The 71,842-nt window shown below is 46.1% G+C and overlaps 4 protein-coding genes across 4 annotated transcripts in view; all 4 read left to right on the forward strand.

Annotated features, from left to right (window-relative positions):
• Positions 1 to 8,517: 8,517 nt before the first annotated feature.
• Positions 8,518 to 22,571, forward strand: MS4A18 (membrane spanning 4-domains A18; the record flags this gene model as incomplete). Its single annotated transcript, XM_080912945.1, has 6 exons — positions 8,518 to 8,979; positions 10,683 to 10,796; positions 13,549 to 13,605; positions 17,757 to 17,867; positions 19,171 to 19,284; positions 22,398 to 22,571. The coding sequence occupies 6 exons, from the start codon at positions 8,518 to 8,520 to the stop codon at positions 22,569 to 22,571; spliced, it is 1,032 nt and encodes a 343-aa protein (XP_080769071.1).
• Positions 22,572 to 25,626: 3,055 nt separating this feature from the next.
• MS4A15 (membrane spanning 4-domains A15) lies at positions 25,627 to 39,917 on the forward strand (the record flags this gene model as incomplete). Its single annotated transcript, XM_080911788.1, has 7 exons — positions 25,627 to 25,685; positions 34,262 to 34,436; positions 35,785 to 35,907; positions 37,801 to 37,857; positions 38,427 to 38,519; positions 38,874 to 38,987; positions 39,801 to 39,917. 7 exons carry the CDS (start codon positions 25,627 to 25,629, stop codon positions 39,915 to 39,917), a joined length of 738 nt encoding a protein of 245 aa, XP_080767914.1.
• An 8,674-nt stretch (positions 39,918 to 48,591) lies between these two features.
• On the forward strand, positions 48,592 to 56,063 carry MS4A10 (membrane spanning 4-domains A10; the record flags this gene model as incomplete). Its single annotated transcript, XM_080912947.1, is given in 10 exon segments — positions 48,592 to 48,765; positions 49,110 to 49,229; positions 50,208 to 50,264; positions 52,283 to 52,321; positions 52,325 to 52,414; positions 53,361 to 53,471; positions 53,991 to 54,105; positions 55,037 to 55,106; positions 55,108 to 55,155; positions 56,060 to 56,063. Coding segments are annotated over 10 exon segments (828 nt in total).
• Positions 56,064 to 69,725: 13,662 nt separating this feature from the next.
• CCDC86 (coiled-coil domain containing 86) overlaps positions 69,726 to 71,842 on the forward strand; it is a 5,917-nt gene continuing 3,800 nt past the window's right edge. The window contains exon 1 of the mRNA XM_080911513.1: positions 69,726 to 70,428. Coding sequence (XP_080767639.1) covers positions 69,734 to 70,428 — 695 coding nt within the window. The 5' untranslated portion in view covers positions 69,726 to 69,733. The remainder of the gene's footprint in view (positions 70,429 to 71,842) is intronic.

A 71,842-nucleotide genomic window follows, 5' to 3' on the forward strand; every position in this document is an offset into this window, starting at 1 on the left:
CTGCCTTCAGGTTCTGATTTGAGTTTCTGCTCTGATTTCCCTTGATGATGAACTGTGACCAGAAGTGTCAGCCAAATGAACACTTTCCTTCTCTAAGTTGCTTTTGTCAGAGTATTTTATCACAGCAACAGAAATGAAAGCGGAACCAAAATCTAGGCTGCTCTTATAACATGGGATTATGGGCAGTGCTACAATAAACATGAATAAAGCATAGTTTGTTTTGTTTTAAGAAGGCAGTAGAAACCACCAGTGACAACTTCTTTGGATTTTTAAAATGTGATAAGGGACTCCTCCTCCCGCCTCAGTGGCTGGCCAGGATGGGACAGATTAAAGAGAAAGATAATTATCCTACCCAATAAGCTGGGAAGAATATAGAGCTTCTGGAGGCAGCTCTGCCAGCATACCAGGGGACTCCAGGACCATAAGAAAAGGGAGATGGGAGGAGAAAGAAAGTCTTACAAGCGCAAGGAAGACAAGCATCCTAAGAAAAAGTCTGAGATTGAAGGCATCCGTTCTTTCAGCTGTCCTGCCCTGCCAACCCCAGGGCCCCACACACAGCCACATGAACTAAATTGTTGAGTAAAGCTTTGAGGGAATCCAGAAGGGAGTTCTGCTTTCTTACGGCTGACACAATAAAATATCCCAAACAGAATGGCTTTTGGATGAAATGCCCATGCAAAACCCCGCTCTCACCTCAAAGGAAATAAGAGTTTATTCTGGAGTCAAATATAAATGACTGTGACCCAGTAATATAGATTCAAGTTATTCTAAATAGTGTGTTCAGTTTCATCAAGTTTTTAGAAGTACAGAATAAAAGAAAGTCATAAATCAAGGCACTTTAAAGACATGCCAGTAGAAAATCAGATATGTTGGTAACGGCAAAGCAAGGAAACTTACCTATGTCTGCAATGCTATCTGATGACATTCTTAGCTTTGAACATTGTGAAAACTAATGGTTTGTTGATTTGTGATTACTATCCAGTCCAAAAGAACTTGCCTTATCCTCACAGTACATTAAGTCAGATGAGGAAGTAGACATCGAATCATTGTTAGGAGATTATAATAACCCACAAGAATTGTCTCCAGGTATCCAATAGGTTTGCTCCCCACCATTGTCATCGCAGTTTTCTTTGGTCAGTTGGATATTTTTTTTAAACTTTGGTTTGCATAGGTTTACTGTCCCACTGGCGTCTAAGCTCAAAGTATTTGTTTACTTGGGGCTTTCTGAAAGCTAGAAAGAGGACCTGCTGTGTGCCTCTCTCTTACTTTCCCCTGTTTGTGGCAATATCTGGTGCTTCTTGATAGACGCCTTATCTACTCCCTGCCTCTATGTTCCTGTGCCAAGTGTTCACTCTCTGTAGAGAAATTAAAGCCAAAAATAAAAAGCATCAAGGGCTACAGGCATATGAAATGAGCACATAGCCACTCCAAGGTTGAAGGGAAGGTTTTATTGTAGATGGGAGGCATCTGGAATAGTCCAAAGCAGGGAGAGAAAGCAGGAAGCTGAACCAGGCCAGGAGAGGAGATGGGGGTGCAGGAGAGAAGAGAGAGGACCCAAGAGAGCACTGTGGCTGAAATGGCAGGGGGTTTTATAGGAATCAGAAGCTTCAGGGGAGGGAAACAAAGCCCCTGGGCTGGAGAGGTTTGGGGCAGGAAGTTGGGCCAGAAGAGCTGAGGAGCCCGGACATGGAAACAGTGACTTGACAGGCACTGCTGAGAAAACCCAGGGGCTGCCAGGAGCTTTGAAATGCTAACAGTGCCACAGTTAGCCATTTGTCCACAGCTCCTTTTGGACCTTTCAATAGATTCAACTCAGATGGGGTCCAAGCACTGAGAGGGGTTAAGTGGCCACAGGCTCCCATCCCTAACTAAAAATCTATCTGCATTAGTAAACACTGGCAAAGAAAGAAATCAGTGTTCTCCAGTGTGTGTATTGGCCACACTGCAAAGCAGGTACCATGCCAGGGAGAAGCTGGCCAACACCGAAGACCTCCACTGTATTTTAATAAGCTTTTTGTCTCATTTGGCTTTAGTGGGACATTGATTGTTTTGTTGGGTTTTTGCTTGTATATTTTTGTTTCCATTTTTGTGAGGGAAGGGTATTTGTTTGTTTTCATTTGTTTGACTTTTTCTTTTTAAGAAAAAAGGGTAGGGAAGCAGGGAGGATCTGGGAGGAATTGTGGGACAAAAAAAAATGATCAAAACATATTAGGGAGGACTGGAAATTGTTCAATAAAATAAGGGGAAAAATTCTAAAAGGTCAAAAATGAAAATCAAAGTCCTCTACTCTAACAATCAGACCCTAACTGCCTAGAGCCTGCCCAGGCTTGGGACGTTTTATATAAATAATTACATCTTAACTCCTAAAGATCGCTGGTGCTTCCTCCCAAATAGCTGGAAAGATGCGTGGTGTTGTAAAATTTACTACCTCACAGTCTAATGCACTGCAGTCTACGGTCTCTTGCAATGTAAGGCCACACTAACCCAAGGTAAGGTTAGATAACTTCTCTAAACTGCAATAAAAAGGGGGACCATTCCCATTCAGGGTACAATTTATTCTCTCTCCTCTCCCTCCTCTCCTTCCTTCCCACCCTCTCTTTCTCTCCTTCCCCTCCTTCCCCACCTTTTCCTCCATATTTCTGATCACAGTGTATATTCCTTATTAAAACATTCAATCTGATCAAAATTTCTGATCTGGTGAATGTTCCTAGGCACACACATACACCATGCCTTGGACTCATGGTTCCTGAAACACATAGATCCTGGGGTTTTTTTGTTTGTTTGTTTGTTTGTTTGTTTTTTGGTTTTTTTGTTTGTTTTTTGTTTTTTCAATTTGTAAGGAGACCATTCCTACTGGTTCAGGTCCCATCTTGATCACTTCATTTTAACTCAATTTCTTTTTTAGAAGGTTCCTATCTCCAAGTGCAAGCACACTCTGACATTCTGCACGTGACACTTTCTCAGAGGCAGACTTTGGAATGCTCCCACAGAATCCTATTCTAGACAAGGCCATAAATACTCTAAGGGGTAGATAAATTCAAGGTGGGTGCCTGACATTACATTCACTGGCTCTCGGTGAAACTTCAAGAAGGACTTTGGAGCTTGAAAGAGAAACATAATATTTCTTCCCTTGTGAGAAATTTCTAAAGCAGCTGCAGAAACCACCAGGACCTAAAGAAGGAGACAGGCTTGCCAAGACTCAAGGTAAGATTTATGGGAATTCCTTCACAGGGTCCTGACAGAACTTAGACCCTATCCTGAGGGCTCCAAGACCTGGACAAGCTCTGGAAGGGTCTTTTGGGAGCTTTAGGAATCAGGGCTTCCTCTTCTTGCTCCTTTACCCTAGTCCCCTCCCCTCCTCTCTCTACATGTTCATGACCGTCCTCTACAACTCTCCTACCTGCCTTTCTGTCTCTACTTCCTAAATAAACTCTATTCTGTACTAACCGGTGACTGGTCCCTCAGGGGGAAGGGATGCCTCAGCATGGGCCTGCAGAGGCCACCCCTTTTCTCCATACCATAATGTGCCTCCACAAAATATATGCCTGGCTTCTCTTTCTTTCTATAAAATACAACATTGAGAAGCTCTTCCTTAGCCTTTGGACAAGAAGGAAAGCAGTATGTAGATATCAGAAGTCATTTTCCTCGTTAAGTCTGAACTTCCCTTTGATTTTGAGGCTCAGAAACTGGACGTATGTCAAAAGTAGGACGCAGTGGGTATGCCTGGGTCCTCTTATTTGGTGATTCCCCCAAAAAGTTGACAATGTGATTTTTTAACAAAAGAGGTGACAATATCAAAATGTCATTTTGTAAGGCTGGGGAGATAGGCTGGGAAAAGCAGATAAAACCACCACTTGCTGCTTTTCCCAAGGTCCCAGGTTCAGTTCCGAGCTCCCACATGAAGCTTATAACCATCTATAACTCCAGTTTCAGGGGATCCAGTGCCCTTCTTGGCATCAGGCATGTGTACAGTGTGCAAACATACATACAAATAATTATACACACATATATAGTTAAAGTCTTTTTTAGTGCCATTTAGGTTACAGAGTTAGCTCTAGAGGACCTGGGTTCTATTCCCAGCACCCACATGGCTGATCACATTACTTATAACTTCAACTCTAGATGATCTGACACCTTTTTCTGTTCTCACGGACACCAGGCATGAGAGTGGATACATGTAGGCAAAACATCCATACACAGAAAATAAATTAAGATAAATAAGTTTTGAAGGGAATCAGGACTCCTCTATAGACCGTACACTGAAGCAAGGTGGGAGCTCATAACAACCCAACCTTGGAGACTATTGCTCAGCCACCTGGCAGGGGAGAGTCAGGGCAGGGTCCTGGAGCTATTTCTCCATCTGCCTAAGCAGAGTAGTCCCAGGACAGAAGGCTAGACACCCAGGACAGAAAGCTGGATACCCAGACGGTACAGGGATGAGGAGGAGGGTGTCTTTCTGGGCAACCACTCCCTGAATCCATCTGGTAAATGCGTTGTAGCCAGGTCTGTTTAGGACCTCAGCCAAGAATTAGGAAAGAACAAGGTGTTCCTATCAGGTCCTCTGGAGCCCAACCCAGGGCTCAGCTGCCCATGTCCATCAGCATGTCTATAACAATATTGCTCTTGAATAACAAAGAACCTTCTATGAAAAAAAAAGATGAAAGACAGAGCTAACCCATTTTCCTATGGCATGGAAAAGAGAATAGCAATCAGCGTAGTATTTATTCTGAAAGTGGGAGGCAGACAGATCTTCCCTCCAAACCATCAGCATCTCAGTCCCAGGTTATAGTTCCATTAGTAGAATGTCAGCCTAGAAAGCACTCACCCTCAGCTCCACATAAACTAGGCATGGTAGGATGACCATAATCCCAACACCTGGGCGGTGAAAGCAGGAGCATCCTTAGCTATGGAACAAGCTTAAGGATAGCCTGAGCTACATGAGACTCTGTCGCAAGAACAAACCTTAGCTTCAACATCTCCTGTATGACTGCTCAGATTAGCTAACCTCTCTGATCCTCAACAGTAGTTAATAGTGCATGGTTGGAGGTGTTGCTCCTTATCAGTGGGGCTGTGAGACATAAGCCACAGTTTCTACCGTTACTGTCAGCCAACTCCCTGGAAAACCTGGAGCTCTTGGGAGAAGGCAAGAAATGCTCAAAGTATAAGGAGAAGTGGCTCATGCTGCTTACCACAGGATGTTCCGACAGCTGAATGCTCATGGTTTGTGTCACCTGACAGGCACAGAATTCCTCTACAGAAGTTAAAGCATAGTGACATGAAAATAAGCCTGGGTTCCAAGCCCAGTCCTGTGCAGTGAGTCACCCCCCGCCCCCGTAGCCGTGGTCCCTATGGGGCTTAGTGGAGACATGAGGGATGAGGAAATGAGGGAGACATCATGAGGAATTCCTTGGCTGTCAGGTGTCAGGCCAACGACAGGAGTTTCTCTTGTTCGTTTATTAACTGGGTGCCAGGACTGAATCCAGGCCCACTTGTGCACTGGACTCTCTGGCATTTCCGGGTCTTTTTAGTTTTTGTGTCGTTTTAATTTTGAGGCAACGTTTTATTAAGTGGCCCAGTTTATCTTGAAATTGCTCTGTAATATAAGTCTTGAGTTTGCAATCCTACCTCAGACTCCTCAGGAGCTAGTATCATGAGCCTGTGCAGCCCCTACCTGACAGGTGTTTGTTGCTGTTGTCTTGGCTCAGCTTCAAGACAGGGTCCCATGCATTCCCAGGTTGGCCTCAATATCACTATGTAGCAGAGGATGACCTTGAACTTCTGGATCTCCTGATTTCCGCTCCCTCATGCTAGGACCCTGAGCATGAGCTACCACATCCAGATTATTTGGTGCTGGGGATAGAGCCCAGGACTTCATATACACGAGGCAAGCATTCTACTCACCAAACTACAACCACGGTCCTGCCACGTGTTCTTTTTCCAGACCAAAAAAAAAATTGCAAAAGCCCTCAGAAATCAGCTCGGTCTTAAAAGAAGAAAAGTCTGGGTATGTTCTGAAGTTCTAGGTTTTTACCTGTTGAGATCTGGGGAGAAGGGAGTGAAGCTAGCACACAACTGCAGGACAGGGAGTCATTCTGTGCTCTGGGGTCCCAGACATTGCCGGCTTCGGAGTCGGCAACTTTAGGAGACAGTGGGTCTGAAAAGTGAGCTGAGATTTTTACCAAGCGATGTCTGCCTTGCTAACCTAGAGACGACATTTTAAGATTCACTTGACTTAATGTTGGAAATAAAATAGCTCAGAGTCTGAGGGATGGTGGGGTTCAGACAACAGCCTTCTGCTACAGATAGCGGCTACTCTCCAACAAAGACTGAGCTAAGAGTGCCTTCCTGTGCTAGAATGAGGCCCCCAAGGAAGGACTTGGGGGCTTGTCGGAAGGACATGTCTATATCCACATTTCACAGACAGGAAACAGAGCTAGTGCCCTTACACCTGCAGGTCATAAAAGCAGAAACTGTGAAACAGACCCGGAGCTGCCTGACCTCTGGACCCTGATGCTGTCTTGCTCTTGGCTTCCTTATCTGGATAATCAGTAGTGAACAATGCCAATCCATCAGCCAGCAATGAGTCATGTTGTTATCAGCCTTTGCGGGTATTTTCCTCAAACTGGCAGCTGCTCACACCATAGAGCACCAGCATGGGTTTACTTGGTATTTGTCCTCTAGCGAGGCCGGAAAGCTACCTGCTTGCGTCATGCTAGAGCCCAGTTCACACTATTTTGTGTCAAAGCATTGACATCCTGCCAACTAAAAACACTGAACAGAAGTGAAATTAACAGCTGGTGGGTTTTTTTCCTCATCTTAATGGGAAATATTTCTACATATGTCCTTAATGTGCTAAGGGGGCTGGCTGCCTCCTCCCAGGCATCCTCATCAGCATAGGGAAAATAAGACATCCTCCAGATCTACCTAGTCAGAAGTCAAGTTGGGACCGCAGTCACATTATTCTCTTTCAGTAGCCTCAGACACCTAAGATGGAAACCATACGCCATTCTCAGACTCCCCAGTACCGTAGAAATAGCAGCTGAAATAAAGATGAACAGAAGCCAACACAGTGTTCATGTGATTCAGTTCCCAGTACCCATGTGGCAGCTTACAGCCATTGGTAGCTCCTGTTCCGGGGAATCTGATGCCCTCCACAGACACTAGGCACACACATGGTGTAATGATGTAAATGAAGGCAAAACATCCATACACATAAAAAATTTAATTAAATAAATTTTAAGGTACCTGATCTTTCTAGAAGTCCCAGATCATTTGAATATAGTATCCTCAGAAAAAACATGGACCCCAAGAAAACAAAGACTCTTTTTTTTTTTTTACTAATTTTATTGAATTTTTTTTTAGAATTTTTATTTATTTATTATATATGAGCACACTGTAGCTGTCTTCAGACAGACCAGAAGAGGGCATCAGATCTCGTTACAGATGGTTGTGATCCACCGTGTGGTTGCTGGAATTTGAATTCAGGACCTCTGGAAGAGCAGTCAGTGCTCTTAACCACTGAGCTATCTCTCCAGCCTATATTGGATATATTTTATTTACATTTCAAATGTTATCCCCTTTCCCTGATTCCTTTTGTTGTAGTCAGGGTTTCTATTCCTGCACAAACATCATGACCAAGAAGCAAGTTGGGGAGGAAAGGGTTTATTCAGCTTACACTTCCATATCGCTGTTCATCACCAGAGGAAGTCAGGACTAGAACCCAAGCAGGTCAGGAAGCAGGAGCTGATGCAGAGGCCATGGAGGGATGTCACTTACTGGCTTGCTTCCCCTGGCTTGCTCAGCCTGCTTTCTTATAAAACCAAGGTCTACCAGCCCAGGGTTACCTTTCTCTAACTCCTCCATTAAGAACCCTTTTCTTAGTTCTATGGTTGGCTGCGAGCATCCACCTCTGTATTTGTCAGTCTCTGGCAGAGCCTCTCAGGAGACATCTGTATCAGGCTCCTGTCAGAATGCATTTCTTGGCATCAGCAATATTGTCTGGGTTTGGTGGTTGTATATGGGCTGGATCCCCAGGTGGGGGAGTCTCTGGATGGCCATTTTTTTTTTTTCAGGCTCTGCTCCAAACTTTGTCTTCATATATCCTCCTGAGAACATTTTTGTTCCCCTTCTAAGAAGGACTGAAGCATTCACTCTTTGTTTGTCCTTCTTGAACTTTATGTGGTCTGTGAATTGTATCTTGGGTATTCCGAGCTTTTAGACTCATATCCACTTATTGTATCAGTGAGTGCATATCATGTGTGTTCTTTTGTGGCTGGGTTACCTCACTCAAGATGATATTTTCTAGCTCCATCCATTTGCCTATGAAGTCGTTGTTTCTAATAACTGAGTAGTACTCCATTGTGTAAATGTACCATATTTTCTGTATCCATTTCTCAGAAACAAAGACTCTTATTTTACATAGTAGGCTTGCATTTTAGCAAAGACCATGACAGACACACGGACTGTTGGTTTTCCAGTGGAAATCGTATCTTGTGTGTTTTGTAGCAGCTGTGCATCATGAACAATCAAGAGAATGTGTCTGCTGTCACTGCCCGGGGTAATGTCCGTGCCATCCAGCCTACATATGCTGTGGTCTCTGGAAACCAGGAGCAGCCTTTGGAAAAGACCACTACCTACCCAGCCTCAGCAACAGTGCTCCAGTATAACCCAGGGAGTGCAAACCTCCAGAGCCCACACATTGTGATCCAGAATCCAGCTGGAATGACAGGCCTGCAGGCTAGGACCTCTGGACTACAGTATCCAGCAGGAGTGGCTGGCATGCAGACTTCAGCAGGAGTAATCCAGTACTCACCAGAAATAACAAGTGCCCAGATCCTGCCTGGAGACACTCAGAATCCCCTGAACACTGTCCCCGGGCCAACACAGACCTCAGGCCATCCCCAGTGGAACATGTCCTTTATGTCCTTTCCTGAATTTAATCCCAAGAAATTCATAAATGAAGAGGTCAGAACATTAGGGGTGAGTGTGATGTCATCTCTCCGGCTTTGTAAGTACATTCCTTCATGGGCTTTGTAAGTCCATGCCTCCGATGGGGTCAGAGGGCAAAGGAGGTCACAGCTTCTAAAGGCTGGGACTAGGATAACTCCACAAATGGCAATCCCTCTCTGTATCCCTCAGCCCCCCAGTTCATTCCATGTGTTTTGGGGGCGGTTATAAAATTGACCACCCATCCCTTTCCTAGATATCAGGGACAAGGATCAGTGGCAATTTCCCTAGAAAAAAAAAACATTGACCCAGACAAGTGGCCTGGGATTCCTAGAACCTCAGTCGCTGCCTCTCATAGGATCTAGTAAGCTCCTCTATAGCCTAATACCTCTGAGGCTGCTGATTTCCTCTCCCACCAAGGATATTCCTGCCTCTTTTCTGAAACCTCTAATTTCATTCGGCACCTTGAAAAGCTCAACTCCTTTCTATTTTTTGAGGCAAAAACAAGATCTGTCCTATACTCTGCTAGACACCAGCCAACTCCTCATAAAATGACTGGCTAAAGGGATGATTGGGTCATAGCAAGCTCTTCATCTCAGTACCCTTCATCACTCAGCATGGAGCACATGCTATGAGGAGAGAGTGATCCAGAGATGGCCAGGACATAGTTCTCAGAGACCTGGTGCTGATGGGTATTTACTTCATAGCAGCTATTGTAACTGTACCTTCTGTTACCACGAGACACATACACAGCTTTGGTGCTCAAAGAGTGCAAGAGGCCCTGCTTTCTCTGAGAGATGGCAACCCTCCTAGAGGACAAAGGAAGGTTCAGGAAAGAAACAGACTCATCAAAACCCTACTATAATTGGGATATGGCTGACTGGCTTATGCCCTTCAAGGCTTCATATGTCAGAAGCTTTGTCTCCTGTAGATAATGTTGGGAGGTGCTCGAGAGCCTTTAAGAAGTAGGGCTTAACTTGAGTATTTAGGTCGTTGGGCTCAGAACAGGTTTGTATAGTTCTAGTGGAACCTCTAAATACTTCTCACAGGAGCAAGACTGGCCTCCCTCAACCCCTCTGGCTTTCAGTCTCACTATATAATCTCTTCCTCTTGCAGGTACTCCCACGATGATACAATTTACCACACAATGACAAAGCCCTCATCAGAGATAGCCTGAACTGACAGTCCCAAAACTAGGAGCTAAATAGACTCCATTTTCTTATCCAAATTACCCAGCATTTGGTATCTCATCCTAGTAACCATAAATTGGCTAATACATGCTCCAACCTCTCACTTCTTTCCTATGTTTGTATTAAATGTATCGGGGCCACCTCTTACCCAAGTATGTAAAACGGCATCAGGGATCCAAATGCTGGTCCCAAGCACCAAGAAAGACTATAACTGTATGTGGGAAGATAAACAACAGTTATGTGGATAGCCTTTGTAATTCTGTAGTATGCCTTCCATCCTGCTAATTAATTCTGGTGAAAGTGACTGTGAATTATAGTGGCCAACCATTCAAAAGTATTTGGGGACCCATTGGTGTCACCTATGGGGCTTTAAACCACACCTAGAAGAGACTCCACCCAGAGATGATGGCCCAGTCTAGAGGTTGATCTAGGTGAATTCCAGTCCCACTCATACCTCAAGTGTCTCTGGAGTGCAGCCAAGGTGACAAAGAGCAAGCAGCTCAGTCACTTGCTCTCTCACCAGATTTCTCTCTGCTCTCCCCACAGGCTATCCAGATCCTCATTGGCCTCTTTCATGTATTCTCCGCGGTCAACCCTCAACTATACAGGAATTCTCCTCTGCTGGGGATATCAGGGTACCTGATCTGGGGAGGCCTGTCTGTGAGTATAAGGCTTGTGTGGCCTCCTTTCTAAGTCCTTAGAGGAGAACCTTGGACCCCACTTCCAGGCATAGAACCCTTACAGCTTAGAAATCTGCAGGTGCTGCTGAGGGCTGAGGAACTCATCTACACCCCTGCCCTGACAACACCACCTCCTGACTATTAAAAACTTTGGCTACAAATATTTATTACCATATTATTACCAGAGCTTTCAGGGTCAGAGCCCGGGCTATGTGGTACTCACAAACCTAGCTCCACCACCCACCCTAAAGAGGCCTTCTGAGCAATAGCAAAAAGAAAAGAAAGAAAAGTTATGCACTGTGAGAAGAGGAACAAGTAGAGGGCCAGAGACACCTCCCCCAAATCCACCAAGTAGAGGGCCAGAGACACCTCCCCCAAATCCACCAAGTAGAGGGCCAGAGACACCTCCCCCAAATCCACCTTGGGGGTTTAGGTTTAAGTAGGGGGTAAGGAGAACACATAGCTACCCAGTCATGGCATGGTCCTAACCATAGCTGGCCCATCGTTTCCTCAGCCCCAGTCTGTCCTGCAAAGTGAGCTGACAAGCTGGCAGAGCTGTGAAATCTCCTAGGATGTAAGATGTAAGTTCTTCTTGACCAGTATCAAGCCTCAGCCTTGCTCTTCCTCCAGCATAGGAATCCCAGAGTAATTGTAATCTCTTGATGCACATTGTTGTAATATCCAAATCTCTGTAAGCTGAAGTCCACAAAGTTTCATGTTATACACAGTGTCTACCTCCCATTCAGGAAAGCAACTGCAAACTTTTCAGGAATTAAGTAATTAATTAATTAATTGGGCAAGTTGCCCAACCATTTGGTGATAAGAAATTGGCTATTACAGGCAAACAGCCCTGATCGAGGCCTCCCCCTACTGTGACACCTCACCTGCAGGTGGCAAACATTTGACAGCATAGTGGTGTGTATATGAAAGCCAGGGTAATAGGAGAAACAAGGCTCCTTCAAAAGGATAGAGACTGTCTCTTGACAGACTTAACTTGGGAGTTAGGGCACAGGTCACTCAGGCTCGTGCAAAACTTCCACTGGGTTGGTGACTCTGTACCTAGAAAAATTGAATGAAATTTACAGGTAATAAAGGATGGGTTTTAAGAGGAGTTTTACTTTTTAAAAAAAGAGTTTTATTATAAAGAAAGAAAGAAAGAAAGAAAGAAAGAAAGAAAGAAAGAAAGAAAGAAAGAAAGAAAGAAAGCAGAAAGGAAGAGCCTTCAAGCCTGGGTAGCCAGAAGAAGGGAGGGGTACTTCTAATAACAGGAAAGCCAGGGAAGCTGCTCATCTAGGGGCAGAAACTGGAGACTGAGCTGGTGCTTACTGAGAGCAGTTAACTTTCCAGGCTTGGGGGGGGGGGCAGGCTAACTGGAATCTTGAGATGTTTTCCTGACACAAACAGGCAGCTGTATCACTTGAAAGCTCACATGAGTGAGGACTCCCAGAACCTACATCTCCTGAGTTACTTACAAAACGTGCACACTACTCCACTAAAAAGAGTTTCTCCTCCTCCTACCACACCGGCTAAGCAATTGGCATCTGCACGCTGATCCTCTATCTGGTGAAATAACGGTGCTTTCTTATTAATTCCGGTGACCTTCAGATCTGTTAGAATTTCTGTGCAGGCTCTTAAATCATCCACTAAAAAGACACAATCATACTATATGCAGTTTCATTTCACTCTCTTGTCCTAAGTTCTTGGGTTTCAGCTAAGTTTTAGGTTTCAGTCTCCCAAATTCAATGATCTAGGGGAACTTACTGTTTTGAGGTTTCAGATCATTCAAAGCTCCCTTCTGACTGTACAAAGGCAGTATACTTAGACATTTATAAGTGTTTTGTCTCAGCAATCCTTACAAAAAAAAAAAAAAAAATACTGGACAAAGGGATATGGCTCAGTGGTCAAGAATTCACCCAGCATGTACAAGGACCTGGGCTCAATCCTCAGTAGAACAAAATAAAATATACAGCAACTATTGTCACTACACTGAGATGAAATGGAAAAATATTCAACTGTAACTCAGAGAGATCAACTGTATGAAGGCAGGGGCCTTGTTAGGACTATCAGGCTGATCTAGGAACGTAGCAAGATGAATTAGTAGCAATATGAAACAGGAGCTCCAATGTCCTCTCTCCCAACCTCAGTGCTATAACCACCATGCTTCCCTGCCCTAACTTCCCAGGAAAAGGTCATAGTCATAAATAGGGCAGTGTCAGCAGTGAGTGAGTTTGGGCAGTGGTATGGCCCATGATGCACTTGAAGAGACCTAGCCAGATAGTGGTGATAATAAATGATTTAGAGCAATGGTTCTCAACCTGTGGGTCATGACTGCTTTGAGAGAAAACCGCTTTTTCATGAGGGTCACCTAAGACCCTCAAAAAGCACACCAGGCTGTACAGTCTATGTATAACACACCTTGAGATTTATGGATATTTACATCATGGTTCATAACAGTAGCAAAAATACAGTTATGAAATACCAATGAAATATTTTTATGGTTGGAGGAGGGTCACCACAAAATGAGGAAGTGCATGAAAGGGTCACAGGATTATGAAGGTTAAAAGCCACTGGCTTGGGCTATTCTACACAGCATGAGGTATCTGAGCGCCACAATACATAGCACTTAAAGTCTGGGATAGTGATAATGTTAAGAAAGCACACAGATTTACATTTCTGAAAAACAGGATGATTGAAATTTAATGGCATGATCCTTTTTTTCTGTGTCTATGTAGTTTATCATCTCTGGATCTTTGTCAGTCTTGGCTGAAAGGGATGCCAACAGTTGTGTGGTAAGTCATTATGCCATGTTTTGATGACCTGTGAGTCTTAAGACTGTGCTTCTTCCCACACTTGGGCCAGGAGGTCTCACAGTAAACCTGCAGTCTGACACCAGGCTCAGGACATTTACACACTGTATTTCACCTGATTCTCCCAACTATATGATGTTTTATTTTCTCCTGTTGTAGAGGAGAAACTGAGACAGAGTATTTTAAGGTAGAGACCTAAAGACCATTCAGCACAACCAAAGTCAAAGATGAGAGACTCCATTAAACTAGATGGTGGCTGCCTGGAAAGAAACCCTTCTCACAGAGCAGCCTCCAGTGCATTTTACAGGGAGCTTTTAAAGACAAAGTACACAGAAAACTACATCCTGGTTGGCAGTTGCAAGAGGAAGTAAAGCAAGCAAGCAGTTTAATAGAAACCAAAACATGCAGTTAGCTGGATATTTGACACTGAGTTCCTAACACTCATTGGCCCTGGCCCCTTACTTTATGAGTTAGGTGTTTTCCCATAGAATTTTTCCCAGAAGGGGTAGAAAACAGGGTGAGGAGTCAGTTTTAGGTTAAACCACAGATGCCACCAACTGAGACAAGATGGTTTGTCCTGTCACATTCCCCACTGGTCTTAGTAAATGAGTTAAACTGTGGACTCATCCTACTCTAAAGAGGTATAGTTGCCCCTAAGGACCATTAATTTGACTGAATTCATTCTTTTTTTTTTTTTTTTTACATAATTGGCCATGCAACTTAGAGTGCAGAGCCCAACTGCTAATCCAATCTGTTTTACAACCCCAATTTTTGGAATGGAAACTTTCTTATTCTTGGCAACTAGGAAGCCCAGCCACAGGATATACATAAACTTGTAAATTCTGTATTTCTGTCTCAAAAGATAAACCTTTTTTATCCAATACAAGCAAACACTAAAAGTGGGTATCGGTGAGCAATGGTGAAGAAGGAACATGGGTTTCTGACCTGTAGTTACTCTATCACCTCCCCTGTTCCTTCCTCCTTAGTTCCCAGGTCCTGGCCTGAAAGCAGTGGGAATTGGACCATGGCCTTCTACTCATACCAAACACAATACTCAAGATAACATAAAGCAAGGGGCCAAGAACAATGAAACCTTAATTTTAATACTGCCCATAGTCTGAAGATAATGCATTTGACATCGCCATCACTGGTTACTGCTTTCTTGATCTGGGTATAGTGGATCCATAATTCCAGCTACCTTCACAGCCATAAAAATGGAGGGTGTTTTCAGATCCTTTGACTATCTTCTTAGCCCAGATAGTCTGGTCTCTCATTTGGCTCTTTATTGTTAACCATTTCTCCAGCAACTGAGACCTACTTATTCTTTTACGTTTTTCTGACTTTTATAAATTTTTTCTAACATCTGAGAACAACTAGATGATAAAGGCAATCTTTTTAGCAGCTGCCTTTAATCTTTCTTTAAAGGACCTAGTGAAATTTGATTAAAGTCTCCTTGGTCAGTGTTGGACAGCAGGGAAAATCTATTCTGTCTGGGCTGCATTATCTGGCAGTGATCCTTCTTCCTATCCTAGAGGCAGTTTTCCTGTCTTTTTCAGAGAACCATGGGTTTTGACTTTTCCAGTGATACAGATCACTGATTGAAAGGGAACATAAATCATGAACAAGGAGGAAGTGAAAGTTTCTCTTTTCCCACCAGGCTCAGCCCAGGGGAACTTTTTCCCTTCTGTGAGGCTGCTTAGAGAAGGTACAGGAGATAGCAGAAGGAACTGACAGTTTGGGGAACTAGTTCTCCTCTGTGTGCATTCTGCTTGAATGGTAGGGGCCTCCAGATGAGAGACCCCCCTCCCAATCTCTACTCATGGACTGGAGTCAAACAACAAAACAAGAGAGAACTCCAGACATGGGGCAAGTAAAGATTTAGAGATTTGGGGGGTTTACTGAACAATCTGTCAGAACCAAAATGATTTGGGTACCTAACAAAGAGGGTACAGGTCTTAAAGCAGGGGGGCATTTCATACCAGATAAAGCCACTGGTCAACATAAGAAAACAGAACTGGCAGAAACACATAGACACACAGAGAGGCACATAGTAAAGACAACCAGGGATGCCCACCATATATTCATATACCTGAACAGGCCAGAGGAGTCAAGTGATGTCTCACATTGATTCTAAATGTTGGATCAGCAGCCAGGTCCAGCCTTTGTTCTGTCCTAACCAGAAAGCCCCTTTACCAGAGTTACATCCTGAGATGACAGACTAGATAACTTTTATTGAAGGAAATTTAGGAGTATCAGAAGGTGCTGCACCACTGCAGATCTCTCCTGAAGCACTAGAATATCTTAGACTGCTCCCCCGGTTGGGGGAAGTCTTTGGCTGCTGTGGTCCACAATCTGTGCTGAGACCTGGAATTAGTCAAAATGGTGAGAGTCTCGTAAGGATCTCACCGGGGCCTTTGTATGTTGCCAAGTAGAGACCCAAAGACCACACAGCACAACCAACATCAAAGGTGAGAGTCTGCATTAAGTCAGCAGGCAATTGCCTGAAAAGAGACCCTTCTTACAGAGCAGTCTCCAGTGCATTTTACATGGAGCTTTTAAAGACATAGGACACAGAAAACTACATCCTCGTTGGCAGTTGCAGGAGAAGTAAAACAAGCAAGCAATTTATCAGAATCCAAAACATGAAGCTAGCTGGACATTTTTACCCATTGGTTGTGCCATTCCCAGGGACTTTCTGTGGTGGGAGTAGAAAAGGGGGGACCATTTTCAGGTTAAAGTTGACTCCAGCTGAAACAAGATGTATGAAATTTGCCGTATAACAAGAGAAATGTCAGGCTTTGCTTCAAATCACACAGTGAGTATTTAACAAAGCTAGGTTTCAAACCCAGAATTCTCTAGTTCCAAAGCTACACCGTAACCTATTGCATTTGCTACTGCTGCATAATGAATCACGTCTCAAAACAAAACAAGCAAGCAAGAAGCTCTTAGCAATTTAGAAAAGTCATGAAAATGTACTGTGCAGTAACCTAAGGGTGTTCTGTTTTCAACAGAAAACCGAGCCAGGTTAGATGGAGATGAGCATGTATTTCAAACAGTAAGGTTTGTGCTGAAATCTAAGAAACCTCCACATAAACACAAAACTGGTCCCAGGTCCTCCTTCCCCTTACGTCTTCTACATGGCTTCTGTCTCTTAAGGAAAGTGGTAAATTAAGGGCAGACTATTCGCTAAAGCATTTCCTGATTCTTAATCTCTGGTCTGCAAGGCCAATTTTTGCTACCTGGGTCTGCCTTACAAAAGGAGCACCCCCTCAACTTCCCAACATGAACAAAGCTCATATGTCCCAACAAGACTCACCAAACAATGTCCACCCACTCAGGGAAACCCATTGCCCTGGGGGACATCTCTCCCGACTCCATCTTTCTTAAATGACTGACCACTTTTTTGGTTTGTTTGTTTATTTATTTGTTTGTTTGTTTGGAGACGGGATTTCTCTGTGCAGTCCTAGAACTCACTCTGTAGATAAGGCTGGCTCAGAGATCTGCCTCCCTCTGCCTTCCCAGTACTGGGGTTAAAAGTATTACCTTCCCAGCTTGGACCTGACTTCTAATGGAAATCTCTCCTTCAATTTCTGTGTCTGGCAACTGCCCCAGACTCAGCACAAATATGACATGTTGACCTTCCTTTATTTTCTTCCCCGAAACCCCACTAAGGAAGCAGCTTGAGTAGAGTCAGGCCATAAACAATTAGTTCTTGACAGCTCACTGTGGAAAAGGAGAGTCTTCACATTCGAAAATCTTCCCCAGCCAAACTTGTCAATGAGCTCCAGATCCCCTTACCCTCAAAGTTCCTGTCTCTCTCAATGTCTCTTCTCAGAATGAGCTTGGCAGCCCTGCTTCTTTCCTCTGAACAGGCTAGCAACCTTACCAAACCTCCACACTAGCCTCCCTCAGTTGCTTAGTCAGCTATCAATATTCTTCCAATGTGTGGTCCCTGCCCTAAAAGAGTTGGCACAACCATCATTACCTACCTCACTGCCTTTGGGATAAACAGACTTCTGCTCCAACCAGCCTGACCCTCTCCTTTCTGCCCTGCTCCTCTTTTACTTCCTGGATCTTTCCAAATGCTGAACTTTGACCTTTGCTCACCATTCCCCTCCCTTTATGTCCTTCAGGTGAACAGCAGCATCAGCATGAATGTTGTCAGTTCCATCTTCTCCTTGACTGGAATCATCATTATCATCACAGATATATGTATTGCCAACTCTGATAATAAGCCTCTGACAGTAAGTATTACAATGGGCCGGTCCCAATGCTTCTTCAGGACCAGGAGAGCTTACATGGTGGTTTCTTGAGCAAAAAGGAATTGCGACAGAATTCCATCCTAATATGATCTGTAAATTATATAACTTTGACCAAACCCCTGCAACTGCTAAAAACAACCACAGTGTTTTTATACCACAGTGAGGACTCTGAGATTAAATGGTCTGAGGGTAGAGATATGACTATTTATCTCAAGCCGCAAACTGGTCCTCCTTCAGAACTAACCAAGAAGACCAAGCAAACCTGGGAGAGCAGAGGCCCATCTACAGAGGTGCGAAAAGTCCTCAGAGGGAGAGCCTCCTTGTAGGTCCCAGAAGAAGCCTAATCCGGTTGACAGAACTTGGCCTTGATGGCACATGGCAAGAAACCAAGCAAGGTTTTTGACCTCGGGGGTCCAACCCTAGGCAACAGGATGATAAAGAGGTGGACTGTGGTAATGAGGAATTAAGATTGACCTTATCTACTAGTCTGAAAAGTGGCTGTTGAACAACAGGCACCTCTGTCATCAAAAAGTATACTAGTGTCATGTAGAACAAAAGTTTAGGGTTCCAGTAGGCCTGATGCTAAACCCTGGTGCCTCATCCTCTGCTGCAGAGGAAAATTGGAGAAGTACTCCTAGACCCTGCCTCTATAGTATACTACAATGCCACAGCCCAATTCGCACTGAGCTCAGTCTGCCATTAAAGCTCTGATTCAGACAAGACCACAGGAATCATACAAGCTAAGACAACCAGGAGCTAGGCAGAGGTGGTGGTACTGACCTCACTGTTACATCCTCCAATTCACAGTAAGGACTCCTGGCCCCTCATATAGGTTCATAGTTCAGAGCACTTGTTGGAGTCTATCACAGTTAGGAATTATCTCAGAAGCAAGTGTTACAACAAATAGTTATTGTAGAGAAAAGTAAATAAGACCTCAGGACAAGGAATCTGGAGTACTTACCCACCAAACCTACCAGTCATCAATGGAAGATCGATCTCCAGAGGACTGAGCTTTGGGCTTTGTGGCACTAACAGTAAAATGGGCTCTGGAGGCCATAAAAGTCCACAATAAAGAAATTCAGTGGCTGACAGGTAGAAGTTGGGTTACACTAAATGCATATGGCAAAGGTACATAAAGGTATCAACACCAATACACCACACACAGAGGCTGTCTCTAGTCTTCCAGAAGAGACATATGGCAGTTGCTTTAGGATGGCTACAAATGTGGACTGTCATCCAATCAACCCTCAAGACTGAAATGCTCCCATTTTCTCTCTGCCTGCAGAGTTCTTTGAAGGCAATCTCTGGTAGTCTCCTCCCCTTCACCCTCCTGGAATTCATCCTCACCTGTGTGGTCTCCCATTTTGGATGCAAGGCTGTCTGCTGGACCCATTTTGAGGTGAGTATTGGGCTTTATTCCAGGAATCAAGCCTGCTCTGGGGAGGTTTAACAAGGAGTGACCAAAGCTTGAGAGAAGTGAGAACTGAGAGAGTGTATCAGGTAAGTTTTGCTGAATAACAAACTACCCCCCAAACCAAGTACCTTAAAACATCAAGTATTTGCTTCAACAGTTCTCAACCTAGGGGTCACATATCAGATATCCTGCATATCAGATATTTACATTATGATTCGTAACAGTAGCAAAATTACAGTTATAAAGCAGCAACAAAAATGATTTTATGCTTGTGGTTACTACAACATGAGGAACTGTATTAAAAGGGCTACAGCATTGGGAAGGTTAAGAACCACTGATTCATTTGGTTCTTGGTTCTGAATATCATCCCTTCATACTGTGATACATGACTTCTTCTTCCAGCTGATGTCATCACTCTTTGATGGAATCACTCTTTCTGTAGCCAGCTGCCAGATGGGCTTCAGGACAGCTGGCACCCAGGTCTCCTAGTGGGATAGTTTATTTCTAGTCCTGATGCCAGCTTGGGTTTCTTCACAAGGCATCTGTATTCCCAGAAACGCATGTAATTCCTCACAGGCAAGCACTCTGGCCTTTGCTTGTGCCCTACTTGCTGATGTCCTATGGCCAAAATCACTCACATGGCCACCTTAATACTTGTGAGCAGTTATGAGGAGAAAGGCTACAAAGTTACCTAAGAGGCATGAACAGGAGGATTTGTAGATTTTTTTTTTCAATTGAGTTACTAAACACTTCCGAAAGGATCAAACCATGTTTATTTCCATCCCAGGATTCCAAGCATCCCATCCAATTCTGTTACCATACTTGAAGTCCCGGATCCAGTTTTGGATTATGGATCTGCTTGAAATGCAACCTAGAAACCAAAAGCAACTTTGGGACTGAGAATGTAGGCTGGAAGCTTGGTTGGCATGCAGGAAACCCTGGGTTTGATCTTCAGCACTGCTTAAACAGGGCATAGTGGTACATGCTTATAATCCCAGAACTTAGGAGGTAGAAGCAGGAGAATCAGAAATTCAAGGTGATCCTTGGCTACTTAGCAAGTTTGAGACCAACCTGGACAACATGAGACTCTATCTCAAAAACAGTTACGATAACAATTTTTAAAATTCTATTAATATATCCAACAGAATCTAGTGGGACAAGAACTAGATAACTCAAATTCACTCTCCCATTCAATATAGAAAGACGAAGAGGCTCAGGACAAATTCTAAAATCTTATGGAGCTGTCTGACATACAGCTCAGTGGTTAAGAGCACTGGATGCTCTTCTAAAGGACCCAGGTTCAATTCCTAAGCACCCACATGGCAGCTCACAACTGTAAATAACTTCAGTTCCAGGGGATCTGGTGCCCTTTTCTGCCCCCTGCAAACACCAGGCTCACACATGGAATACAATCATACATGCAGGCAAAACACCCCTGCACACAGAATACTTTGTTAAAGTTAAAATATACCAAGAGTCAAGGGAATTGAAAAACACACCATTAATAACAGACCAAAGGGAAGCTTAAGAGATAAGAGATGCAAACATGGGTGTACATCTTGGCCTGGAGGTGATGCCAAGGTCAAGGTCACAGGTGTTTCTTGGTGAAACACGGATTCTGCTGTAGCAGTGCTTCCTGTCATAGAAATGGACATTCTGTCAGCCATTCCATCAACTATTTCAATGAAACCCTATGGAGCAATGTTACCTACATGGTGGCAGAGAGCACTTCTTGGATAAAAACCAGGTCAGCTTTGAGGAAGGATCTGACATTGCTTTCTACTGCTTCCTGGATGTGTCTCCCTGGTCCACTGTTCTCTGGGTCTTGATCTCTCTTGGCTCTGTCAGTAACATTTTTGCTTTCTCAAAAGAAAGAGTCCACCCTTTTCATCTTAAGAAAGATGTGAATTTTCTAAGCATTTTTGTACTTTCAGCAGTGGCAGCTCATATTCAGTGGTCCTTTTGCTAATACAAGTTTCTGGAAAATCCCTGGGAATGTCTTATTACCAGATTATGGATGTCGCAACTTGACAAAAACCTCATCTTTAGTTGTGTTCTAGATAGACCTGTCTCTAGATCTACCAACACCTATTTTGAGATCTGACTTGGCTAGGACCAAGCCCATAAGAAAAGCCTTTTAGAAGCTTTTCGGTATAGCCAAGGGCCTCACTAAAGCCTAGAGACATGGTTTAGTCAGTGGAATGCTAGTTGTACCAGTGCAGGAACCCGAGTTCAGATGCCCAGCATTCACATTCAAAAGGCAGGTTCTGCAACATGTGTCTGTAACCCCAGAACTGGGGATCAGGGAAGGTGGGGCCAAGATGGGTAGACAGAGCTCACCAGCCAGCAAATCTAGCCAATCAGTGAGCTCCCAGTCCAGTGAGAGAACATGTATCAAAAAATAAAGTGGAGAGCAGCCGAAGAAGACACATCTCTGGCGTCCACACACATGTGCACACACATCCACACATATCCCCATGTACTGTGCACACACAACATAAACATGCACAGTCTTACTTAGCACAGGGTTGATTAGACACAATCCTTTCTCGGTAGTCTAACTCTAATTTAGCATTTGTTGTTAGGCCTAAAATTTACTTTGAATGTCATTTATCCATTGGTAACTTCAGAAATCCACCCCCAAGATGTAATGGCTCACACAACAGGCATTTAGCTCATGATCCTCTAGGTCTTGCCATCGGTTCTGATATGCTAGGATTGCCAAGTCTATAGTTGTTTGCTGAGATGCCCAGTGGTTGGGTGGGCTTGTATAGATGCACATGTGTCTGGCAGTTGGCAAACTGGCTGTGGACAGAAAAAAAACTGGGCTACTTATCTCATTATTTATCAGGTCAGGCAGACTGTTTTCTGTTCCAATGAGAAAGATCAAACTACAGTAGGCCAAAACTTCACAGGTTGCTGCTTATATCTCCATTACTATTGTTGTCTCCTTAGCCAAAGAAGGTCATGTGACCAATCCCAGCACACATGAGAGAGGGTCTACCCAAGGCATAGAAAGAGGAAGGAACGGAAGTTAAAGCCTTTTTTAAAGTTCACTACAGTGGACACTGATTTGTTCCCTGTCCTTTGTCTTTCAGAACATGACAGTGATCTCAACCATGTTTGGTGGAAACACAGTCAACACGACCACTGGACCTGTCAACACTACCAGCCCAAACAATGCCACCAACATCCCAGTCCAGCCCACCCTCCCCAGTAATGTTCCCCCTGAACAACTATACCAAGATGTAGCTGATCGTGCCCAGAACTAGTTGATGGAATGGCTGACAGAATGTCCATTTCTATGACAGGAAGCACTGCTACAACAGAATCCTTGTTTCACCAAGAAACACCTGTGACCTTGACCTTGGCATCACCTCTAAGCCAAGATGCACACCCATATTTGCATCTCTTCGCTCTTAAGCTTCCCTTTGGTCTGTTATTAATTGTGTGTTTTTTAAATCCCTTTGACTCTTAGTATATTTTAACTTTAACAAACTACATCCAACATTGAATTTTGTGTTCAGTTGCTCCTGTTGTTTGCTTATTGTTGGAAGCCAATTCTAATATAATAGACCAACTGTCAGCTCAGCCTCTAATTCCCCTCCCCCAGCTCTAATCATGGAACATGAGGAGAAAGTATGGACTGCCTAACCCTGGTGTGTGTCCCCAGCACTTCTGGGTGTGTGAGTGAGACCCCAAATGAACACCAGACTGTCTGCTGGAACTATAACAAGCAAGCCACGCAAGCCCAAGGAAAAGAGCTGTCTGGGTTGGGCAATGGTAGAGATGCAAACTTCACAGTAGGAAGGGGCCTCTCAAGGATGATAACAGGATGAGAGCAACTCCATTAAGTACCCAGTACACTATGTAGTATTTTCCAGCAAAGAGTTACAAACAGAATTTTATGAAATAAAATTGACAGATTCAGCCATATCCAAAGAAAAGGCCAAGACGAAGATAGCTCATTTACCAAGAAGGAAATCTGACCATACTGGCCAAATCACTGGCTCATAGACTATGTGATCCTGCAGAGGTTGGGAGAGGTAAGGTTAGGTGCTGTGGACACTCCCTCCAGTTTCTCCTGTTCTATTGTTTGTTTTGTTGAGGTAAATGTAGTTTTAGAGGAAGATAAGTTAAGACCTCATATTTTCTAAGCTGGACTCAAACTCCCAAACTGCAGAAAGACTTGAACTCTTGATTATCCTGCCTCCATCTCTAAGCACTGATGTGACAGGGATGTGTCACCATGCCTGACTGCCTTCCTATTCTGAAATTTTAGTAGCCTGTAGGGGAAAAGGAAGCACACATCTCTTCTCCCCCTGAAGCTTTCAGAATCTTTCAAGACAGCAGACAGTAGACAGATTAATAGGAGAGAAGAAGATATTTAAATTTATTAGGTGCTTGTCACAGAATCTCACAAATCCTGAGAAGAGCCAGATAGGTGTGGTTTGTACAGAATCAGGTACTGCAGAAAGAAACAAGCAGCTGAGACTTGGAGGGAAATGATAGTCATGGGCTGAGAAGGGTGAAGGGAGGGGTACAGGGGAACAGAGTCTCAATGCAAGAACAAAGATAGTTTCTCTATAGCAATTAAAGTTGCAGGCAAATGGTGTGTGGTAGCCTCTGGTGTTGACAAAGTCTCCTGTGACATTAATCTCCCTGCTTGAGGAGATGGGGCACCACTTGTGGCAACAACAAGGCCTGGTGGAGAACCTGTCTTTAGATAATAGAACTTCAAGAGTGCCTAAGGAGCAAGTCATAAGGAGGGCGAGGGGGAGAGACACAGGAGAGCTGGAGGTCAGAGACTCTGACTCACTGTTATCTCAGAAAAGCCATATCAGCAAGCTGTGCTCGGAGTGCCTGTTGCCTAAGCCTCAAACAGTACCTATGGTTACTGATATAAGAGATGCTCAGTTTACCCCAAATATTATCGCAAGAATTTTGACATGGAGAAAGAGGCATCAGGAATAACAAAAGGAGCCAGTTGACAGAGACTGGAAAGCCCCCTACCAGGACTAGAGTAAGGAACCGTGTTGTACCTCATACAGGTGACAAAAGATTAAAAGGTATGTTCTATGTGAATGACCTGCAAAGATGCTTTTATTGGAATGTTTGTGACTTTTGAGCCTCCCAGGTGTTTATCCTGCTTCCATTCTCAGAAGAGCTTTCCCTTCCTTAGTAACTGTCTCAGTTTCTAAGTCACTATCCATGTGTCCCTGGCCCAACTCCTTATTCAGAAACATAAGTCTACAAATCTTACCGTGTACTCTCTAGACTCAAATCTCTGTCTATAACAAAGAGGCTGACCTCTGGGATATCACAGAAAGCATTCATTTTGTTCCCAGTCTGCTGTTGCCTGGGCAGGTCTGGTCTGACCTGGGGATGGCAGAACCATCTTATGCATTTGTGTTTCGGGGAAAGGCGGGTTCCATGGCCTTACAGACCATAAATGCATATGTGGGGCCTCACTGGCCACAACTGAGTTGTGTCAAGTGCTTCAGGGAAGCCAGGAATGTTCGGTGTTAAGTGTAAAGCTCAAAGCGTATACAGCAGGCAAAATCTCTTGTGGCTCAGGTAGGGACTGACCACTCCTACTTCCTGTTGGCAGAGGAAGTCACAGGGCAGCCCAGTTTTGAGGACTTAGGAAGACATCTCTAACCCTCTCTGCAGGTGCAGACACACAGAGGCCTGGGGACTAAGGCAGTTTTTACATTCAACCTGCTACACCGATCTATCCCAAGGTTAGCTGAGAGCTGGCCTAGGCCTGTCCCCAGGGTGTCTGAACCTTTAGGTCCTACCTAATCATTGTGGCTTTCCCAGTTGCCTCAGAAGCTGTTCTGTGAAGTCTTGAACTCAGAAACTCACAGGCAAATTTGCCAAGCACTTGAAGAATACCATGTATCCAAAATACACATATACTAACACATGTTCACCGGAGCCTGCCATCAGAAATCTGTGAGCATCCTGGGCCCCCTACCTGTAGTCAAACCTGGGTGTGCAAAACACATGCAGTGAGATGAAGGGGAAGGTGAAAGCCAGATGGGTCCACATCCTAGATGGGACACTAGTAGTGGGTGCCCAGCAAATCACTTTCTTCTCTGAGCTTTGGTGATCCCTTCCAGAGACTGAAGCAAGGGGCTAGGGTACTCTGGGGCCCTTTGAAGGCCAGTGATCACACAAGTAGCTTCCTCTGGCCCCCACCTCTGGGAGACAGGCGGAGGCCACTGGGCCAGGAAGAACTGAGAACCTGCCAGAGGCGCAGCTTCTAAGCAGTGATTTCCAAGCCCCACACGAATAGCAAGGTTTTCACAGGATGATGTGTGAATGTGGGAGCGCAGAGGCAGAGGGGAGTCAGCAGTCCGCACAGCAGCCTTGGCAAGCCGGTGAGTACCCCCATGGTCCTTCCAGAAAGGCCATCCAGGGAACATAACTAGAGAAAAGGCAGGGGGGATTGTGAGGACCCCCAGGGCAAGAGAAGGCATCACTGAAGGGAACCCACTTGGCGCTGAGATTGGGAAGTAGGACCCCAGGGCCACCCACTCCAGCTCAGGGTAACAAGACCCACTGCATGGTGAAGGGTGACAAAAGAAGGCTGTATTCTCCCCTTAAAGCCTAGACCAGAGGCCATTCAGGTACCCACAAGAGACCCCAGGCAGACAATCACCCTCCCAAGAACTAGAGACTTCCTTCCTCCAGAAGCCAGCTCAGTTTATGTGTCCACCCTAGTCAGGTGATTCTATCCATGTATAGGTGTCCTGGCTGTCTCTTCTGAGAGAAGGACATGGCAAGGGTCACTGCTAGAAAAGTCTTCTCAATAAATACTGTGTCATTTGCAGATGGGGAGTATTAGTTGAAGAAAGGAATTGGCTCTGTCTCTGCTGTTCAGCTTCAGGGGCGCAGGGAGGCAGGGGGTATAGAAGAAAGCCATGGGTTATGAGAAGTACAACCTGGGGCTAGGATAGAAGAAAAATGACTAAGAGATCTGTTTCCCCACAGCATCTTGTGGGACAGTTTACATCACTTCTGGGACAGTGGGGTGGGGCTGAACTGTCCTGGAAAAGATGAGACTGGAGACAAGATGCCTGGTGCCACTGAGCCAGACTTAATAGATGCAAGTTCTTGCCCAGTTTGAGAAGTGGCTGCAGACCCAGGATGCATGTATAAGAAACCCTTAGAAGCCTGAAACACCTTACCCTTTTACTACACTTCGACATTATGATAAACGGAGAAACTGAAGCTCACAGAGATTAGGCAATTTGCCCACAATCACTCAGCTACTTAACCTCACCAGATAGTAATGTGGATTCTTACTGGGTTGCATGAAGGGTCTGTGACTTATCTACGAGCCAAGATGCCAAGTCCCAGATGTGTTGCCATGTATTTCATCCCAGAATCCCCACCCCTTCCAGCTGCCAACACCTCCTCCCAAAAAGCAACTCCAAGGGGGGAAATGAGCAAACTGCTTTGGGACCTGGGTGGAAGAAGAGGCTTTCTAGAGATGCTCCTAAAGGACTGAAGCCTTCCTCCATACCAAGAATGGGGCCAGATGTTGGTAGCTGGGCATTATTCTCTTTCTGGAGTGTTAGGGGCTTTGCTCTGTGTGTGTGTGTGTGTGTGTGTGTGTGTGTGTGTGTGTGCTGTGATTTCCATCAAGCCTAAAGTGGATGTGCTCTGTAAAATTCTTTTCCATTTGAATATTGGTTCTTTTTTGTAGTGGATAAATCAAATTTTATATTCTATGGCACAAATAGCTATTCCTAAGTCAAGTTGTACACATTAATTTGTAAAAAATTCACAGCGATTATAGCAAGATGACACTTAAGCAGTCGGTGGCTTTTCCAGTCACCCTGAGGCCAGAGAGCAGCAACTTAGTAATTAGCAACTAGCCTGCCAGGTCTTGTGCTGTGTCATTTCTTAACCTGAGGCTGGTCCTCAGCTCAGGTTCAGCGGGCACGAAGGGTGTTTGCTGGCTTTAATCTTTTCCCATGCTTTTTCTTGCTCTTCTCACTGCACACAGAGTGGCAGTCCCCAAGGCTGGGCACTGAGCAAGAAGGAGAAAGAGGATAGGGGCCATGTACCTGCTGGATGCTTTGTGAGTTGGTAGGCACCTCTCTAAAGGGGCGAATCTACAGAGACACACCCATTGTAGGGATCTCTCTCTCCCATGTTCCTCTCTGCAAAAGAGATTTCCCCAGCCTGGGAATCTGGAGGTCCAGTGAAAAGAGCCAACATGTGACTTTCTCATATGACAAGCTGCTCGAAGCCAGCCTCTCTGCCATGGCAAGAGATTACCAACGATCTGCTGCCCCCCCCCCTACAGTGTCAAACCTACTTTCAACCTTACTTGCAACCTTGGGGGAGGTATAAAAACACCCTACAGCTTCTCAGCCACCTGCCTTTTGCAAGTCCCCTGACACCTTTGGTGACATCACTTACTTCAGAGTCTGGTCTCAGCTAACAGCTCAGCCTTAACATCTTCAACCAACACATCAGCTTTCCAGACCTGTGACCTGCCCCACTCCCTCCACCCACTCCACAAAATGACCCACATTGCACGTCCTTCCCAGGACTGTTCTGGAGTCTGTAGGAGAGCTCTTTATAAACAGTGAAGGGCTTCCCATGAAGGGCTGTTATTACCACAGCTCATTCAGCAGTTGACCCTCGACACAGCTGTCCTGGATGTCCTGAGTATCCGGGCAGCTGTTTCCCTAAGGCAGGGTGCAGTGGCTTTTCTTCCTTCTGTTTGTATGCATGCATGAGTGGTGGGGATATCCCGGCTGATTGTTAGTAAGAAAGATAGGGATACAGAGATGGAGTTGCCTGGAATACCACAGATACATTCATCACTGGCTTCCAGTAAAGCTGAGGGGAGAGGAGAGTGTGAATCTCAGGATGTATTCCTGCTTGGGTTTGCCACCGAGGGTGCAAAGCCTATTTATGTAGGTGTTTCTCTTCCCTTGAGGATCACGGGGGTCTGCGTGTGATCATATTTCTCACCACCCACCTGGGAGAGATGCTGTTAATGACGAAAGTGTTCCCTGCTGGGTAACTTGAGCCCAGTGGGAGCCCAGAGAGTCCTTCTGACCTCAGAAAATGACCCATCGTGGTCCTCAGACTTGATCTTTACCTGTTCATGGTGAAATAGCAACTACGAATGCAAGTGTGTCCTTTTGGCCTAAAATTCTGCCTTTTTCTGATTCCGTGGCGTTAAGCTGTCTTTAGTGATTTTTTAAAACTGCCTTACTTGGGAAAGCACTGCTGTAGCAGGCTAGTTCAGCTGTAGATGCCGAGCCTACTTGAAGATTGTTCCAAGTATAACAGTTGGTCCCCCTCACCCTGACAATGAACTTTCTAAAGTCAGTATCGTCCTTACTGGAAGTGGGAATTCTGGGATCTGTCATAGTTCAACCACTGGGGTGCTATGTGACTGAAGGAGGCAATCACCCTCTCTGGTTTGCTGTGTATTTCCTGCTCTTTCCCATACTCTTGACTCCTGGAGGACATAAATTCTTCTTAGTGCTTTACCTCTATGTCTCTATTTCTGGAGGCTGTAATGGTCAGGAGAAGCCAGAGTATGCTTTAGGAACACATAGCTTAGTTTCCGTTTTATGTGTACATGTGTATGTATATAAGTAATGTGCATGTGTGTGGGTACATGTACACGTGTGCACACATACATACAGAGGCCAGAGGACAGTCTCAGGTGTCATTCCTCAGGCACCACCCACCTTATTTCTTCAGTGTCTCTCACATTTGGCCAGACTGGCTGACCACCAAGCCCTAGGAATCTGCTTCACTTTGTCTCCTCAGCACTGGGATTCCAAGAACTCTACCATGTCCAGCATTTTTATGTGGGGTCTGGACATAAATTGAACTTGGGTTCTCATGGCTTACAAACACTTGGCCAAATCTGCTATGCCCTATCACCATCTCAGTGCCATAAGACAGCAGAGGATGCTCTCCTCCTGTGTCACACTCCTGAAGACTTTACCCACTTGGGAACTCAAGTACATAAAGTGACCTAAGTCTAGCTAGTTTCTGGAAGACGGCTAGTTATTGTGACAAAGGGGAAAGCCTGCCCATTATACCCTGTCACTAAACATTTAGCTCAGAGGCTGTAGATTTACTTTCACAGGACCACACCAACGTCTAGGTACCCAGAATACGATAGCTAGAATAAATGGGCAAATGACAGACTGTCCCTGGAGGCAGCAATGACAGTCAGGTGCAGGCTGGGACTCGAATCTTTGCCCTCAAGTTTACTAGCTGAGTCACCTTAAGCATGTCCTCCCGATGCTGCAAACCTTGGTCAGCACCCCTAGATGATAAACTGTGGAAATTATCAAGTCACTGGGAAGATGAGAGGTAATGTGTCAGAAGCATCCTCTCCTCAGGAAAGGGCCAGCAAATGCTGCTAATCCCATGACCTGGTGCAGAATGGAGCTGTGCCTGCGAATAGTTCAGAGTTTCAAAGGTCAGTGATGATCTAGGACTAACCACACTGCTTTGAAACAAACATACCCAGTCCTTTGCCAGTTTCCAAGAACAGCCTGGTCCATTTTGACTTCCGAGATGAGAGGGGCAGATGCCCAGGGTCATCTACACAGAGAGAATAGGCTTGCTTCTCCTCAGTCCAGATTTCGTTGCCTGTGTGAGACTATGGGGAGGAAGGGCATGACAGCCAGAGTACGTAACTAGTAAGTAGAAGAAGCTCTATCTCCAAATCCCCTTCAAGGACCCTCCCCAGCCTCTAACCCCTACAAGCTGATTGTGGCTCATGTGCCTGAAGTCATGGTCTCACTATTTGGAGTAATTGTGGAAGTTTTAGGAAATGGACGCTCTCCAGAGAAAGTGGCTCACAGAAGCCAGGGCTTGAGGTTTTGTAGCCTCACCTTCCTTCCTGCCCACTCCGAAGCTTCCTTGCTACAGGTGTAGGGCAACCTGGCCTCACTCCCGCCACCACACCTTCCCTGACAGGATGGATGGTGTTCCCTTGAGCGCTAAGTCAAAATAAACCCAACTTCATTTTACACGCTTTTTTAGGGTATTTGGTCACGGAAATAAGAAAAGTAATGCAAGGTTCTGTCACCTGTCAGTCATATCGTCCTAAGTCTATCAAGCCTTTGTCTAACATAGGCCACTGAAGGACATCCCAGACCCAGACTCTAGCCAAAATCACCATAGCTATATCTACCTTCACTGTATGGAAATATCTGGAAACTTAGTTTATTGTTCTTCTTATTCCAAATCATAGAAATTAGTGTATTGCCATCTAAAGCAACAAGTAAATTCCAGTAAACACGTGCTATGGTCCAGGCAGTGTTCTGAGGCTGGAGTTGGAAAACTCCATCCCACCAACTGTATACAGGCCATCTGTCCACATCAATAAAGTTTACTGAAACACAGCCCCACCTGTTTATGCATTCATTGCCTGTGTCTTGTTCACAATACAAGTGGCATTTCCTACTTAAAACAGGAAGTACTTGATCAAAGCCCAAAGTCTTTACTAGCTGAGTCTCTGCAGAGAATGTCTGCCAGTGCTCTCTTAAGCAGTATTCATGTCTTCTAAGTCATTTCAGTGTGAGAGCCTGGAAACCAGACCCCCAACTGCGTCCCACCATGTGGGAAGTAATAGCACAATTCTAAGACACTTGCATTTGATGTCACATGTTGGCCACCCAGCTTTGGCTGGAGGAAACATTAGAAAGTTCTTAAAGATATCAAATGACTTCTGCCACCCTCTGCATGGGATTGTCATTCAATTACACTATGTGCCTGAAGCATGTTTTTCTTTTGTGTGTATGTGTGCAATTGTGTGCATGTGTCATGCAGAGTCCTGCCATGTGTATGTATGCAGAGCCCAGAGGTCTGCTCTGCGTGTCACTCTTCAGGAGACAACTACTTTGTTTTTTTGAGAGAGAATCTGGAGCTCACTGGTCTAGAGCTCACTCAATAGGCTGGGCTGACAGGCCAGAGAGCCCCAGGGTCCCCGGCACTAGGCTTTCAAGTGTGAGCCCACACCAGCTTTTTCCACGGGTTTCTGGGGCTCCCGACTCAGGTAGGTCCTCGTGCTTACCCGGCAAGCATTTACCTCCTGAGCTGTCTCCCTGACATATGGATCGATTGTGAATCGCCTACGGTGAACAGAAATGCCCATGCCAGCAGAGTTCACCCTGTCCCTCCTCTTCCAGTCCCTTTGAGGTACTCAGTCTCTGTGGAGACTCGGGTATGAGTTCTCAAAGGCAGATTCATCAGGACCCTTGTGTTTTACGTTCACAAAATGAATCAGGCCCATGACAGAGCCAACGGCACAGAGGACACACAGGTGGCAAGCACCATTATCTAGCATAAAGATGCTCTTCCACTGAGGTCCCTCAAAGAACCGTGAAATGGCTTATGTCAAGAGCCTGCTATTCCAGACACATAGATGGGTACATTTGTGTTATCCACAGTGCCAGAATTTACTGACTAACAATTAATTTACAAACCAAGTCAGTTTCATTTGCTTCAATTAGCCAAATATTCCTCATTTTCCCTTAATAGCTAACATTGACTAACGTGTGTACTTTTATTCTGATCTTAAGTATTAGTGTTAACTTTCAGATCACACCTAGTACACCTCAGTAAGTGTGAGTGTGTGTGTGTATGTGTGTGTGTGTGTGTGTTAAAAATAACCTCAAGTGTGAGTGGGTAGTTGGGAGTGGGAGCATCTTTATGGAATCAAGGGGAGGAGGAGAGAGGTGGAGGTGGGCGAAAGGAAATAACATTTGAAAGGTATATACAGAAAATTTCCAATAAAAATGATAAAAATGAATTAGTCCTAGATAAACATAAAAAAAAAAAGAATAACCTCAAAACCACAGAGGTCAGAGCATAGTTTAAAGAGGCCTTACCAGAGGTGGAGAGCTACTGAGACGAGAAAGGGCGCTGCATCCCTGCACTGGTCGGATAAGACAGTGAGGACCCCAGATGGAGAGCTGAAGGCAGAGGACCGCGGATCTGGGAGGTGCTGCAGAGATGCAGGACCACAGAGAAGCGCATGGCTGGTTCAGACACAGACACGGACCGGTAGTAACTTCAGGTAGTAACTGTATCACCCGGTGAAACCACGCCCAGCTGGAGCCAGACAGTCTGCCTGTCGGTACCATGGCGCACCCATTGGGTGGTCAGATGCCAGGTCCAGGGGGCCGTCACTACTCAGTGCCAGGTGTCTCCTTCACAGGGTCAAGGTGGTACTTTTTATCCTTAGGAGTAAATTGTTTGTGCCTTGTGGGTGGTGCTGGGCAGGTGGTGGTACCTGTGCACACAGTGAGACGCGGTGTCATCATGACATGTTTGAACTCACAGGAGGGCCAAACGCTGACTCTCAAAGACAGTCATCCAGGGCAGGGCACAGCCCAAAGCCTCTCTTTTACGCAATATGGAGTAACTTGGAGCAGAGCAGAGCCTGGTCCCCACAGGATGTGTGGCCTTCCGGCTGCAATGATTTGTGAACACAAACCACAGTCCTACAAGCCATGGGTAATAACACATTTGTGTGCTGGATAGATAATATGTTTTTTAAAAAACACTTCAGATGAAGATGCTACAATTCACTATGTAAATTGTGGCCCTTACCAGGCCTATAATGTGATAGGTTCTAGTGCCCTTCCCCCTACGTTTTTTGTCAGAAAACTGAGGCAGGAAGAGGTGTCCTTGTCCCTTGTCTCACAGTAACTACATGGGCCAGGGTTCAAATCCTGGCTTCAGTCATAGAGCTATGACTTGAACTGCTGGGTTCTTCACCATATATGAAAAACAGCAAGGAAGATAACTATTTAATCTCATATGGGCTGGAGAGATGGCTCAGTGGTTAAGAGCACTGGCTGCTCTTCCAGAGGTCCTGAGTTCAATTCCCAGCAACCACATGGTGGCTCACAACCATCTGCAATGAGATCTGATGCTGTCCTCTGGTGTGTCTGAGGACAGTGACAGTGTATTTAAATAAATAAATAAATAAATAAATAAATAAATAAATAAATCTTTTTTTAAATGTCATATAATCCACTAGAATAGTAACTGCAGCCCCCTGGGAAGCTACCACCTGACATCTGGCTAATGGGGCAATGTTCCCTAGAGTGTTTCCCAGGCCAGACACACCTAAGGTTTTCATAATCCTTGCTTATCTTGGCTACAATAGTGGTTATTCCTTGAATAGTCAGAAAGAGCAGGATGTTGCCCCAGGGTAATAATGTATCTGTAGTCAACAGGTGTAGGCCTAGAGGAAGGAAAGAAAGAAGGAAGGAAGGAAGGAAGGAAGGAAAGGAAGGAAGGAAGGAAGGAAGGAAAGAAGGAAGGAAGGAAGAAAAGAAGGAAGGAAGGAAGGAAGGAAAGAAGGAAGGAAGGCAGGCAGGGAGGGAGGGAAGGACGGAGGGAGGGGCACATCCTAAGCCATTCTTCTCTTGCCATGAATAAAGTGGTACTTCAGCTAAGCTCCACCTTCTCCAGCTGTGTGTTCTTGAACCATCACTCACCCTCCCTGGGGAAAGGAGGATGTTCAAATAGATGCTTCTCTCTCTCAAAGGTTCCACTTGGGCTGGGGATATGGCTCAGCAATGGTGGGCTTGCCTCACATGCAGGCTGGGTTCCATGCCCAGCATTGAAAATAAAATTCCTTCCATGTAATGTAGGAGAAATCAAGATCAGAGTCAAGAGTCCAGAAAATCTAAGATTCGAGTCAAAAAGAGCCAAGAACCCACTTGGCTTCTTTCCCCATCTCTAGCTGAAAATTTGGGCTCTACTATGTCCAGACCTCAGTAAGCAAGAGCAGGGAGATATGCCATTTATCAGCTGACAGCTTTAAGCATATGTGATCGCCATTACTGCCTTGTTATCTCCTGAGCCTTCGTCCCCCAGGCTCTCTGAACACGATGTCTGCACCTCCTGCCAGCAATGGTGTGTTCGTTGTCATCCCGCCCAGCAACGCCAGCGGCCTCCGCCCGCCTCCAGCCATTCTGCCCACCTCCATGTGCCAACCTCCAGGGATCATGCAGTTCGAAGAGTCACCGCTAGGGGCGCAGGCGCCCAGGGCCTCGCAGCCACCTGATCTTAGACCAATGGAGACGTTCTTGACCGGAGAACCCAAAGCTTTAGGGGTAAGGGCAGCTTGTCATGTGACTTAAGAGAACATTTCGGGGCAAGCAGCACGCTTCATGCTCAACGGGGAGAGATGGGGGCAGGAGAATCACTCACACACTAGACAGACAAGGATTCCCTTCCCCCTTGGAGCTCAACCAATAAACCAGTAAATACATGGCCAGAACTCCAGAGAGGATTAAGAATGATGGATGGGGACAGGAACGCTAGTAAAGGCAGAAATATCTCTATGGGGAGACGACACGGAGGCTAGATCTTACATGTTAAAGCCAGCCCTGCAAGAACAGGATGGGTAACGGGTAGGATTAGCTACAATGAAGACTAGCAAATACAAAGGCCCTGAGGTGGGGATGGGCGTGGCTTGTCTAAGGAAGACAGAATACTGCCGTGGCTGGGATGGGATGCATAAAGCTGACAGGGAAAAGAATAAAATGATAGGCAAGAGCCAACTCCTGTGGCTGACAGTCCACAAAGTGTGGCTTCCAAGCCCTTCTCCCATCTCAAAGGGCCTTAGACAATGTAATGGTCTCTAGGAAGGAATAAATACAGATTATAGGTAGATAAATGGAAAAGATAGGTGATAGATTAGATAGATGATGTAGATAGATGAAAGACAGGTAGCTGGTAGATGAATATGATTAAGAGGATGAGAGATAAATGGGTGATAAATATGATTGGTAGATGACAGGTAGGAAAAATATATTGGTAAGACAAATAGATGATAGAATATATAATAGATAATAGATGGTGACTGATTGATAAGATCGATGATAATTTTTAAGGGTTTTTTAAATAGCTGATGGATAAATAGGCATATGAATTACTAAAATATAAATGTTTGAAAGGCAATGCAGCAGAACTTACCACAAGGCCATACTTCCCACAGGGTCCCCACCCTTAGGAAAACCACCCAGCTTCTGGGAATGTTTCTGTGGGGCACTGGTAAATAGAAGAAAGTAGGGGTAAAGATAAGAGGGGGCTGGAAGGAAGGGAGATGATGAAAAGAAAACCAAGTGGAAATTTCAGCCAGTGGAAGCTGCTGTAACCCCCACTGCCCTTGATGAAGAAGGCAAAGTAGGCATTTGGTACCAACGTTCTGAGAGTCAAGGTACCAAAGCTAAGAAAATAAGGAAAGCGAATTTGAGCTGAGCTTAGCAACCCAGTCACAAAGCTGTGACCTGGAGCTCCTCCTAGTCTGAGGAGAGCTGGTTCTACCTTGACTAAAATGAGACTGGCCTGAGCGTCCGGATCATTCGCCGGGAGCTGTGGAGAGCCAGGTCTGCAGGACAGGTGATGTGGAGCTCACGGCGCCAGGTCGGTGGCATGAGCCTTTTCTGCTCCCCACAGACGGTGCAGATCCTGATCGGCCTCATCCACCTTGGCTTTGGCAGCGTCCTGCTTATGGTTCGACGAGGCCACCTAGGGATGCTCTTCATCGAAGGCGGTGTCCCCTTCTGGGGAGGAGCTTGCGTGAGTACAGAAGTAGCCATCCTCGGCTAGGGAGTGGTCTTGCCCAAGTCACCTTGCCCTGCCCCACTCCCAACATTTTCCTAGCCATAACATAGAGTTTCACTCACCCCCTCACCAGACTTAAATGGGAGTGATAGTTACCATTCACCGTAAACCTCAATCTGACCCACTCCCAGGGAACAGGCAGAGTTCTTGCAGAAACTATGGGTGAGGATCGAGCAGACCAGTGTCCTAATCACACCCGGGCTGCCCGAGTCCTGACCCCGCAATCATACCCCACGAGCGGAAACCCCTCAGTTCCCTCTGTGGGCTCCAGTCCTGTCCGACCTGATCCCTAAGGATCCCCTGCCCTATATCCATTCTTCTGGCCACACATCTCTGGAGAACCAAATCAGGGCCTCCTTGTCTGCTCCCAGGTCCCAAAGAGAAGGAGTTTACAAGGTGGCACTGCTGTCTGTGCCTCTACCAAAGGCGTCAGTGGCTCTAGTAATTGGGAGCCTCCAGCTACCTCCAGGAAGCACTGGTTTTTGGATGAGCTTAATGGGGTGTTTACTGGAGGTACACTGTGTATGACGGTGGAGTCCCCTCTACATATCCCAGACTATCTCAGCAAGAGATCAGAAGCCCCTAAAAGTGGAGTTCAGAGATGCCAACATTACTGGAACATCACAGCTAGAGCTAAATGGCTGAGAACAAGCTCTAAGCCCTGCTTCTAGTGGCCCAAAGTGGGCCCAAGAGGGAAGAACATTTTGGCAAGCAGGAGTCTAATGTGGGCACTACCTTGGGAAGAAACAAAGGTATCATTGTTCTTTAAGATCTCTCCTGTTTCAAATTCTGTCACAAGGTGTGCGCCATTCCCATGGTAGGAGGGGATGATAAACAAAGGCCTGTTTATCAGAAGAAACAACAGGGTCCTGAGGCCTAGGCGGGGCATATGTAGCTCCAAATTCAGTCATTATCTTAAAACTTCACAGGGCTGGGGAGATAGTTCAGTGTGTAATGCACTTGCGCAGCAAGATTGAGGGCTTGAGTCCTTACGTCTGTCACCCTTGTCAAAGGCCAGCCTGGGCTTGGAAACCCAAAGCTGGAGGGATAGAGACTGGCAGCCCTCCCCGAGACTCACTGGTCAACCACCCTGCTATAATCAGTGAGCCCAAGTCCGCATAAGAGGTCGGATCTCAAAAACTGAAGTGGGCGGCTCCTGAGGAAGAATGACACCAAAGAGGTACACACGCAGAGTACATACACACACACATATATACAGGCACACACGCACACACACACAGAGGCACATATGCATAAGTACACACACATATACACACATACACACTCATACACACACAGGCACACATGCCCTAGAATGCATATGAAAGAAGGATCTCTTCATTTTATGCTCTTGACACCCAACTGCTACCTGGTAAATACTTGTTGAGTGAGTCTTTGAAGGAAAGATGAATGCATTAAGATGCTTTATTAATATAATGTCAACAAAAAAACTTGCCTTGTAAACCATGGCTTGAGGCCTCAAGACAGAGGCCTCTTCGTGTGTTTGTTTTTGTTGTTGTTTGTTTTTTGAAACAAGATCTCTATGTGTTGCCCTGGCAGTCCTAGAACTCACTATGTAGAGCAGGCAGGCCTTGAACTCACAGAGTCACTGACTTCTGCCTCCCATGTGCTGGGATTAAAGGTATGTGTTACTATGCCCAAAGACAGGGACCTTTTACAGAAGCACTAAGACATCTTATGAATACACCCAAGATACCCGACCAGGATGCAGACAAGAAAGCTGGTGGTTCTCTACCGGTTACCTGTGTCTTCTTGATGGAACCAGGGTATGATGTTCCCTGCTGAGTGTCCCATTGAAAACCCCAATAGGCTCTCTCTTCCCCACAGTTTATCATCTCTGGGTCCCTCTCCGTAGCAGCTGAGAGGAACCACACCAGTTGCCTGGTAAGTCTGAACGGACACAGAGAACCAGGGTTGAGGACGATGCCCACTCACCTGGGTACCACTCTGGACCCTGATCCCATCTGCTCCCATTCAACAAGCATTCTTTGGGGGGTTTCTAAGTGTCCTGAAGGAATTTAGATGTCCACATTCAGAATGAGGAGATGGGACACTTGCAAAATGCCACTCAAGGTAGATAGTAAGAGTCTAGAGTCTTCACAGACATTCAGAAGGGGCAGAAGTAGGAAGGGTCCCCAGGAAAATAGCCACCAAGTTGTCTTAGTGTGTGGGCCTGGGCCTATGGGAAGACAAGTTGGGGATCAGGAAGCAGACATATGCTGCAAACATGTCCAAGGGAAGCCACTAAGAGGGTTAGGGTTCCTCCCCAGAAGCTCCTAAGAGTATGGGGAGGCATTAGGGCCTCTTCTTGGGGTCTCAGAAAAGAAGAAAGGAAAGAAAACAAAAAGGGAAACCCAGACTCCTTCAGAGCTCATGGTCCCAAGCCCTGAGCCAGGAAGGAGGATGTCCTTTCTCCTCTTTGCCTCTTCTTGTTGCTCCTCTGCCTCCCACAGGTGAGGAGCAGTCTGGGAACCAACATCCTCAGTGCCATGGCAGCCTTCGCGGGGACAGCCATTCTTCTCATGGACTTTGGTGTCACTAACTGGGTGTGTTGGCAGATGTCCCAGGGGGTGATAATCCCAGAGAGATGAGGGCTATAGACAGGACTAGGAAAGACCCAAGAGTCTGCAGTCCTGGGCTAGTTGCAGAGCCTGCTGCTCCAATAGACCTCATGAGTGTACTGACTCCGTGACCCTACCCCAGTGTCCGGTGGGGAAGTGGGGGGGGGGGGGATGAGATCCGGTAAAATAGAAGGAGTGGGACCCAAAACTGGAGTCAGGAAGGCTGCTGGATCCAGGTACACCTCCATCTCTTGCCTGGAAGGAAAGTTATTCCTGATCCAGGAGGTCTCTTTGTCTTTAAACGCTCTGTTTGCCTTGTCTGTGGGTTTGGGTTCTCAGGATGTGGGCAGAGGCTACCTCGCCGTGTTGACCATCTTCACCATTCTGGAGTTCTTCATTGCTGTCATTGCCACCCACTTTGGGTGCCAAGCCACCCGTGCCCAAACCAACGCAGTGAGTACTCTCACACCAAGTCCAGGGACCCTGGGGGAGCCTTTTGTCTAGGAAGACCTGCAGCCCTTCCCACTTCCTCTTTGTGACCGAGCTGTGATGAGAACAAGTTGTGAGATGGGACTATTCACCCCGTGGCCACAGGGGGCGCCATCACTATTGGCAGAACTGGGATCCTTCCAGAATCCGAGGACAGGATTGGGGAGGGCGAGGAGCGCACCTTGCACAGAGGTGTCCACAGACTGCCAAGAGATGAGTACTTCAGAAAAGACAGCATAATTCAGAGGAAGTTAAGCTCATTTTTCCAGGGGAATATAGGAAGCGGGTGGACAAAAAGAGCATGGGAAAACTGATAGCACAAAGGCTTGCCTGGGCAGAAAAATATAGCCAGGGGCTGGCAGATGCCATTTAAGGTTGGAGAGAGAGGATGAATTAGATTCAAGGAGCCCTGTGAATGGCTGTTAGTGTGGAAGCAGCCAGCTATGTTCAGGCAAGAGTTCTAGAAGCTCAGCAGAGACTGTCCAGAGAGGAAATATTAGATCACTAGCCCCTAGAGAAATGAGGTTTTGTCTACTTTGCTAGCTGCAGTGTGTCCAAGCCCTAGCTAATAACTGACCCTAGAAAATGTTTGCTGAAATGTCAACTACACGATGCTTGTGTGCGTGAGCTGCTGTTCTCAGAGTTGCCCACGGGGTGGCACTATTGCAACACTCCTCGAAAACCGCAGAGCCTCCCAGAATTCGGGGGATTTGTTTTGTTTTGTGTTGTTGTTGTTGCTTTTGTTTTTTGGTGTTTTTTTTTTTTTTTTCTCTGCAGTCTGTGATTTTCCTACCCAATGCCTTCGGCACGGATTTCAACATCCCTAGCCCAGCAGTCTCTCCACCCCCTGCCTATGACAACGTGGCATATATGCCCAAGGAGTCATCGGAGTAGGAGATTCCAGTTTCTGCAGGTTGGAGTCCAGGCGTCCCACTCTACCGAGCGTCTCTCCACCCTCACCTTGTCCATTCTGAGGAAGCGGTTCCCCAGCGAGGCTCTCCAAGCCATGTGCACTGAGCAAAGTGTCCCATTTTCCAGTTCCTCCAGTAGTCTTTCCAAAAAGACATAAAGCTGGTGTCCAGGGTGTGTCCTTACGCACCACCCGATCCCTGGCCCTGTCACTTGACATAGACATCCTGTTTGCTCCGCTGCAGTCCTCTGCTCATCACAGAGGTCTCACAGGTTTGCCTTCAAGATCATTAAGCACAGGGAACTCAGAATGTTCCAGAATAGACTGGCACTTCAGAGGCACAAACCTCTGGTCCTGCACACAGCCCAAGACCTGACCTCCAGGCTCCGAGCTCCCAAGACAAGCTCTGTCCTTTGTCATCTGCTGTTACATCTTTGGATTTTCATTTTCCCACCTGGAAACTAAAGTGTTAAACCATATGACATAAAGCTAATCTATCACCTCCCGGCTCCCTGGTGTCCTCAGGTCTAAGCCGGGCATTGCCCCTGTCCATCCAGGAACCTCCTTCTCCCTGTTAGTAATAGGAGATTGGTATTGACTGTGGTCCTGCCCACCTACTAGGGCAGGAGGTTGCAGAGGAAACTGGACGACTCCATACTCCCCCAACCCTGCCTGAAAAGCAGGAGTGCCCTGAGAGTTGCCATGGGAACAGGCCGGGTCCCTATAGGAATAAGAAGAGATCTTCAGCCTAGTGTTCACAGGCTCTGGCATATGGCTTGTATCATCTATACTTTGGAGAAAAATAAACAGTGTGGCTTAGATTTTAGGTTGGTCTCAATGTGGTGTTTGCTTTTTAAGCTTGGGGGTCTTCTGAGGCCTGCCCATGGTTAACCAGATGTTGGGGTAAGTACCCCCACTAATGAACAGGATATTGTAACTTCCTGAAGTTAGGGACATCTCCATGCCTTGATTTTGATGATGATTACATGGGCAACTGCATATATGAAAATTAACTTAAGTGGTGTCTTAGTTAAGGTTTTACTGCTGTGAACAGACACCATGACCAAGGCGAGTCTTATAAGGACAACATTTAATTGGAGCTGGCTTACAGGTTCAGAGGTTCAGTCCATTATCATCAAGGCGGGAACATGGCAGCATCCAGGCAGGAGGAGCTGAGAGTTCTACATCTTTATCTGGAGGCTGTTAGCAAATTACTGACTTTAGGATAAGGTCTTAAAACCCACACACACAGTGACACACCAACTCCAACAAGGCCACACCTCCAAATAGTACCACTCTCTTGGCCAAGCATATTCAAACCATGACAAGTAGAGACAGGGGAGATGACTCCATGGTTAAGAGCCTGAGTCTGCATACTCAGCGTGAATGTAAGAAGCTGGGCATGGTGGCACATGTCTGTAATCCCAGCACTGGAGAGGCACAGAGAGGGGGAACCCATGGGCTCACATGGCCAAGGAATCTATCTGAATCAGTGAGCTCCAGGTTCCATGAGAAATCCCTGGTTGAAAGTTAAGATGGGCAAGCAACAGAACAAAGGAAGCCTTTGGAGGCCTGAACTCAACATGCAGTACTTTATCTCAAATCCGATCAGCGTGTGCACAAAGGATGACTCTAATGAAGTTCCACAGCACTTGTAACTTGGATACTTGCTTGCCAAGTGCTGACATTAATTACAAGTAGGCTTTAACAAATACTAATGAATTCAAGATTGTACTGACTCTAAGCATGTCAAAGTCCTACCAGATTTGCCCAGGCTCTCACCTCAGCTGGATCGGATGCCTGTTTTCTAACATCTAGAACATCATTACATCATTAGCTTTGTGCTTTTCCCAGTGGTTCGTGGAACAATCTCCCATGATTCCCTTTTGACTTTTTCATATCTTAATTAAGGACTCAGAAATTCACAATAACCACAACCAAGTTTATGCTGAGACAGAAATGAGTTATCATCTCAAAATACCATCTGGTGACAGGCATTTCTGTTTCGGGACAGTGAACAAAGGTTGTGGATAAAAACCTTGTCCAAATAATGGCAGAGCGTATGTCAGAATTCCTTCAATGGTTTCTGTTGGAGAGCCATACCTTCTGTCTTTACAAAGGATGCAGCAGCAATCTGTTAGCAAATACCCAAGGATTCTAACTTTAAGAATAGAGGAGAGATATTTATTTGCCTCACTGTTCTGGAGATTGAAAGTCAGAAGTTCACATCTAGTGGTGGCCTTCTGACAGAGTCTAAAGGTGCCACAAAGCATTGCTCAGCAAAAGACAGAAATGTAATGCATGCAAGTCAGATGTATCTCTGTTTCTGATAAAGCTACTAGGATTCATTTATGGGCCCTCATTCTGATACCCTTCTAATGCTAATCACACCCCAAGGCCACCCCTCAGCTGTCACCAGATTGAGTTTCTGATTGAAAACAAAGAGGGTGGTACTTCCGTGGGGGCCACTCTCACTACTCCCAGGGCTCTTACTTAGCTCCCTATTTGGTCATTCCACAATTGTTGAGACTTAAAAATCAAAGGAGGGCAGGACAAGGAAACAAATTCTTGGCTTTATTCCCACAATGAAGTCATTTCTGCTCAGAGTGGGTGGGAAACTTTTTAAAAAGCTGGATTCCTACTTATTTCTTTAAATATCACTCACTCTGCTTGCTTTTAATCACCATACAAATTATATAGTATGTGTGTTTCTTTGTGTCTGACTCCTTTTACTGAATGAGATGTTAGAAATTTATCTATAACATTTTATAATCTCATTTTATTATTATTAAATACCATAAACATGTTTTTTTCTATCACTTTAATCAATTTACTTACTGATGGATAACAGGTTAATTCCACTTTGGGGTATCATCAATAAAACAAACTTTCTTGGGGGGTGTGCGTATGTGTGTGTGTGTGTGTGTGTGTGTGTGTTTGCACGTGTGGAGAGACAGCTCAGCAGTAGTTAGGAGCACTGGCTGCTCTTCCAGAGGACCAAGATTTGATTTCCTCCCAAGTACTCACATGCCACAACTGTCAGTAACTCGAGCTCAAGAGGATCTGACACCCTCTTCTGGCCTTTGCCAGTACCAGGTATGCATGTGGTGTACAGACATGCATCCAGACAAAAACACTTATAGATATTAAATAGTAAAATCATTTTAGAAAAAGAAAGAAAAGTAAGGTAGAGAATAACTGAGGAGCATGCCCAACATTGATCTCTGGCTTCGACACATGTGTGCATGCTCACACATGCACACAAACATGCAACCATAAACACACATGCACGGGTGGAGGGTTATATACACACATACATACAAACCACACGCACACACATATACAAATTTACCTAACTGCATATGCTTCATAACTCTAATATGTGTATTAAATATTAACAATTAAATGTGTCTTCTCTGTTTTTAAAAACTGCAGAAAAGATAACTAGAGAAAGAGTAATAATTAACCAATTCTGCATGCTACAGACTGGACAGCTTGAAGCTCCACGTTCCCTGTTTCACCACGTCCATGGTCAAGATCCAGACATGCCTTTGATAAGTTCTCCTCTGTGACTCACATGGGCTGCAAGCTGGACTTCAGTCTTGAGGCTTTCTGTCACCTGTGGTCACATGACCATACCTTTTAAACCCATATCTTTTCAAGATAAACACTACCATGCTTACACAGATGACAGTCTGTCTGTCTTGTTTACCACCAGAGATCAAAGTCAACCCAGAACTAAGGATGGCCCTGGAGAATTTGGGGAGGGACACAAGAGGTAGGGTGTGGGGTCATTGTACATCCTGTTATAGATACTTTGACTTTCAAATTTTTTAAAGATTTTTTTGAGGGGCCAGAAAGGTGGATCAGAAACTAAAGTTACTGCACAACCTGGGAATAGCAGCCCAGTCTTCAGGACCCATGTAAAAGTGAAAAGAGAGAATAAATTTCACAAAGTCTTCTGACCTACACACACTCACACAGACACACAGACACACATCAGTCACACACTCACATCAACCACACACATCAGTCACACACACACACACACACACACACACACACACACACAAATAAAAATTTGAAAGTTTTAATAATCGAATCATTCAAGCGCAGCCTTCACCAACATGACAGTGCCTTCTTCATCAGCCCGGCTACATAAATTGTCTGAGATGTCAACATTGCAGCATTACCTTTCTCGGCTGTTGAAGGGAGACATAAGGAAGGAGACTCGGGTTTTCACCTGTCCAGGTTTGGAAGCAGGATGGTTTTGAAAGATCTAGTCCAGATGTGCATCCCTGATTAACTGGGAGTGTGAGCAAGGGGTGGATCCCAGAAAAAAAAGAATCCAAAGTCTAAAGCCATAAAGATGCTCTGATTTCTTCCTCTGGCTCTGTGCTGAGGCAGCTCTGGATGGTAAGCCACAACTGAAGCCCACAGCAGAGGTCCCTGGGCCAGGTGAGTACCCCCTCTCCACAGCAGAAACAAACAAGGGAGGGTCATCAGGGCCTCGAGTGGGGTTCAATCTTAACACAGGTCAGTGGATACAAGGGGTGAGTGGCTGAAACTTGACCCCCCATAAAGGAACTGGAACTGTTTATCAAACAGCAGCTGGAGAACAGATGTTTTATGCTCTGGAGTCCTGGAAAATGGGGTTGCTACTGGCCTCTCTCCAGGGAAGAGTCTGCTATCAGGAGCCCAGCCCACTACCAGTTGGTGATCCTGAAAGCTACGAGGATTGTAACCCCTTCCCTTCTAACCCTAAGACCTATAAAAGAAATGTAAAATGTAAACTGTGAAGAGAAAATGAGCACTAGGCTAGGTGGTGTTGGAGCCAAGTACAGTGCTCAAGAAGATAAAAAAAAATTTAAAGAACAGCCTGATTCTAAATAGAATAGAGGAGTAGTGGCCTCGGGACGAGACCCTACCCACCTAAGCTTCCAACCTATGAAGAGAAACTAGAGAAAAGCTTAGGCGGTGAAGAAAACCAACAACAGCAAAAAGCTCATGCAGATGTAATTGGCAAGGGGGCTAGGTTCCTGCTTCATCAAGCATCAGACTTGGCAGCTTTGGCAACATGCTTCTGGTTCCAGATACAAGAAGGGGACTGTGAAATCATCCTCCACGGCTCAGAGAAGCCACTGAGGACAAGCATGTGTCAGTGCGGTCTCTGCATGGAGGCCCAAAGATGCCACTGAGTGGCACTGTGAAGGCGACACTTAGATTTTACTGGAGAACACAGAATGGAGATCCCAGAGCTACCTGCCAAGGAGAACTGCAGACTAGGTGTGGAGCCATCCCAAGAGACAGAGTATGTTGCAGTCAAAGGTAGAAGGAGTTGGAGATCTAAAGAGCACTTTGACATCAGATGTGGAAATGCAGAGTCTGGAGTTTGCCCTGCAAGTTTTCAGTCTCCTTGACTTCCTTTTGGAATGGCAATGTGTATTTTGTGTCATTGTACATTGGGAATATGTGGACTGTGTTTTGATTTTTTTATTTTGTAGGAGGTCACAGTTAAGAAATTGCCATGAGTCTCAGAAGAGTTCTTGAACTTTGAGCTTTTAAACAGTGTTAAGACTGAAAGATGATAGGGACGTTTGAAGTAGAAGTCATACTAAATCAATATTTACATTATGATATGGCTATGAGCCTATGCTGGCTAATGTGGTAGTTTGAATTAGAATCTGCTCCCCCCCCCAAAAAAAAGGGCTCATATATTTCAATGTTCAGTCACCAAAGAGTGGCCGTTTGAAAGGATTAGGAGGAGTGGAGGTTTGAACCTGATGGAGGGAGGGTGGGCTTTGAGGTTTCAAAAGTCCATGCCAAGGTTGACGCTCTCAGATACATGTCATGCATGGTAGCGTGGTGACATGCTCCCTGCCGTGATGATGATGGACTAAACCTCTGAAACAGTAGGAAAGCCCCTACATAACTGTGTTTGTTTCTAAGAGTTACCTCAGTAATGGTGTCTCTTCACAGCAATAGAACAGCGACTAAGACACAAGGTTGCAAACTAAGGCCTCAAGTTCATGTCTAGGGAAGTGGAGGATTTTACAAGAAAATCAGTTTGGGAGCATTGTGTGGAAGTTAGAAGGCTATGTTTTTCAGAGCAGTGACTGATCTTCCAGTTGTGTAGCACTTATCTTGAGGACATGGCTCAGTCAGCAGCCTGTGTTTTGCAGGCCGGTGATGACAACTTCCTGCTGGTCAGGCCATTACCTTAATGACAAGACTCTGGAACAAGAGTGAATGCTGGAGCCAGGCAATGAAAACAGGAAGAAAACACAGCAAGACAGAGTTCACCATAGCCAACAGCAAGATAAAGTCACCATTGGCTACAACAAGACAGAGTCACTGTTGGCAATGGCCTACTGCCATTACACTCTTGATTTTGGAACGTGGCAAGGGACTTTATAACCCACACCCCTTTCCCTCTGGTGTCTATGGTCTGCCTCCTCTGACCCTTCCCTCTTAAGAATATACAAAGTTCTTCTTAGCAATAAACCTTGAGATCAGAACCAAATCCCAAGCCCCACTATAAGGCAACCATGAAGACACCAACAGGGGGGAACAGATACCAAAAAAGTTCCTTGAGCCAGAGGTTTGGAAGTTTGTCATTAAATCCAAAGCAGACCCTACAGAATATCAACTGTAGCGTATGGCTGGAAGGAAGAAGATTCTACAGCAAATTAAATGTAGAAAATGTCCTTGGTATCAACAGAGTATGTCCCTACAGGAATCCTCAAAGCCTTGAAAAAGTAAGAAGGTAATGCGTAAGGTTTCCTAAACCTGTTTAACCACGATTTTTTTTAATGTAGATCCATTAGGACCGGTGTCCCATGGGATGTGCTTTGGGAGAGAGTACTCTTGAGTCCAATTCTTTACTAGATATTTGAATTATTTTCACTGCCACAGCAAGCACCCAGGTGTAGACACCTTCCCATCCCTAACAGCCAGAGTCTACCACCACCAGACACCTCAAGTCATCTCAGCTCTGCCCCCAAGAAGTTTCATTTGAAGCCGTAGCTACATCAGAAAGGCCTGGGGAAAGCTATACCATTGAAGCCAAACACTCCCAGATCAGCTCACAGAAAAGGGCCATCTCTCTGGGTTCAGCTTCTAAAATCCAAGGAAGAAAATGCCCACTCATCATTCCCACTAAGCCGGAAGCTGTCACTGCTGTTTATTGACGGTAACGACCAGGGGGTCTCACCAGCAGCCCAGGCCAAGAACACAGAAGATGGGGTCAGGCTGGCTTACCATGGTTCCACTCCCATTGATTAGCTGTGCAACCTTAGATGTGTGGCTAAGCTTCTCTGAGCCCCATCTGTAAAATGGGAGAGAGATGCAGATACCATCAGATGATGCATATTAAATGCTTGTATCAGTGCTTAGAACAGAGAAGGGACTCATGAGCGTTGGTATTATGGGCACTGTTATGTGGGTTCATAGGAAGCCCTAGTCAGAGGTCTCCTCCCCTTATCTCTCCTATACCCTCAAACCCAAGAGACAAGGGCATCACCAAAGGACCATGGTTTGGTTCTCCTCACCTTCAGTTGTCTTGTTCTAAGCCACAGGTTTGGGACTATTTACAAAATGCTCACATGGGCCAGGCCTCCTAACCCCCAGCTCCTGCCTTCCAGACAGCCAGTAGAAGCTCCCTCTTGTCCTGGGTGGGCATGAAGTCCATCTGGTCTTCCTTGTCCTGAAACCGCAGAGAGGCTGAGAACATTCCTGGGCTCTAGATTGTTTAAATGAAAGTCAATGGGCTTCTACTTTCTGATCCCCACTCAGCTCTGCAGAGGGTCTTTTTCTCTGTGTATGCTTGTGTTGCAGTAAATATTAAAAAATAAAATACGGTTTGTCTTTTTACCGGCCCTGTGGTCTCAGTCCTCAGGCCCGACCCTGATACGGAGCCCCACGCACCTCTGGCGCCCGGTCCAAGCCACCAACACGGCCCAACTCATCCACACAACTCCCTTCCCTTGGTGGTTTTCTACCACCTGTTTTCCGCCTCTGTCTTGGGGTATTTCTTACCCCAAAAATCCCACCCAAACACAACTCTAAAGCCTGATAGCTTTTCATACAGGTTTATATATTCAACTTTCAATCCACAAACCCTATACACAACAAGATTGCATCAAATAGACAAAGATACAAACTGCCCTTCTATACGAGATATCAGATCTGTAAAATCCTTAACGTTCATAGCTTTCTAACACCAATAAATCCCACCTGGATCCAGGTGGTCCTTAGGAAGCTCCACATTGCCACAACCTCTAACCTCCATCCCCTCACCTCCTCAGAGCTCTCTGCCCTCTCCACTTCCCTCGCCCGCCCAGTCACTGGCTTTCCTTTATTCTACTAATTAAAATGGGAAGGTTCAGTTGGAGTGGAATTAACATTAAGATACAAACAGCTTCAGGACAATCTACAGCTTGGTGTGTGTGGTGTGTGTGTGTGTGTGTGTTTCCTCACCCTAATAAAAAGCCTTGCTTTATCATCTGAAAACATCAAGGTCAAAGCTACTGGACAAGGCCACCACTGGGGGAGAGGGGGCAGAAGTGACAGCAAGAGTTGCCTCAGAGCCTCAGACACAAGCTCAACCCTAACAAGTCCTTCTTCTTGGTCCACAGCCAGGGTTTCCTGCCAGAGTCAATGGCTGTACAAGCTCCCACGGTGATTCCCAACAGAGGCACTGGAGAAGTCTCTCAATGGCAGCACCTAGGACCTGCCCAACCTTCACTGAAAGTGGCCCCGCACCAGCATCTGGTTCCAGCTGGGCACCTTGAAAAACCTCTGAAGGGAAGTGACCTTCTGCAGAAGTTGGGTGTGAGTAGAGAGGTAGCAGCCAGGGAAGAGGTTGGGGGGGAGCTTCCAGCTCCCAGTTACACTTATCCTAAGACTGAAACAGACACAACAGGGAGGCTGGTGCTTTGTGGAGTGTGAACAGGGCCCAGAATGCCAGCCATGAAGACACAGAACAGAATATGTGCCCCAAGTGGGGGTTTGACAGCCTTGCCTGTCCCTCCAGTGGGCCCTGGGGAGGAAGGGTCCCTCCTTGATGACCAAGACCCCTGAGAAGTAAGGAACTCCCGCCAGTAGGTCTGGGCTCTGTAGTTATGTAGAGTTAGTCATTTGCCACCTCCCTGAGCTATTTCTGGCTTCCCAACCAGGGCTTTCACATCGCCATTGCTTTTGCACACGTGGCCTTTAGTGGTTACCTGGTCTCTACAGTCAAGGATCTGCACTTGGTGGTGTTGAAGTGCTGGTATCCACTCTGGGGAACTTTCTCTGTGAGTAAGAGCCCAAATCAGTGAGTACAGGGGTACACGGGGCCCCTGGGAGGCCCTGGCACTAGAGGCTGAGTATAGCCAAGAGGCACGAAGAGTAAGCCTACCTGCCTCCGTCTTCCCTCTCTGTGTTCCATTCCCTCAGTTACACTATCTATAGATAGTGCCTGTCACTTGTGGGACCTGTAGACCCTCCTTTAATTGACCATGTATGTTGGGTAAAGAGAACCATTATGAACTAGGTTCACACAGCTTCTGAGCATCCAGCCTTTTGTAGCCAAAGTCTTTCATCACTATCAGGATCTTCCTGCAGCCACACACAACTGTGATCCGCAACTCCTGTCCTTCCCAGGCCATCAGTCAGAATGAGACAATATGGGACACATAGACACACACACACACACACACACACACACACACACACACACCATTCCCCAGAGGATCCATGCTCCTCCAGGACTCCAGGGCACTGCCCTGGCCCTGAACACTGCCTTCACACTTAGCCCCAGCTCCATACTATCTTCCTGGGCAAATGTCTTCACCCCATCCCTAGCTTCCCCTCAGTCCTCCATCTTCGCTGCCCCAGCCTGGCATTCCTACTACAGTAACAAGTTTCTAGGCATGAGATGCCTATCACCCAGTGCTCACCAGGACAGGCACATAGCAAGGACTCAGCATACATATAGAAGATAGATCAGAAACTCCCTAGGCCTCAGAGCCAGAAGCAATGTCCTCCCTAGTGCAGGAGCGGGATTGAGGGAGGGTGGTTACTTTGACCTAGCTGTGACCTGCACGAAGTCTGAAGGTTTGTGTCCTCCATGGGTAAGCACGTTGAGGGGCAGAAGCTGGAGTGGGCTTGTTCTGGCCAAGTGGTGTTCTCTCCCTCCCCTGCCAACAGGGGTTTGTTTTCTTAGAGAACGAAGGGGATGTTGTGGTCTCGTCCCCAACTTCTCTCCCTTGATCTCCAAACCCGCTCTGCAGTTTCTCATTTCAGGGATCTTGGCCTTGACAACAATGACATTTCCCAAGACCTCTCTGGTGAGTTGGCACCTTGAGATCCTTCTTTCAAACCTAGGGGGAGGGACAAGGACATCTGTATGCAGGGGTGACCCAGAATGCATCTTCAGAATAGAAGATGGCATCTGAGAGGCTCCAGGTGCAGACAACTGACTAGAGTTGACAGGAAAAAAGGGGCGCCCCACATGGAGCTCCTGCCCTCTCAGAACGGCTCCAGAAACCCACCCTTCCATCTAGAACAGACCTTGGCTTCTTCATTAATTGCTTTTCCAAGATGCTTGACACAGAGTGACAGTTTAAGAAGGTACAGACTACCATAGTGAGGAAGACTTGGCAGCAGAAGCAGGGGGCTGCTTGCTCACATCTCAGTGGATCAGAGAGCAGAGAGGTGAATGCTAGTGCTCATGTGAACCCTTCTTAGTATTCTGTCTGGGAACCCCTCCCCCGCCAATGGGATGATGCTACCCGCTTTTAGGATGGGTCCTCTCTCATCAGTCAAACCTCTCTGGAATACCTTCACAGACATGCCAGGGGATGTCTCCTAGGTGACTCTACATAGCTTCCTTCCAAATCGGTCAAATCTTTATTTATTCTTTCCAATTTCATGCATATGCATTGTATGCTTGGATCATATACTCTGCTCCCATTTTAATCTCTTATGCCTTCCTCCTCCCACCAAACCCTTTCTTCCTCCCTCAGCACTCGAGTCCCCTCCTTCCTTCTCTTTGTTTTGTGTCCCATTGTGTTTTTATTATCAGTACCTACATGAGCATGGGTGGGAGTTATTTACTTGAGCAAGGACAACCTACCACTGACAGCACCACCAAGAACTATGATACCTAACCCCCTGCAAAACCTAACTGCCCATTGCTTCTCAGAGCAAATCTGGCACGGTTTGACTCCATTCATCACGCAGTGATTCAAACCCGTAAGCCATCAGCCTGAGGACCACCTGGCTCTGCATCCCTTTCCCAGGTCCCAAAGCCATTCCTAGATAGCCCTCAGGTCTTCACCTTCTCCAGCCCACACCCTCTCTTAGCGTTCACTTCTATCCCCATCATCTGTGATCTGGAGGAGTCCGCCCACACTCTCTCCTCGCTGCAGCCCAAGTCCTACCATGTCCTTGAGCTTTTTGAGGGGCATAAAGAATGGGCTCAAGTGCTCCTGCATCTAGTTCTATCAAATATAACGATCAATTAAATATGTTTATTCATGCACTAAAAGAAAAATCTCATTAACCTAGGAGAAAGATAAAAATATTTCGACTATATCAAGCATTTCAGTAAAATCAACTGGAACCTCAGGAGTGTTACACAGTACCTGGTGTTGTAATGCATATTTAATAAAAACTGGCATTATAAAGAAATTGTTTATAGGAAAAGCATGTACCATGAAGCTGGAAAAAAATTAAATCTGCATAAACTAATCTCATGAGATAATCTGTAATTTTTAGCTTTTTCTCTGTTTGTCAAAAATGCAAACACATTTTTAAAAAAAAAGAAATGGGAAATGATTGAAAATGGAGAGCTTTAAACCTTCTTTTTAACTTGATTGTTAGATTTTAGTTTAATAGTGTGTTAATTTTATAACTTAAATCATCTAAACTGAAAATAAACAGAGCCTTAATATATTTTAAAAAATTAAAAAAAAAAAAAAAAAGAATGGGTTCGTGAGCCAGAAGGGGCAGGAAATGCCTGGAAGAGACCTATTTCAGGACCCCAGCAGGATAGATGGAGAGGAGGGAAGACCCTGGGGGGTTGAGGAGCAAAATCCTTCCAGGCTCTTTCTGCCCTTCCCTGTGTGGTCCTCTGGATGTTAGACTCTGAGAGCTAGCAAACCTGATGTAGGATGGTCATTGGAGAGTGTGTCATGATGCATTCTTCTTTAGTATAAGCCTCATGCACCTGACAGTGGCTCTTGGTCCTTCCAATATGTCCAATAAAGGATGAGCACACCAGGGCCTGGTATGTGTTAGCAGCTTCAAGCTCAAGACCACTAAGCTTTGGACACCAGCTCTAACTTTTCAACTCTGCTTGCAGAAGATGCTGTGTGTGATAGCAAACATCATCAGCTTGCTCTGAGCACTGGCCGGCTTCTTTGTCATTACCAAGGACCTTTTTCTGGAGAGTCCTTTTCCATGGCCAATCTGGAGACCATACCCCAACCCCACAGTGAGTTTCCCTCCCCTCACAAGTCCTCTGAGTCCAAGGGGGGAATAGCCTTGAGCTTGGCTGAGAAGAAGCAGTAGGGGCTCAGAAAACCTACCCTGGAACCAGGCACCGCCAATCTGTATGCATCCCTCTGGAGGCGTGGTGCAAGCAATATGGTAGCCTTCTCATGAGTCAACATTAGCATGTCCAGTCCTCCTCTTACACACGGGAAAAATTGGTGTCCAGAGACAGGGAATGTGCTACCTGGTGCTGAGCAGCCAGTTGACTGCCAGACCACACCCTAGAACTTCAGATTTCACAGCTAAAGCACCTCTTCCTGACAGCTTTACAGAACAGGCTAAGTCCTCTTTGCTGCCCCCATTTTATGGGAGTGAACACTGAGGTTCGAAATGGATAAATTAGTGGCCAGAGGCCATGCAGCAAGTCCAGGGTACAGAGAAGACTTAAAACCTGGTCTGCAACAGCCCGCCCAGTTGCTGCCTCTACAACAGGAGGAAATACAGCCACTCTAAGTTAGGTGCCTCTCAGGCAGCTTCCAAAGTGACACACAAGTTGCATTCGCACATGCACACGTGCTTTCCTAATGCGTGTAGATCTCTTCCTGGAGATCTTCCTGTCAGACCACAGCCATCCCAGAACACCCCTCCCCCACCCTGCTACAAAACACACTTTCTCTCTGGGTCTAGGCAACTCCATCTGCTGAGTAGAGTTGTTCACTTACTTAGGGCCACTTCCAGTTCTCCCAGGGACTTGAAAGACGCTCTGGTCCTCATGCCTAGGAAACATTCACCTAACCCCTCTATGTGCCTAGCATTGGACATGATGGAAACTCAGAATTCCTCCCTACCCTCTGAGAGGAGCAGAACCCCTGCTGTTTCTGCTGAGGATCTGCCTGCCAGTCTCAGGTGACAGGGACCCATCCTATCTTCCTGCCACCCCCCTGCAGATCTACATCCAAAGACTAGAGCTGACTCTGTTCTGCTTCACCTTCCTGGAGATCATCCTGTCCGGGTCCACAGCCATCACAGCGGGTAGGATGAAACTCGTGCATGCAGAGGTGAGGCCTTCCTGTAGAAAAACCCCCAGGGCATGGAGACACATTAGGCAGCAGAGAGCTCAGAATGGACCGACAAGAGTCACAGGCGGGGCACTCAGGAGACATTGATCCTCTGTGGATTAATCTGCATATAATTGTGTACATGTGAGCCGTAGTGACACAGATAAACATAGCTTTATTTCAGTTTCTTTTGGGTAGGTGTGTACTTGGCACCACACAGTTAAGGAAACCAAGGCTTAGAGAAATCACACCACCTCCCTAAGCCAGAGCAGACCAGCCCACATTGGGAAACCCAGTGGGATGAGCAACTTGCCCACAGTTAACAGGAATCAGAGGTATAACTCAAACTCAGATCCCACCAACTATTCCCTGTGGACCTTTCTCAATCAGTGTTGGGAAGACAGTCACATATAGACATCTAGAAGTTTCCTCATCAATCCTCACATAGAGCTTGAGATTTCAAAAGCGACACTGCCACCATGGACTAGACCAATAAGGACAGTGACTTCTCTATTGCAGGACAGGGATGATACCCTTCTCATTCCTGACACACCTATGGAGCTTGAAGGTCTGTCACTGGAGCCACCACCATCCTATAAAGATGTGATTCAAGGCAACACACAGCATGAGCAAAGTAAGAGGTAAGGGGTCTTCATCCTGGGCTCCACTTCAGAAGGAAGTCACCTTGGCCCCTTCTCCCTGGGAAAGGAACAAACAGTGACATTTCTAAAACAGTCTATCAAGGAACAGGTAGTGGTCTCTTCCCCTATGCCTCCCCAGACCTGATACTTCAGTGCCTGAGATCCCAGCCTCCTCTACTGAATCAGAGTAGAACCAGATGTCCTCCTTGCCCACCTTCAGGGTGGCTCTTAGGTGACCCCTACACACTCCAGCCTCCCACCCACAGCAGGTATACAGTGTCCGCCTGTGGCTGGGGTAGATGGCATAGGGCAGTCATGAATCTGAATCACTGGGTTACCCCAAACCAGCCAGAGGAACATCAAACCAAAACTACACAAGGCCTCTGCCTCTGGAGCCTCAGTGTCTCCATCTGTAAATGGAGGGGGAAGTGATGGCCATGAATGCCGGAAGCTTCTGAAAGCTCAGATGCCTGGGATTAGAAGCAGAGTTCAAGAGGAAATCCTAGCCTGGGAATTCAAAACCTATTCATGCTGGCGGGAAAGTCAAGAAAAGGCCTGCCTTCCTTCTTCCCAACCTTTAGTGATCAGAGATCACTTGTCAGTCTGGCTTATTTGCGAGCCACACTGGATTCCTTCCATTTCTTTAAGTAAATTTGCTCTTTATATTATATAATAAGAGGTCTCTGTTTAGGAATAAAAACTTTTATAGCCAAAGTAAGCCCCCAAAGTAACAAACATGGTAAGACTGAATATCACCAGATTCTTGGTTCCTCTGCCATGACCTCGCCTGCTGCTCAGGGCTTCTTTGCTCTGCTGATGCCTCCCTAAAGTACCATGAGATTCCCTAACACACAAGCACACCTTGACTCTGACCATAACCCAGGCTCCTCCTTTACCGGGCCCTTCCTCCCCTGATACTGGCAGAGTTTACTCTGAGCCTTTCTTGGGCCACCAGCTCTGGACTGCTGCTGGCCTCTGACTCCTTTCATCACGTGCCATCACACAGGCCCAAGGCCCTTGAGAAAGTCTAAGACCAATCCCCAGTAAGTGCTAGTGTAGCTCCAAGCTGGATTCCTGCCCCACTGAGAATGCACCGGTGGTTGTGGTGTGGCCCTGGATCTCCAGAAGAAATAGTTCGCAAGGGAAGTGAGATATGGACATTTAAATACCAGCAACATCAGGCCTCTTAGTTCAAGGGAACCATGTGCTCCCAGCAGCCTGCCAACTGCACAAGGGCTGGGCTCCACACATCTGGGTCCAGGGAGAGATCAGTCCTGGCTGTTGACCTGGAGGAAACTCCAAGTGTCCCTGAACCTATTTGATTCTAAAGACCATTGAATTGTAATGACACAAGCCATTTAAAGAATGGAGCTATTACATGTGCATCCTAAGCGTGTGTACTTCAGTTGGTAGGAGGTTTGCCTAGCTAGCAAAGTAGATCTCTTCACCCAACTCAGTTTGCAGAAAAGATGTGGATTTGAACTCTGACCTCGGCTGCATTTCCTTGAACTTGAAATTCTACTTTCTAGCCTCATCAAAATCCTATGTTAAGAGAATCTTGGTGAATCATCTCTCTTAACCTCAAGCCACAGATGGAGAAACTAAGGCCCAAATGGGTGAGGCAGACTCACTTGGTGTTACCCAGAAGGTGGCCTTTACAGACAAGAGGCTGGGTTCCATGTCTTATGTTATATTACTCTGGCTGTGACTCCTCAGCTCTGTCCTACCTGCTTCCTGGGATCCTGAAAGTTGGAAGAAGATCAGCTCTTGTGTCTAGCACACACCTTAGTTTGGAGCTCCCAAACCTATTGTTTCTTCCAGTCTGAGATTCTAACCCCACTAGCAACCCAGAAATATTAAGAGAAATCCCCAAACATGCAGCATGGCAGTATACTTCAGCACTGAGGAAGATCATGAACGCCTAATGGTTATTCCCTTGTCCAACAGGTAAAGTTGAATTCCAGAGGTACCAAGTCCAACACCGCCTCTCATCGACTGGACTCTGGTGATAACGTGTAACTCAATAAATACATAACGATTATAAAGAGAAACTGGGGTGTTCTGAGAGTGTGATAAAAACAGAGTGGGGAAGTGGAGAAGCCAAGAGGTCTCTCCCATGGGGGCACCAAGGGATGCCTATGGGTCTAACTGTCCAGTGTAGGCATACATTTTTTTTACAACCTACTTTTGATAGGGGTTTAACCTCTCCTCTAGCCTACTGTCCAGCAGAGGTAATAAAGAAAAGATGTGGGGGAAGTGGACCTGTTCAGCAATAGTTCTGTGGGGGTGAAATCAATCTTCTTTCTCAGCAATTCAGTCCCATAGCAAACACCAAATATGATTTAGCAGCTGCAGACCAGTCTTCTAGTCAGGCAGACACCAGGCACAAACCAGCAGCTACAGTCCAGTCCTTTCAGCAAGCAGACACCAGGCAGCTGTAGTCCATTCAGGAGGAAACCACAGGGCTCGCCAAACAACTGGAGGTGAGACCAACAAAGCAGCAAGCTGCCACAGGAACCTCACAAGCAGCTCTTGGGCGAGTTTCTCTCAATGGTGGAGTTATCACGAGTTGAGCTCAGCAATGCTATGTAAGGCGATCCAATACATGAGTGTTGTTAGCAAAGAATATCGAAATGGAGCAAAACAGACCAATGCTCAGTGCTCATCTTCCACTGTCTGTGGGGTCATATTTATACTCATTTGCCGGGTATCCTTTCATGTGTTTGCTATATCAAAACATCGTTTCACCTGTGTCTGCTTCAGGAAAGTGGCCTTTTATGTGTTTGCTCTAGCAACACATCCTTGCTCCTGTGTGCCCCAGCAAAACATCATTTGATATAACTAACTTTCCAAAGAAACTAGAAGTTTCCACTCAGTCCAGATTCTGCCAGTGTGTGTGTCTGTGTCTATATGTATCTGTGTGTCTGTCTGTCTGTCTGTCTGTCTGTCTATGTCTGTGTGTGCCTGTGTGTGTGTCTGTGTGTGTGTCTGTGTGTGTTGAGCATATGTGCATGTGCATTTTTACATGTGTCAGAGCATGGGGGTATACATGAATATGTGTGCATATTGCTGTCAGAAATCATCCTAGATCCGATGAAGGGTTTGAGGTTTATCCTCCATCCTTCTTCCTCCTCACTCATTGAAGCAGGACCTCTCACTCTAACCCAGAGCTTGCCAATATGACTACTGCTGCTGACCAGCCTGCTCTCAACATCCCATGTCTCTCTGCCCTTTGAACCTGTCATTACAGGTGAACCACCATGCCCACCCAGTGTCTATGTAGGTTCCAGGTATCTAGGGCTCTTCTGGCTAGTTTTATGTCAACATAAACTAGAGTCAGCTGAGAGAAGGGAACCTAGATGCCTCCATAAGATCATACTATAGGTAAGCCTGAATGTTTTAACTGATGATGCTTTATGAGTCATTTGTGTGTGTGTTATGGAAATTTTTGACTTGGTCCACAGGGTGGAAAATCTGGAGACATTCTTACCGCACTTGTTAGCTCATCAATCAGCTCAAGGACAAGCCCAGGGCCTCGCACATGAGGCTTCTTGCCTGTCCGATCTTACCCTCCACTGTTCACCCTCAGGCAGGTTGAGTGACTTTCCCATGGATGCACAGCTACTGATCTAATGTTTGCTCAGCCGAGGTAGGACCCAGTGCACATGAGAATAAATTTCTGAATTTGATTTGGGAGGCTTCTCTGACCTGTTATTTCTAATTTCTGACACCAGGTGGCACTCTAAGTCCGAACTTGCACTGATTCCTTGCAGTCCTGTAAAATCCCCAACCCAGCAGGTGAGGGAGGTATTGGCCTTTTGTGAGAATGCAGCATGGCTGTAAGTTACAGCTTGAAAACTCCTTGGTCATCAAGGTGGACTTGCTGAGAAGAGTCTTTGTGTTGTTGATGTTGTCTCCGATTAGAGACAAGTAAATTCACACAAGTGCACAAAATTCACAGAAATTAAGAAGGCAGGCAGGAGTGCTGCCCAGTGGCCCAGTGCTTGCTCAAGAGAGTGACTGCTGCCTCCTCCACAGCCTGTCCAGAGAACAGTGGCTTTGGCATCCCCGGGAGCTTGAAAGAAATGCTATCTTGGCCCCTTCCCAAAGTACTGAGACTGTTTACATTTTGACATGAGCTGCAAGCTGCTCGGTGGTTTGAGGAAGACTTAAGTACCTCAAATCTTTAGCAATCATCTTCTAGAAGCCTTGCATGCCTTACAGCCCTCTGGGGAGAGAGAGACTGCAAACTCCAACTTTAATGGGAGGTGGAGGAACCAAGGTAGGCAGGGAAGCAAAGGCAGGCTCCAAGGCCAATAGGGAGAGGGAAGAACTCAGGGCCCCAAGCCAGCATCCCTGTAAGAGGCCTCCAGCCTCTCCCATCCCAAAGGAATAAAGCTGCTACTGTCCCTTTCTCAGGCACCTGATCTTCTGTCTTTCCCAGATGGTCAGTTAATTTTTTTTGTTGAAAAAATAATCTTTTTTCATTCAATATATTCTGATAATATTTTTCTTTTCTCCTCTCCCAATTGTTCTCAGATCCTTCCCACCTCCCTTCCCATCCAACCCTATGTTCTTCCTTCCCCCCTACACACACACACACACACACACACACACACACACACAAACACAAACACACACTATAAAACTAGAAATCAAAAGAGGTAAAACTATACAATAATACAAAAAAATCCTTAACAAAGCAAAATGAGAAGGAAAAGTCTACAAAAATACTACTGAGTTTGGTCTGGTTTTTGTTGGCCAACTACTCCTGGACATGGGGACTGTCCTATAGTGTGATTAATGTACCTGGTGAGACTCCTTCAGACAAAACCAATTCTTTTTTTTTTCTTTTAGCCAGCTGATGGCAATTGCAAACAGCTTCTTAGTTAAAGGTGGGGGTCTGTGTCCACTTCCCCTTGTCAGTGGAGGGACCCCATCTGGCTTGAACCTGTAACAGTCCTATATGAGCTGCCCCAGTCTCTGTGAGTCACTAGTTAGAAAGAAGCGCTGTAATCCGGATACCTTGCCTAGAGAAGGAAGGGCACCTTGGGTCCAGCAGTGATACCCACCTCTGTCTCATGACATCTAATTGAGTCCACATGGTGCCACTACCTAGAATATGGATCTGACAGACCATATGTTGTGTAGTCATGCCCTCCACATTGAAACATTCCCTTCCAGGGACAGGGGGAGATGGAGAGAGGGCTCAGTGTTTGATAGTGTTTGCTACTTTACCCAAATTTGGTCCCCAGTACCCATGTCAGACAGCTCACAGACCGAACCTAATGTGTCTGGCATTCTCCAGTACTCACACGCATGGGCATATGCCCACCCAGACTCACTAACACACATATAAGCAAAAAAAAAATTTTAAAGAAACATTCCTTGCTAGTAATCCAACACCCTCTTTTGTCTCTGTGGGCATTGCACACAAGCAAACATGCAGGCAAAAACACCCATACACATAAAATGTTTAAATCTTTAAAAATTGTAAAGGCTAAGTGTATTAGTCAGGCTTCTCTAGAACATATAGAATTATATATTAAGGAAATTTTCTGGAATGACTTAGAGTTTGCAGCCCAAATAACACAGCAATGGGCAGCTAAATGGGAAGTCCAGGGATCTAGCAGTTGCTCAGTCCCAGCTAAGCTAATTGTTTCAGCTGGCCTTCTGTATAAGCTGGAACCCTGTAGTAGATGTGCTGGCAAGTAAGTGCAAGCAAGCAAAGAAGACTGAATCTTCCTTCTCCCGTGTCCTTATATAGGCCTCTAGCAGAAGGTATGGCCCGGATTAAAGGTGTGTATCACCACACCTGAATTTGGAGCATGCTCTGTCCCAAGATGGCCTTGAACTCAAGGATCTGCTTGCCTCAGTCTCCTGGGATTAAATGAGTTTACTACCTTACCTGGGTCTAAGCTTTTCATGGCCACTATGCCTCAAGATCTGGATCAAAAGTATATGTCACCCCAGGCCAAGATCCAGGTCAGCAGCCTGTCTTCCAGCCTCAAGATTAGGATCACAGATGTGCCCTCCATTTCTAGTTTATTCCAGATGTAGTCAGGTTGACAACCAGGAATAACCATCATACAAAGAAAGTTGATGAAACCTAAGACTCAAGAAACACAGAAATTTACAAGACTTAGTGGACCCCTTTCCCAGAAAATATAAGCAGATCCCAGAAAAGAACTTAGGTGAGGGACTTTTCTGTGGATCTGCCCTCCAGTTGGACAGGGAGTTCCAGGGATGTGATTTTCATGAGTTATCACCTAACCTGGCATGGGCTTTTGGTGATGCAACTGCCTTGGGTCATCCACGTTCCTAGAAGTAGATTCTCACCCATGCTCTGTCAGCAACCCCAATAAACTCACTGGTACATCAAGCAATACTTGTGTGGAATTTTTTCCATTGTGATTGGTGTGTTATCTAGGGCAAAAAGACATTTGTTCATATCTCCCAGGAAAAGTCACACACCTCGCTCATAACTGTTATCCCCATCAAAAAGGAAGTTCCTATTAGGACAGTGTTGTTGTATGATCACCAAAGAGCCTGGGAGTACAAATAGAAAGCCCCAGAGACTTCACCAGGAGGCCAGCAGACAGTGATGTGGCCTTGGGCACTGAAATTGGGCATCTGATCCTTCGAGAAGGACCCCTTTCTCCCCTAGACCTCTGCAGGTGTCCATGAATCTAAGATGGTACCTGCATAGTCATGGGACTTACGACTCATGCCCAGTAGGACACTGGCTGTACCCAGAAAGGTATGGGTGTACAGAACCTAGGACATTGTGGCTCTGGAGCACCAAGCTGATATCTCCAACTTCCACTGCCACACCCAACTCTACAGCCCTGATCAATTCACTCTGAGTGTTAGCTATGGCTTTTGTAATACTCTGAAGTTATACTATAACTCTGAAGTTATGCTGAGTACAGAAAGAGGAAGCCAGTGCCTCTTTAATACAAATTATCACCCTCATTCTTTCTGGTCAGCATGGCACCATAGTACACACACCAGTAGAATACTGTTTAACTACCTTGCCTCTCTTGGCTCTTAGCCTATTCTCCCCCATTAACACATCACTGGGCTGACTTACTGAGGGATTATACTGAGGCTTATTCTAAATACATTTTTACTGTTTTTTAGGTGTTGTGGTTATGTCTTCTCTGTCATTTTCTTTTGCAAAAGATGACTTTTTAAAAAGTGTGTGTGTCTGTGTGTGTGTGTGTCTGTGTGTGTGTCTGTGTGTCTGTGTGTGTGTGTCTGTGTGTGTGTCTGTGTGTGTGTGTGTGTGTGTGTGTGTGTGTGTGTGTGTGTGTGGTGTTATGAGCACATGAGTGCAAGACCTCTCAGAAGCCAGAAGATGCCGGAGCTGGAGTTACAGACACTGGTGAGCCACCACCTTGGGTACTAGGAACAGAACTCAGTCCTTTCCAGGAGCAACATTTGTTCTTAATCACTGAAGATTTCTCACACATTTCTCCAGCCCTCAGGTAACATTTTTTTAAAAAATATTTTTAAAGGCTGATAGATTCCTTCTTGGCAAATGGCCCTTTGCATATCACATCTGGGATGCGCATTGAAATCCAGGCTGCCCACTGCTAAGTCCTGAGTCAGGCAGACCAGTGGTCACCGACTTGTAGAGCACATTATGAAGCCTTCTCACAGAGGCAGACACTGGAGCTAGAGAAGTGGCTCATTTCTTCTTCTGTGTAAGGGAAACAGAATCACTAGTGTCCTGCAGCAGAGGGACACTGGTTTCTTTCTTCCTCTGGGTGAGCACTGGAAGTAAAAGTCTAAGCCACATGAAATGATTTCTAATAGCTTCTCATCAACTGCCAGTGTTCCTCCTGCTCCATGGCCCTAGAAGATGCCATTCTTCAAGGATCACATATACTAGGCTCTTCTCTTCACAACCAGACTCAGCAGAGCTCAAGGTAAGCACCTCTGCTTGGGAAGCAGGCAGATCCCTGTGAGTTTGAGACCAGCCTGGTCTACACAAAGAGCTCCAGGACAGCATGGGCTACATAGAGAAACTCTATCTCAAAAAAATAAATAAATAAAATAACAAGAACATTGAGACCTCACACCACAATGTGAACTTGTCTTTGCCCAGGATATGGTTCTACATGACCATAGCATCTAGAACACAGTGATGCTAGCAAGATTCTCTTAAAAGGTCATTTTAAGCTTAAATGTTTATTTAATGTGTATTCGTGCATGCCTGGATGAATGTATGTGCATGCATTGCCCATGGAGGCCCAAAGAGAGTATAAGATGCCCCAGAACTCAAGTTACAGATGACTCCGACATGTGTCCTGGAAACTGATACTGGGCTCTCTCCAAGAGCAGCAAGCACTCTTAACCACTGAACTATCTCTCCAGTGCTAAGGATCAGTTTTTCAAAGAGTTGTTTATTTTTATTTTATCTGTGTGAGTGTATTTTCTGCATTCATGTCTAGTGTCCATGGAGGTGAGAAAAGGGCATCAGACTCCCTGGATGGAGTTATGAGAGGTTGTGAACCACCATGTAGGTGCTAGGAAACCCAGGTCCTCTGCAAGAGCAGTAAGCACTTTTAATCACTGAGCCATCTTTCCAGATATCCGCACCCCAGTCAATGTAGGATTTCATCTTTGTCCATTCATTTGATGATTATTTATGACTAATTCCTAAGTAACAAGTACTGGCTTGTATTCAAAGAATATACCAAGAAAGAAAATGAAAAACTCTGCACAGTAAAATGACATTCTAATCAGTGAAAAATCAACACCAAGAAAGGGCTGGGGCTGTAGAATGCACACACACACACACACACACACACACACACACACACACACACACACAAAGAGAGAGAGAGAGAGAGAGCAAGGATGAAGAAAGCTTGTCACCCAGTTGCCTCTGGTGAACTGATATACTGATGCATAAATGACATCCCTACCCATCACCTTCCCCTAGGAAAACTGCCCCAAGAAAGGCCACAGATGGACTCTCCATATCACTATTGTTGCTTAACAAGCCATCCCAAGACTCGGCGGTGTAAAAATAACTGTTGATCAGTTTAGCAGGACAGATTCAGTCAGGGAGGAAGTATCTCTGTTTCATGATTTCTGTGACCTCTGTTGGTCCGCTCAAAGGTAGGGCTGACCTGGTGAATTGGAGATAGAACTATCACAGAAACAACTGCTTCCCCACCTGATAGGTGATGAGGGTGTTGGGATACCAAAGACAGATCCAGGTGGTCTCTCCACACAGGGTGATTTGTATTTCCTCACTACATGGAGGCTGAGTTCCAAGAGCCCGAATCCTGTGAGAACCAAGCAGAAGTATTCAGTCCTCCATGATGCATAACAACTCTGTTGCATTCCATTATCTGGGGAATATCCTGGAGTCTGAAGAACGAGGGACATAGATTCCAGTGCCTGGGGGTGTCCAGGTGACACAGTAAGAAGATCACATGGATGGGAGACCCCACTCAGGACAGCTTTGGAAATCCCAGGCCTCAACACCTTTCCAAGAAAGTCTATCTAGGTTTATGCATTCATTTCAAATGCAGAGAGCTAAGACCACACAAGCAGAGAAGAATAACATCTGAGTGCTGTTTTATGTTTAGGTACACAGAACAGAAACTATCACTCTGATTAATCTGCCTTTTATCTCTATAAGAAGCCTGCTTTGGCTTGTTTCCGTTACTTTGATTTATTTTAATTAACTTATTATGTTTTATATTCAAGCTGGTCTCCACCTCCTGATCCTCTTGATGTTCCCACCTCCTGAGTCCTGGGATTGCAGGCGTATACCACCACACCCAGACGAGAGGCCCTTTTAAAGACCTGCAGGTTATTCAGACCTGACTTATTCAGAAAGCACAGAGTCAGCCTAGGCTACAGTGGAAACTTACCCAGGCTTTAGATAAAGTACACAAAGGCAGAGAGGTTCGGGTAAAAAATCACATGTGTTTTAGAAGCAGAGGTCTGGATTCAAACCTTTGCTGGACCACTGTCCAGCTTCAATCCCCACACCTCTGAAAAACAAGATTACCTGGAGACTCTCAGATAAGGCCTACAAGCACCACCCTTGTGTGCTAGCTACTCTGGACTCCCGAAAAACTTAAACATTTCTATGACTTCCTAATCTCCTGCAGTAAAATGCATTATCAGTATTGCTAACCACCTTGTTAGCAGCATGCCTTTTAGCCTGCAGATAAATGGTGTTTGGGGAGGAAACAATCTGTCTGTTTCTATGACACTCCTTCAGTGCAGTGAGTCAGAGCATCTGAGATGCAGAATTATGATCACAAGACAAACAGTCAGTCAGTTCTTGATGTAAGTAAACAATTGGATGGTGGTGAGCACAGGCCATGCCCAGTGATCCTGTGATCCCCACAGGAAGCCCTGTTCCTGGGGTAAGGTTAGACATTTGGAGGCTCCATGGAAACAGAAAAAAAGAGTTTGTTGACTCAGAGAGACTCAGTTCACTCACCTGAGGTTGGATGTGCCATCTGGCTGAAATCTGGGGCTGGTCTGAGCTACTGCAATTAAACCAGGGACCTATTTAATCTGTGGTTCAGGAAAGAGACCTCATACTTTGCTCTGAGATGCTCTTTTTTGGTCACCAAGTCAGTATCTCCAAGAGCTGGGAGTATCGTTCAGTGTTACAATCCTTGTTTAGAATGTGTGAAACCCTGGGTACCATCCCCACCATCACAAAAAGACAGCATCTCCAGGGGTTATTGTGGAGATGAGGCCACCACACTGGCTGAGAGGCACAACTGCCACTGAAGTGGACATCACACTGAGAAAAGCAGAGCTGTCAAGAAGCCAGATGTGGAGGAAATGAGGTTAGGCTAGTAAACAGAAGGAAGGGAGGGAAGTGACTTATTCCAAAGCTCTGTCATTGACCAGATCCTAAGGACTGGGTAAACAATGCTGGGGCACGTTTACCGGTCTTTCTGTAGAGCTCTCCTTTTACACACAAGTCCCAGCTGACACCCTCTGGTAATGTGTACAGGGCCTGTCACTGTCCCACTCAAGTCCAGTCCCACGCACTTCTGATGCTGGCTGCCATCCATCCCAATTAGGTGATGGGGCAAGATCTCAAGCTGAGGAGTCTGAGTTAGCATCACATTGAGTAGACTTTCAGCAAGCCTTATGACCTTTCAGAGATGCCATTACCTCCCCTTCATTGGTGAAACTCAAACCTGCTCCAAGGACCTCAGAGTTTCCAGATCATGTCCTCCAGGGGAACCCCCAAAGTGGTGTAAGTTCCTCCAAGGCAGGGGACTACCTGTTTCCCTGGTTGTTTCTAGCATCAGGCACAGGGGACATAATCAGTTCTTGATGAATGATAGAATGCTAGTGAATACAACCTCTGCACTGCATAGAAGGCAAAGGCAGGCTATTTAAGGTTCCTTCACCCCTTTCTCTGGCACACTGATTCTCAGGGTATGGTCTGTGGGCCACCAGCACCAGCACCAGCATGCTGCCTGCACCACAACTGCCAGCAGCAGCACTTGAGAATTTGCTAGAAACCAAGCCATGGCCTCATACTAAACACACTGAATCCTAACACCTAAGGCTTGGATACAGCCCGAGTTTAACTGATTCTTACTGAAGCTGGAGAAACACACAGTAGGGAGAGGATGGGATGGGTATGAAATGTCCACCTTCTTAGAGTCCCTTCTTCCACCTGCTCAGCGCACTTCTAAGCCCTTCTCTGACTTGTTCAGAGAAGCATGCTATAAAGACTCCCCACACACACCCATACATATACAAGCTTCCCTACCCTCTGCAGACCAAGGGATGGATGGCAACAGCACTCCTTGTTTCAGCAAAACCTGCAGATGCTTTGGAGATAAGCTCTGTTCTCCACCCTGAGCAGCAGGTACCAGAGAGCTTTGGAGTGACCTTCTCTAACCCAGCAGCTTCCCAGAACCCTGTGAGTGCCCTGCAGGCACAACTGAATGGCCCTGTGTTTCTCCCACTCAGGCCCCCATCTCATGGGCCAAAGTGATCGGGGCTGAGATGAGTGCTCTCAGGGAGAACTGGCCCTGTCCTGCTTCATGTGTGCCCTGGGGAACCAACTCATGTCATACACCTGAAAATAGCAACATACACTTGCCAAACAGGAGGTGGATCAAGGGTTAACAGTAGAGGAGCTAGACCCCAAAACAACTCAACAGAGGTCCTGTACTAGCCAGGCATGATGGCTCACATCTGTAGCACACACTCAGGAGGAGGATGAGACAGGTGGATTGCCATGAGTTCCAGGCTTATCAAGATGACTTCAGGAATCGGGGAGAAGAAAAGAGAAAAACAGAGAAGGTGAAAGCAGGAACAGGGAGAAAGGGAAGGGTATGGGAGGGGAGAACATTTTAAAGTATCCAAAATAACACCAGGAGACAGCTGGAACCCCATGGACGTTTTCCACTGGAGGCCCACATGGTGGTTTACTGCCAGTAAGAGCACGGGACGGGGGCGGGGGTTGGGGGAGGAGCTGGTCATCCTACTGGGAACTGTGAAGTAGAAAGATGATGAATCCATAGTGCTGAGTGCAGTTAGTTCTGGGGAAGGGAGAGGGAGGCCTTTGGAGAACTGGGGGACAGTTGGAGAGATGGGAGATTTTAGCCCAACTAAAAGAGGATTGATTCTAGAAAAGGTACAGGAAACCTGTCTTTGAAGATGTAAGCAACCATGAGTAGCAGAAAGAAGCTGGGTATGTACCGTGTAACTCCGTTTACTCTGCACAGCCCCGGGAGGCAGTTGTGCTGTTCTTGTGACTCGTTTTATTGAAAAAGAAACTGAAGCAGAGAGGCTTGGGTACTGGTAAAGATCACGCACCAAATAAGTAGAGGTGGCTAGTCTGACTCCGAAGCCTCAGCTTTTCATAGGAATCTCCCTGTTCCCCAGAGGATAACCAAGACTCAGAAAGAATAAAGCAGTTGACCAAAGCCAGGCTGTTAGTGACACTGGAGCTGGGATTAGTCACAGAGAAGGAAGGTTTAGTTGCCTGGCAACTGCCCCTCCTGCAGACATTGCTGTCCCTGACTGCCCCTAGTCTATGCACTGGAGGGGCTGAGTGTCACACATGCCATGAAGTGCTGACTGGGCAGGACCTGGTTTGTCTATGTAACCTAAGATCTGCTGACTGAAGGAAACCATGCCTGCAGATGGACCAGATACCCTCCTAGGCTTCTGTCACTCACCCTATCAGAGCAGCACAGTTGAGTTTTTAAATCCCCAGCACTAACTAAACACTTGTTACCTACCAGGGGTCTCCTGGAGTTCATTTGGTCCCCTGGAATACCAAGCCAGGAGGATGACTGTCAAAAGTACAAAAGTCTGCACTGACAGATGCACACATAGAGGTGCACAGATACACACAGATTGGCACATGGAATTTATACAAGCAAGAGCACGCAGTGATATGCATGCTTGAGTCAAGAGACAAGGACAGTCAGCCAGGTACTCTCTCACCTCGCCCTGGCAGAGGTAAATACCCAGATAAGACAAATACAAAGACACACACACACACACACACACACACACACACACACACACGTACTGGGAGTTCGAAAGACAAGCTCAGACATACATACACAAAGAGACAGACAGACCTTTATTAGTCTCCCAATCTCACTGTTCTGCCAGGAGATTCAAGGTCCTAGAAATCTGTAATAGCTAATGAGAGCAAACTCTTAAAATGGGGATTTATATACAAATAATGTTTACAAACTTAAAATGGGGATTTATATACAAATAACGTTTACAAACTGTTCCTCTACCCCAGAGCCAGGGGAAAGCTGAGGGCACATGAATTACCAGCTTACCTTCACAAGAACCTGGGGCTAAACCCTGCTGAGGTCTTTTGAGGGGGGGATAAAACTCTTCTTATCCTCCTACTAGATGAAACTAAGAAAGCTACCTACTCTGAAAATTTCAGGACCCTCCCTTGACCCATGCCAAAAAAAAAAAAAAAAAAAAATGATAAAGGTAGGCTGGGCTCAAGTAGAACCTTGAATAGGTATTAGAGGCACATCCAAAGTCCTCTATCCAAAATCGATCTAACACACACACACTACCGTGGAAGGGACACAAAATTAGACCTGAGTTATTTTAAGTAGACCCAGGATGTGCTCTGATCAACATTTGGGAGTGAACCCTCCAGGTAGAGAGGTAAGAGCCAGGAACGGGGCTGGGGGTCTGAGACAGCCTGGAGGAGTGGAGCCATAAAATCTCCAGAGCCCGGGACACCCTGCATTGTGGTTGTAAGTACTGGATCAGTCACGCAGAACTCCCTGCAGTTCCCCTTAAATCAGGAACATGAGGGCTCTGCACCCAAACCAGGGAGGCAGGAACTGACTTATAATTACAACTCGGTGCAACTGTTTCTAGTGACATGAGGAAGCTGTACTATTTCCTAACCCTAAGGGTGGACTCAGGTTGACTCCATTAGTATACATCTGAGACCATGTGTGGCAGTGCCTAGGGGGTGTGTCCAAGAATTGTGCATCCACTTTTTATCCTGCAGGAGCTTTTCTCTGGGTCTTCATCTTCCCTGCCTCCTCCTGGGTCAGTATGTAACCATTCTAGCAGAAATGAAGGTATTCTAAAGAGACACTCGTGTTTCTCAGCTTATCAGACAGACAGTGGACTCCAAAGAAATGGGAATTTCTACAGAATTCTCATGCTGGGAGAAGGAAAAGGTACCAGCCAGAGGGGAAACTTGTCTCCTGGAAAAAGATTTCAGAGTTCTAAAAGCTTGTCAGACCACCTTATGAGACTAAAACCCAGATAATAATGGATCAATGGTGGGCAGAGTCATACCTTGATAAGGACTAGTTAGATGTGTTTATCCTTGGCCCTCTATCTAAACGTTTTATCTAACTTTAGAACCCTGAAGTCGAATTTGGGTGGTTCACAGAATCTCTTTGCCCCTCTTCCCAGTATGGCCACATTGAGTAAATCTCCTTTTTCTAAAGATTTCCTATTTTAATTTCGCTCTTTCACGTGGTTTAATGATGATGAGGTAGCCAGACCTGACTTCAGGCACAGGGTGTGACCCCCAACATTGACAACAAGGAGTCAAAGTTTTGTGGGCCTCAGAGCTGACACTTCGGTAGTTAAGTGAAACCACCTACTGCATACCTGGGCACAGTAGTAAGAGAGGTGGCAAGGGTGGGAACGTTTAAGACAACTAAAAAACGGAAGATTTCCTACTCATGCAGACCCCCAGGACCTCCTCCTTTGTTACACAGCGCAAAACTACTGTTACAAAAGATAAAACCAAAGAAAGCGCGATGTTTGCGGGCCCAGCTGTTCCAAGAAGTTAACTCGCTCATTCGGCTCTGCCTACAGACTCCCTCCGCTTTTTTGCCAACCTCTTCTCTTGGGGGGTAGTGGGGAAGTATACCCCACTCCACCCCCCGCTTCGCCTGCACCTAGAACTCGCAGTTTGGGGCGGGGTTGGGAGGGAAAGGTACCTGGAAACCCAGCAACCAGACAGTAACTGAGCTCACACACAACACGCATGCGCCTACTAAGCCCAGCCCCCGGGGCGCTTCCTGCGGGTACGGAAATGGACGGGTCTGACGTCATATGAAGGCGCCGACAGGCTACACGTGAGCCATGGATACGCCGCTGAGGCGCAGCCGGCGCCTGGAAGGCCTAAAACCTCTGTCTCTAGAGAACTTTCCTGACCCCGAGGTCTCTCGGGCGAAACGAGCTCTCGTAGATTTCAAGGCTAACCCAGAAGAAACAAAAAAGCCGCTGGTCCTAGCGTCTCCCCGACCTCAGCCGGAGACTAGCCCCGGATCACCCTGTCCTAGTCAGGATGCAAGCTTTGGGTCCCCACAAAGGCAGCCAGAGCCTCACCCTGGGTCCCTTCAACCTCATCAAGATCTGGGCCTGGAGTCACCTGCGGGACAGACAGAGTCGAGTCCGGAATCCCCGCAACGAGAGCAGTCATCCAAATTATCACCCACACAGGGAAAACTGGACTCTAAGGTGGCCCACGCTAAGGAGGAGGTGATCCCAAAATCCCCCGAGCCTTGTCCAGGCCAGCAAGCACCGGGTCCCGAGCCCTCTAAGCCAACACAGGAGCTGACATTCCAGTCACCTAGTTCTCCAGAGCGCCAGCTGGAGCCAAACAAGCTGCCTCCAGCTGAAAAGACAGTGACAGGAAGTCTCGACCTAAAGAAGCGAGTTATAGCTTCTCCCCAAGGCCCAGCGTCCAAGAAACTGAAGGAGAAGGAGGAGCTTCCTGTAATTCCGAAGGGGAAGCCCAAGTCTGGGCGTATGTGGAAAGACCGCTCCAAGAAGAGGTAAAGTGGGGGGAGCATGGGCGATGTTAAAGATGTGTTTGTTTTATTTATATGAGTGTGCTGTAACTGTCTTCAGACACACCAGAAGGTGGTATTGGATTCCATTATAGATGGTTGTGAACCACCATGTGGTTGCTGGGAATTGAACTCAGGACCTCTGAAAAGCAGTGAGTGCTCTTAACCGCTGGTCATTTCTTTAATGTCTGCCATAGCCAGCAGCACATGTAATCACATTTAATCTTTATCTACCCTTTGGAACAGATGTTACTAGTATTGATGTACTTCTGAAGAAACCAAGGCTTAAGGAGGCTGAGACACGGGATAGGAGCCTAGATTTGGTTGTAAAGCATGTGAGTGGAACCCATTAACCTGCTTCTGTTGCCCACCTTCACTTGGGTTCCAGCAGTAAGACATGAGGTCTTCCTTGTCCTTTCAGTGCTGGGGCATCGTAACTCTTGAGTTTATATTTTTGTGTACAGGAATGAGGAGGCTCGTATGTAAAGGGTATCGTTTAGGCATCATGGAAAGAGAAATGGCGTTCAGTTGAAATTTCCACTCTGGAGAAGAAGTAGGGCTCAGTTGAAATTTTAGCTACTGGCCAGAGGCAAGTTCATAACAGTAAGGGAACAGAGATTTTAAGAGAATGACACTGATGAAGGGTGGACGGTACCAGGTTTTGTGCGGGCTCCTACAGATGTCATTTTTTATACTCTTAAATCCTAAGCGCTGGGTATATCCCCTCTCCGAAGCCTGCCCCATTAAACAGAAGAAAGTGAAGCTTAAAGAGAAAGGCACCAATCAGAGAAACTTTGAAGCTGCTCCTTTTCTCTGTTCCAGGCCACTGATGGCCACAGGTAACCAGCCAAACAGGCTATCAGATGTTACCCCTCTATACTGTTATCTGTAGCCAGGAGAATCCTATGGCTGGGAGACTTCCTTGCTCAGGGCCTTATAGGCAGTGAGTAATGGGCTCAGGACCAGACATCCAGGACTGTCTTCCGTCTCCAGTAACTAATGCTGAACGCCAACTCTGCCTCAGTACTGAAGCCACCAGCCACATGTGACTATTTACATTAACTTACTAAATGAAAATCAAGTGCTGCAGCAACCTGTACATAGTTATCCCCTTCCAGGGCAGAAGAGGTGTGGCTCATTCCTATGATGGGGCATTGTTGTCACTCATGTCTTATGGCTCTGGCTTCTCCAGGCTTCCATCATCCTGTCCTTCAAGATTCTCAAATTCCAGCTTTTTAAGAGTAGAAAAGAAGTCCCCAAGACACTCACTGCTCTGTTTTTAGGAAGCTGAGTCTTGAGCAAGCTTGGGGACTTAGCAGGAGAGGAGAATGCTGGTATCAGAAGCTAACCATACAGTGGGAAGGGGTCAGAACCAAACTACCTATGAATAAGCCTGGTG

Source organism: Micromys minutus (assembly GCF_963924665.1).
Source record: "Micromys minutus genome assembly, chromosome: 2".
NCBI classification, from domain to species: Eukaryota; Metazoa; Chordata; class Mammalia; order Rodentia; family Muridae; genus Micromys; species Micromys minutus.